General features: G+C 40.9%; 3 protein-coding genes across 3 annotated transcripts in view; 1 reads left to right on the forward strand and 2 right to left on the reverse strand.

Moving 5' to 3' along the window:
- Positions 1-9078: 9078 nt before the first annotated feature.
- Positions 9079-10050, forward strand: LOC106553069 (olfactory receptor 5V1-like). The gene has a single exon (XM_014071496.2). The coding sequence runs from the start codon at positions 9079-9081 to the stop codon at positions 10048-10050; it is 972 nt and encodes a 323-aa protein (XP_013926971.2).
- An 11496-nt stretch (positions 10051-21546) lies between these two features.
- On the reverse strand, positions 21547-45689 carry LOC106556644 (long-chain fatty acid transport protein 2-like). Its single transcript, XM_087713696.1, has 11 exons — positions 45626-45689; positions 44905-45454; positions 35602-35811; positions 34935-35090; positions 32665-32789; positions 31152-31346; positions 29810-29900; positions 29030-29228; positions 27612-27709; positions 23936-24066; positions 21547-22304 (listed from the first exon to the last, which is right to left on the reverse strand). The coding sequence occupies exons 2-11, from the start codon at positions 45380-45382 to the stop codon at positions 22128-22130; spliced, it is 1860 nt and encodes a 619-aa protein (XP_087569822.1). The 5' UTR covers positions 45383-45454; positions 45626-45689; the 3' UTR covers positions 21547-22127.
- A 5409-nt stretch (positions 45690-51098) lies between these two features.
- The window catches only part of LOC106539747 (long-chain fatty acid transport protein 2), a 31995-nt gene continuing 11004 nt past the window's right edge, over positions 51099-72089 (reverse strand). Inside the window, exons 6-10 of the mRNA XM_087713698.1 lie at positions 65809-65899; positions 63641-63839; positions 62543-62640; positions 54308-54438; positions 51099-52109 (exon numbers count right to left, since the gene is read on the reverse strand). Of these exons, the coding sequence (XP_087569824.1) occupies positions 51933-52109; positions 54308-54438; positions 62543-62640; positions 63641-63839; positions 65809-65899 (696 nt within the window). The 3' untranslated portion in view covers positions 51099-51932. The remainder of the gene's footprint in view (positions 52110-54307; positions 54439-62542; positions 62641-63640; positions 63840-65808; positions 65900-72089) is intronic.

Raw genomic sequence — 72089 nt, forward strand, 5'->3', positions numbered from 1 at the left:
GAGCTACTCGACGGCCCATTGGCTCCTCGTTCAAACCCGGAGGGATAAATGTTTGGCGCGAACCACGCCACGTTGAATCGTAGTTACTCTGTTTTTAATAAAGGTTGCTGTTGCATACCCGTTTGTCGCGCCCTTTCCCATCGCTCCAAGATGCAAAACTGGCGACGAGGGTGGGATTCCGATTTCCGCGACCACGGAGAAGAACAAGCCAGCTGCCACCGCGTCTGAACTAGCACGAACGCTATCCTCAGGCTGAGAACTCCGGCAGCGAACGCAAAATTTTCTCCGCCCTTTTCTCCCCCTCTCTGGCTCCACACCACGATGGCATCAGCGCTTCCTCCTTTCGCGCCATTCGGATCCGCCGGAGAATCATGGGACGGCTTCATGGAGCGCTTCGAGTGCTACTTAATCGCATCGAAGAACCAGGCACAGACCGACGAGGAGAAATGCAGCTTCTTCTTGTCCTGCTGTGAGCCTTCCATGTTCGCCTCTGCGAGAGCCCTGGCCGCCCCGAGGCCAGCCTACAAACTTGGGTGGGACGAGTTGATGTCCAGGCTGAGGGACCACTACGCTCCCTCACCCTCTTTGATCGCACGCCGCTTCACCTTCCGCCGCCGAGTGCAGAAGCCCAACGAATCCATCAGCCAGTTTTTAGAGGTTTTGCGCACAGTGGCCGCCCAGTGCGATTTTGCAGACCTGGAGGAGAACCTCGTGGAGCAGTTTGTATGCGGGGTCCGCGACGTGCATTTGCGCAGCCGCATGCTCCGGAACCACAAAATCACCTTGATGCAAGCCATGGAGACCGCGCGAGCAGCGGAGCTCTCCGAACAATCCACGGCCGACATCGAACGCCTCCAGCTGAAAACCCCCGCGCAAACCGCCGCGGGGCCTTCCACCCAGACGAACCTCGTCGACGACCTCTCTCCTGCTGAAGACGAGGAGGAGGAAACAGTCGAACAAATGAGGACGCAGCCGAAGCGGAGGCTACACCAGCAACCACCGACGCCCGCTCAGCCAGTCTCAAACGCACCTTGCCGCGGATGCGGCGGCCGCCACAGCCGCGCATCCTGCCCGTTCCGTTCCGCCGTTTGCCGCCGCTGCCGAGGAGAAGGACACCTCGCCAGGGTTTGCCGGGCTCTCGTGCCAGCCCCATCGTTCATGCAGCCCAGCGACCAGCGCCAGGCACCGCAACGCCGCCAACAGCCACGTCCTGCGAGGCGAACTGAGGACTGCCACTCAATCTACCAGCCCTCCAGCGCCGACTGCGTGGTCTACCAGGCTTCCCACGTTCCCGCCGACGATCGCAAAATCAGCACCGCCGTCCGACTCGAAGGTCAGCTTTGTCGAATGGAGGTGGATTCCGGGTCTTCCCGTTCTCTCCTATCTTGGGCCCTGTTTTCCCGCCTTTGTCCCGGGGTTCCCCAGAGCCATTTGCGCCCCGTCGGGGTCTCCCTCCTAGACTATCAGGGAAATGGGATTCCCACGGCAGGAATATTCCACATCCAGGTGGAATACGGAGACTTTAAGGGGAAACTCCCAGTTCTAATCGTCAGGAACGATCTGCCCGCTCTCCTTGGGTTGGATTGGTTTCCCGCCTTGGGCCTCACCATAGAGGGGGTGCACAGGGTAGTCCCCCTCACCGTAGATAGCGTTCTAGATGAGTTCGCAGATGTGTTCGATGGGAAATTGGGCTGTTATAAGGGCACCCCCATTTCCCTTTGCCTCGATCCCCAGGTCGCCCCCATTAGGCTGAAGGCACGCAGGGTCCCCTTCGCATTGAGAGCAAAGGTAGACGCTGAACTTGATAAGCTTATAGAGCAGGGGGTAATCGAGCCCGTAGATCACGCCCGTTGGGAAACCCCCATAGTCCTCCCGGTCAAACCCGACGGATCGGTGAGAATATGTGCCGACTATAAGTCGACCATCAATTTGGCCCTGCAGGCAAACCCATATCCGGTTCCCGTAGTTCAACACCTACTCCACTCCTTAGGGCAAGGCCGCATTTTCGCCAAGCTAGATATGGCACAGGCCTACCAGCAGCTTCCCGTAGACGACGATGCGGCTACAGCCCAGACCATCGTCACCCACCGCGGGGCCTTCCGTTGCCGCCGCCTCCAATTCGGCGTTTCGGTTGCCCCGGGGATTTTTCAGAGCCTTATGGAGCGGTTGCTCCACGGACTCCCAGGCGTCGTTCCCTATTTCGACGACGTCCTGGTCGCAGCCCCCAGCCATTCGGAACTCCTGAAAATACTGCGGGAGGTTCTCACACGTTTTAGGGAGGCAGGACTGAAACTAAAGCGCAGCAAATGCGAAATTGCTGTTCCCAAAGTAGAATTCTTGGGGTTCCTCATCGATGCCCAAGGCATCCACCCCACTCCTTCCAAAGTTGCCGCCATCAAAAACGCACCTGCACCCACCTCTAGGACGGAATTGCAGGCGTTCCTGGGGCTTTTAAATTTCTACGCCCCTTTTATTCCCCACAAGGCGTCGCTAGCTGAGCCGCTACACCGACTGCTTGACCGGTCAGCGGCCTGGCAATGGGGTAGCCGTGAAGCGCATGCGTTCGCGGCTATAAAAGACATTTTGACCTCGTCGGCAGTCCTAATTCAATATAGCGATAGGATGCCCCTAGTTCTGACTTGCGACGCCTCTCCTTACGGCATAGGGGCGGTCCTGAGCCATGCCCTTCCGAACGGCTCAGAGGCCCCCATAGCTTTCTATTCCCAGACACTCTCCTCCACGGAGCGGAACTATAGCCAAATCGATAAAGAAGCCCTGGCTGCAGTGTCCGGCATTAAGCGGTTCCATGACTACCTCTATGGTAGGAATTTCACCCTTGTCACGGATCACAAGCCGCTCCTGGGGCTACTGGCAGGCGACAAGCCAACCCCCCCCATTTTGTCTCCCCGCATGACACGCTGGACGGAGTTCCTAACAGCGTATTCGTATACGCTGTTATACCGTCCGGGTAAGCAGCTAGGGCACGCAGACGCCCTGAGCCGTTGCCCTTTGCCAGAGACGGACACAGCCCACGTGCCCGCTCTCTCCATTTTGTCCATCGCCGAATCCGACCTCCCCGTCTCTGCCGCGGACGTCGCAGCGTGCACAAAGGCTGACCCCGTCCTATCCCAAGTAGCTTCATGGGTTTTGAGGGGTTGGCCCACGGAAAAGGTAGCGGAAGGATTCCGACCATTTAAAGCACGACAAGCCGAACTCGCCCTTCACGGGGGTTGTCTTGTCTGGGGGGATAGGGTAGTGATCCCCACAGCCCTGCGGGCACAAATCCTGCCCGCACTCCACAAAAACCACCCAGGCATAGCGCGAATGAAAGCCTTAGCCCGTAGCTATGTGTGGTGGCCCTTGCTAGATTCGGAAATTGCAGACTACGTAGGCCGATGCAGGATCTGCCAAAACTCTAGACCGAATCCCCCCACAGCCGCCCCCCGTGAGTGGGAAATCCCTAGAGGCCCATGGTCCCGTTTACACATTGACTTTGCCGGCCCCTTCCACGGCCGAAACTTCATGATAGTGGTCGATGCTTACTCCAAGTGGGTGGAGCTGGTAATCATGACCTCCACCACAGCAGAGAGTACAGTGAGGGCCCTTCGTAAGATGTTCGCCACCCATGGGTTACCGGATGTGATAGTCTCAGATAATGGGCCCCAGTTTACCTCCACCACGTTCCAAGGATTCCTGGCCGAACAAGGAATCAGACACGCAGCTACAGCCCCTTATCACCCAGCTAGTAACGGCCGGGCGGAGCGCGCAGTTCGCTCAGCCAAAGAAGCTTTGGGCCGCATGGACCAGGGCGACTGGCAAGAAAGAGTGGCGGCTTACCTCTTGAGCCAGCACTCCATACCCTGCCCAACGACTAATAAAAGCCCCGCGGAGCTTTTGATGGGTAGGAGATTGCGAACCCCCCTAGACAGGCTCCATCCACTATACGCAGGGGATCTGCCGAGCAACCTGGGGGCACTTCCTTCCCACACGTTTAAGTTAGGGGATCCTGTATGGGCCCGCTCCTTTTCTGGGGATCCACGGTGGGTTCCCGCAACCATCATAGCTCTGACGGGCCCCTGTTCCTTCAGGGTCGGCCTGGCCGACGGAACACAATGGAGGCGCCACGTGGACCAGTTAAGGCGGCGCCTCCCCGCGGAAACAGACGGCCCGAGCCTCTCAGACACCCGCTCTCAGCATGAGCTACCCTCGATGGCCTTCCCCCCAATGGACCGCCTCCACCCGGGGAACGGGGGACAAGCCGATGCGGACTTTTCGGACAAATGCGCCTCACCCGGCTACTCCCTTCCTCGAAGCCCTTATCGAGACTCTGAACCTACACCCCAACCGGACTGCACGGGGCCACTGTCGGACACTCCTGTTGCCACGGAGACGCCACCCCGGACAAATGGACATCGGGCACGGGGCCCGGGGCCAGCGCCATCTCCCGGGGCCGCGTCGCAGATTCACCGCCCCGCCACGGACACACCTCCGCCGGCGGTTCCCCCCCCGACGACAACCGCCGGGGAGCCACGAAGGTCGGGACGAGAACGTCACCGTCCCACCTACTTACAAGACTATGTTTGCCCTTCCTAAGGGAATTCTTTGACTAGGGGGGGAGGGGTGTTGAATACTAGCGCGGGAAATATAAGCGCAGGAATAAAGGACTCCCTTCTGATTGGTTCCCGGGCGGAGCCGGTTTAATCCTCGCCCTGATTGGTCGAGCTACTCGATGGCCCATTGGCTCCTTGTTCAAACCCGGAGGTATAAATGTTTGGCGCGAACCACGCCACGTTGAATCGTAGTTACTCTGTTTTTAATAAAGGTTGCTGTTGCATACCCGTTTGTCGCGCCCTTTCCCATCGCTCCAAGATGCAAAAGATTTATTGTACTTAAATCAAATATCACTTCTATCTGGACTGTGTTGGGAAGGTAGACCCAAGAGGTTGAATATTATATGTAACCCAATAATTGATAAGAGATGGTGGATAAATGATCTGCGACAGATAAAGTGTCAGTAAATTTTCTACAAGTTGATTACAATCACACTTGGTAAACAGAGGATTTTAAAACATTAATCTTATATTTTTTAATTATTATTATTGGTTCTTCCTATTAACTATTTTGTCATTAATATTGCATATGATGAGAACCAATATTATAGTAATATATTAACTTACATTAATGCAGTACTATAATATGTGTAGTAATACATATTATAATGGGTGATAATACCCAAATAAGTCAGCCATATTTTTCATGATATTTTGGTTAGTTTACTTTATTGATTAGCCCATGGGCCATATCGAAGTGCAGAGTTCCAAACATAAATAATTACTAAAGTCCAATAAAAATAATTTGAAATTCAATTGGAATAAAATACAATTAAAAATAAATTGGAATAAAATACAATTTAAAATGAGATTGGACTAAATATACAATAATTTAACAGATTAACAGAGTTGGAAGGGTCCTTGTAGGTCATCTAGTCACCCCCCCCCTCAAGCAGGAGATCCTACACATAACATCCCCACATACTAGAATGAATCATGGCCAGAGCTCTTATAGATATTCCTCAACTTACATCTATAACTGAGTCCAGATTTATGATCATACATTGTTAGGCAAATTACTATCTGACCACACCGTATTTTACAGCTGGTTTTGTGGCAGTCATTAAGTAAAAGCCCAGACATTAAGTATTTTTTATCATTATCTGCAATGGAAGTTCTTTTGCCAGAACCTGGAAATCAACATTCATTTCCCGGAAAGCAAACAAACAAACATTGGGAATGACAGTCATGTGACTATAGGATGCTGCAAATGGCCATAAATTCTGGCTGGGTGCCGAACATCCAAAATGTGCTAAAGTGACTGCAGGTCATTTGGCAAGGTCCATTGTAACTTTAAACCGTCACTAATCAACCAATCGTAAGTCAATTATCGATATTCACCACAGAGTACTGTACTATTCATGTATGCCATTCTGTTACATACCAAGCTGAATATGCAGCCATGAAAGAAGCTGAGTCTCAAGAGAATGTATTTTACTTTTTTTGTAAAAGCAACAAATTCCAACTTTAAGATTCTATTTGAGATGAGAAAACAGCCATTATACTATGTAGCTTTCCAATCAGTTAGAAAGACCCATAAAATTCTCATCTGAGGTGTGTGCCACCATTGTACCATTTGATCCAAAATGACATAAATTACTGGTCAGATAGATGATTCTAAGAATTGTGTTATCTAACCATTCATTAAACTTATCAGCATATTTGTAATAATACCTAAACTGAGCTGATGTGAATTTGAAGTCTTCAGAGTCTAATCAAGAGTTATAACTTGGGCAAAAAACAGTAAAACTGGATTGGGAATTGTCTAAGATTAATACATTCCTTTGAGTGAAACAATCCCAAAGGCCCTTAGGATATCTTTATATTCTATGTCTGAAATTTAAAAATCATTTGTTGCAGTTTGGATATATTGATTTTAGAGGCTTGAATGTGCATGGATTTATTTGGTGTTATGGAAATAAATAATCCAGAAGGAAGCTCACTATTACAAAAGTGACTGGTAATATTTTCATATTCTAGCTTTCCTGCCTTCCTTTCTATATGCTGGTCTCATTTTTCCACTTTATGCATGCATTTTCACATGCTGTGTTCTTATTGCAATTTGTTGTAGAATCATTATTCATATTATTACAAAGCAAAATTCAATACCACATTAACATCAGTTGTATTGATTCCCAGAATTGCCAGTTAGTCCAGCCACTGGGGGTTGCATTCCCAATAGAACAGGATGGAAAGTTTTCTATATCTCATCACCAGTATAGATGATAGCAGATATATTTGAAGCTAACCGTGTGCTTGCTATAGAATTGCAAAGCTGATGAGAATCAATGGATATAATTCAGTTTACTATTCTTTCCAGTGTAGCAACGATCTTCAAACTTTTCAGATCATCAAGCTCTTCATGAAGTTGAAGACTGTTCATTGACTCCCATTATTATATGAAAATAATGTAATAGATATTACCTTACCTAATAGTACTATGAATACTAATATGCAACCCCTTGAATAGTCCCATCCACTCTTGGGATTTGATAATGATCACTTTGGGGGACCCTGCAGAATTGGATCTGAAATTCTGGCATCCTTCTGACCTTCCAAACTTTCTGAAAAATAGATCCCAAAAGCAAGAAGTCTGTCATTCTACATTCATGAGGTTTTTCCAATTACATAATTGAAATCTCTTCTCCAACATTTCCACCCACTTGTTCTGTCTGGATTCTGTAGAACAACACAAAATAAGTATGCTCCATCTTCTAAAACCGTCTGTAGACTTTTACCTTCTTTTAATAATCTTATAACCAGGAATCATGGGGCTATAAGAGTGGTCACACAACTTTGTGACCTTGGAGTTAACCAGATACTGGTAATATATTTCTCTGTTTGCTTGCTTGCTTGTTTGTTTGTTTGTTTAATGAAGAATGAATTAGATAACAGATATAAGTATAGACATGATTATGAATACATGAAATGAATATAAATACAAGAGAATATTATGACAGGGACGGTAGGCACACTGGTGCGCTTATACATGCCCCTTACAGACTTCTTAGGAATGGGGTGAGATTGACAGTAGACAGTCTAAGGTTAAAGTTTTGGTGGTTTGGGGAAGAAACCACAGTGTCAGGTAGTGCATTCCAGACACTGACAATTCTGTTACTGAAGTTGTATTTTCTGCATCAAGTTTGCAGTTTACCATAAGTTGGTATCTATTGTGAGCTCGTGTGTTGTTGTGGTTGAAGCTGAAGTATTCATTGACAGGTAGAACATTGTAGCAGATAATTTTATGTACTATGCTTAAGTCGAATCGAAGATGGCAAAGTTCTAAATTGTCTATGCCCAAAATTTCAAGTCTGGTGGCGTAAGGTATTCCATTGCGAGCAGAGGAGCTGAAGATTCTTCTTGTGAATATCTCTGGACTCCTTCAATTGTATTTATGTCTGATATGCAGTACAGGTTCCAGACAGATGATCTGTATTCAAGAATTGGTCTAGCAAAAGTTTAGTATGTCCTGTTTGCAGTTCAATATTATGCAAGATTAGGTTAACAACTCTCAATGCCTTTTTGACAATGCTGTTACAGTGAGCTCTGGCACCTAGATCATTTGAGATGATTACTCCATCTTGTCCCTATAATATTGCCATAGGCCATTGTCCTCTTTGTGGCTGTTTACAACATCTTTTACTATCACTTGGCTGTTTTAGAGATTTTATAAAGTCTGTCCACATTACTATTATATCAATCTAAAAATGAGTGATTGGCTGTAAATTGCAAGTGGAGATTCCCCCTCGCCCCCTTTCACTTCCTGCCCATGAATAAGATGGATTTAAGTTGTCCTCAGCTGTGCTGGGGTTAATATACTATTTTTCCCATATTCCAACCTGCCCAAGAAAAATTTCAAGGTGTTTAACATCTAGGATTTGTCAACCATTATTTTGGAGGCAAATCAAGTGCCTACAATGGCTTGAAAAATGGAAATAACAGTAGCAGGCTAGGAATTGGAAAAGGGACAGTATATTTACACAAGTTTACTTTCCTGCATTTCAAAGATAGGTACAGAGCATTTCAATCCATTTCATTATGTTCGTTTTTCAGAAGGGCTTTAGAAGATAATAGGAGCATTCTTGTTGAAACAGATTGATGTATTGCAGCATATTTTCAACACCCAAATGGAAACTTGCAAGCTTCAGTACTCAGGAATAGGTCTCTTTAAATGTAAAGAGGTTTAATGTCAGAGTCACAAAGAGAAAATTGTTTGTATACAGTTGTAATGCTATATTATTGTAGCTGTGATAGGTTCCAGTGTTACAACTTTTTCTGTACTTGTTTGTTTCTGGAAGATATAAGACTATATTACATGACACAGAAATGACAAATCAGTTAAGGACATATGAATGGTGCTGGAAAAGATCTTAACCTTTGTATGGACAGAAGTAAGGAAAATGTCCAGATAAATGTTTCATATCTTGGTTTTATTACCATGCTGTCTTTCTCATTTCAGATATAAAACATGGAGCAAATTGGAAATCAAAGTGATAACAGAAGAACATTTTCTTTCCTAGGCTACTCCATCTTCACTGAGCCTCATGCTTTGTTTTTTATCCTATTTTTTGCTATATACATCACTACTTTGTTTGGCAATGGACTTATCCTGACCACCACATGGCTGGATGTTGGCCTTCAAACACCTATGTACTTTTTCATCAGGCATCTGTCATTCCTTGATATTTGTTACATATCTGTTACATTACCCCACTTGCTTAAGAATCTATTAAACGACACAAAAACTATTTCCATTCAGGGTTGCCTGACCCAACTTTACTTTCTTGTGGCTTTTGTAGGAGTTGAGTGTCTTCTCTTGACTACTATGGCCTATGATCGATACATCGCCATATGTTATCCCCTCAACTATGAGGTTGTCATGAATAGTAGAGTGTGTAATAGGATAGCAGTGGCTTCCTGGGCTTGTGGTTTTCTCAATTCAATCTTACACACTGTCATGACAGCCCAGCTCCCCTTCTGTGTTTCTCACAGTCTTGAACATATTTTTTGCGATGTCCCACAGCTCCTCAAATTGTCTTGCGTGGACACCTTCCCTAATCAAATGACACTGCTGGCAGTGACCATGATCCTTGGCATCATTCCCTTTCTTTTCATCCTAATTTCTTATGCCCACATTGTAATGGCAGTCTTAAAGATCCGCTCCACCCAAGGACGTCACAAGGTCTTCTCCACCTGTACTTCACACATCATTGTAGTCACCCTGTTTTATGCCACTTGTGCTTTCAATTATAACAGGCCCAGCAGCAGCCACTCTTTCTTTATGGATATTTTGGCCTCACTGCTCTTCAATGTGATAACCCCAATGTTGAACCCTATTATATATTGTCTGAGAAACAAAGAAATGAAAAAAGCCATGAGAAGGGTATTCAGATTCAAAGGAACCTCTTTCATCAAGGTTCAGTTATTTGCTGGAATCTAAATTATGTGTATTTATTCTCTTTGTAGCTTGTCTTCCATTCAGAAGTACAAAGCAACATAAATGGTTGCTTGTCTTTCATTCAGAAATACAAGGCAGCATAAATAGAAGTACAAGGCAACACAAATCAGTTAAAGACATATCAATGGTTCTGGAAAAGATCTTAACATTTGTGTGGACAGAAGTAAGGAAAATATCCAGATGAATGTTTCATTTCTTGGGTTTATTTTTACCATGCTCATTTTATTACCATGCTCACTTCTTCATTTTATTTTTCCTGGCAGCATACATTCTGTGAAGAATTAATAGCTCAAAAGCACCCAAGGCCTTCCATGGCGAAGGGTGTACAAATCTGGATCCCCGTACTCCAGAAAACACTTTAACCACCTAGAAATATGTCAGGTTCATACTGCTGGTGAATTGATAACAAATAATGCTTCAGAAATGAACGGTAGGAGCTTGACAGCTGATGTCCCAAGTAGGTAATGTTCTCCAATACTTAAAAAAGCTGGATGAAGCTCCTACAGAAATGCAGCATGTGTCCCAAAATGTTTTCTGATAATCTTTATTACTGGAAGTTTCTTTGGGCTTTTGTAGATTGAAAAGATAGATGAGAAGGGATGTAAATTACTGTCCCAAAACACTTTATATTGCCCTTTTCTATTTATTATTTTTTTTTATTATATATCCATTTTCATTTGACTGTAATTATTATTTAAAAATATTAATACAAGTAATAATCTTGAACAATACCTGCCCACACCAGTGGGAGAAAAAAAACAAAAAGAAAAGAAAAGGCAAAAGAAAAATAAAACAAAAAAGGACAAAAACTACAAAGGACAAGGCAGGAAAGGAAAACAAAACACAGGTATCTATTATAAAAAAAAAGAAGTATATCAGCTGGTTACAACATGCTTTGGTGCTTCTCTTCCATTAACTCATATTAATTCAAGTATCTTGACTCAAATGTTTACCACATTAACATCATTATACCTTCAGTTTTAATTACCTATAGTTATTTAAACATCCTTCATCCTTAGCTATGCCAAAAAATTAATCCATAACACATGCTGACCTTTCATTTACTTGCTTGTAAAATCCTCTATTAGTATCAAATCCTCATATCCTATTTTAGCTGAACATCCATAATATTTAATTATATCATATATCATAACATTTTCCCAGTATTGATTAACATTGGCTTGTATGTATTTTATTTAGTTTTTATAATAGTAATAATCGTTGTAGTTAATACTCTTTATGTATAATTCAAAAATGTTTTCTCATATCCAATTGTTATATATCATATCAACTCCACATTATATACATTACTATCAATATCAGTTATTATTCAGCTATATCTGTTACAAAGAGAGCAATTAGGTTTAGCTAGATTTCAATTGTATTCTTCAGTCTATTAGCCAATTCCATATTATATACATTACCATCAATGTCAATTATTATTCAGCTATATCTATTACAAATTAATCAGATTTAGCTAATTTTAAGTTGTATTCTCCCATCTGTCAGCCTGTGTCCCTCCAACAGCGAGATTTTCTCAGTCCAATAGCCATTCGTTGGATACATTTACCAAATGTTTTTATAAGCAAATCCAGACAAAGATATCTTCGCACCTTTTGACTCTGAATGTCAGTGATGTAATAATAATGTTGTCCCGGGCTTGTAAAATTTTTCAAATTGACTTTAATTCTCAAGGGTGGATTTTCCATTCTTCCTGCACTCTGTCTCTTTAAATGAGTCTTCTTTATAGCTCCCCCCCTCCTTTCTTCCTCTGAGATAGACCAGACGCCATTTCTCACATTTTCCATTTGTATTTCAGGAACATTTAAACATTCAACGATCTCAGTTTTTCCTTCATATTTTAAAATCAGATCCAATTTTCTTTCCAATCTCTGGTAAGAGTCAAAAAGCTCTCGACATGCGGAAAAAAGAATCTGGAGTGAAATCTTAGAGGTATTTTGAGACGCCATGATGTGTCGCAGTTAAAAATTGCAAGATGTGCAATCTTATCTGATCGTAAACAGAGCCAAGTAATAAAAATGTCAGATCGTGAAGGGCTAATTAGTAGAAGATAAACTTTACGATCCACTTAGGGAGAGTCAGAGGGGGGGGGAGTCAAAGAGTTTCTTGAAGCGTTTAAGAAGTAAAGTAGCCACCAGCCATATATCCATTTAAAAAAAACCAATTCGCCGCTAGATTCTTCTATTCTTTGGTTTCAATTAGCTTAAGCTTTTAATGCGGACAGCCTCTCTTGAGTAATAAAATCAGCTTACCAGATGACATCACTTCTGCCATTCTTAGGGGCAACCTGCAGTTTCAGTTAGCACGCAGCTAATCCAGAAAGGAATTGGCACGAGGGGTTAATACCCCCCCCAGAGACTTTGCGAACGTCTCTGAGGTCACTGGGTCTCCCCTCACCTTTCACTGTCGTCTCCGGGATAGCTAGGGTTCAAAAACCCGTCCAAAAATCCTTCGGTATAGAGGAATTTCAGGAATAGCCTGAAACTCCATCTTCTCACTGCTAAGCCCCGCCTTCTTCCATATTGCCCTTTTCTTTGATGAGTTGAATCCCATCATCTTCTTGGGTTGATGTTCCTCACTCAAATGAATAAATGGTGTCTTGAATAATATCTATTCAAGAACTTGTGTCTATATGCATGTTCAAAATCAACTCAATGAGAAAAAGATTTATTGCAAAAGATTATGAGTCCATGTCTGATACATATCATATTAAATGAATTTTTTTTCCAATTAAAAAAAATCTGGTTATATTTGTATATTAAATAATCTATTTTTATAGTGTGGAATAGAACATTTCCATAGAATGAGAATTTTTACTTGAAAACCAATAATCTCATAAATAATAAATTAATGGTTACTCAAAAGCTTTGTGTAGGAACCATATTTTCATCACCTGAATTATATCACCAAGATCTTTGAAAGTATTTGAAATTAATTTGATAGCTATCAATCTCACATGCATGTCTCTGGGCAGCTTATAAAGTTTCAAACAAGCACACAAAAGATGTAAAAATAATCAAAGGGTTAACAACAAAAAAGATTAAAAGCATTAAATATATATAATCTGCAAAAAAAAGTATAATCTCACTAATGGTGCTCCATATTGCAGGCTCTATACCAGGACTACCAGATCCCCAAGTGTGGCAAAATTGACACCCTTAAAGAAAAGATTTTGCCAATTTTATTTCTACTTGGAAATCACTTTTAGTTTTTTTAGTTTTTTTGGGGGGGGGTTGCAAAAAAACCCCTGAGATAAATGAAATTTTGATTCAGGAGTTGTTGATTAGAATTCTATGCTATTATACAAGTAATATAGACTACTGTTAATTTTAAAATGAAAGTTGGATGTATTTTTAATCTACATCTGTACCAAAGGAAGTTGGAAGTCATTCATTTTCTATTTGCTTTAGTTTTTCCTTTTTTATTCACACTTCTATCTTGTTTTTTGTTCAATTTTTTTTCTTTTTTCTTTTTTGTTTTTCTTTGCTTATTTGCATTTTATTCCTGCTTTTGGAATTTAATAAAATCATATGAAAAAATTGTCTGTATGTGCAGATGTGTGTAGACTATGGTAATTCATATTAATACATTATGTTGAGTGCCCTCTAGTGGCAGAGCAGGGACTATGGCATTTATGAATACTATGTAGCCAATCCTTTGAACCTATTACAATCATTGTCATTAACATGGTTTCCTGGCTGCATATTGGAGGATATTTTGATGCATTCTATGTGGGGAAATCTCAGGATAGATGATGTTTTTGGACATTCATGGAGGAAGAAAAGGAGCTATAACAGCATCTCAGAGGAACCAACTACTTATTCCAAGATAAGCGTTAGAGATCAGAATGGAAAATAAATTTAGTGCTTCAGCCTAAAACAGCAGTTCCAGTTCTACATGCAGACTAGCAGAGGGGGTGCATTTCCATAAAAATTTTCCAGCAATTACAAAATCTCTGCTCAGTATTTAATTAATGCCATGAAATAGAACATTTGGATTCACATAACATGCAAAGGTAAAATGAGGTTCAGTGTTTCTAGCAGATTGCATGAACTCAGACATCACACCAAATTATGATATGGCTTACTAGTAATAGCGTGTTATGTAAATATAGTAATTGTGCTTATTAATCTAGTTTTAGGAATCAGGCAGTGTTTCTTAAATGCCATGAAATAGAACATTTGGATTCACATAACATGCAAAACTAAAATGAGGTTCAGTGTTTCTAGCAGATTGCATGAACTCAGACATCACACCAAATTATGATATGGCTTACTAGTAATAGCGTGTTATGTAAATATAGTAATTGTGCTTATTAATCTAGTTTTAGGAATCAGGCAGAGTTTCTTAAACTCCTCTAAAACATAGAACACCCTCCACATGCCCTTTATCTGCAGCATCTATAGATATATCTTTTTGAAAAAGAGGGAGATAAAAGGAATAAAGACATAAAACAAGCTTTAATTATATTTGCTCCTCTTTATATTACATGCATTATATACTGTAAATATTAACAGAATAAATGAGTTTTTCTGAACAATTCCATGTCTGGTTTGAAAGTTTTTTAAAAAATAACTTCTTAGAATCAGTATAATATCTATCCTATTTCAATCTTAACTGTAAATAAATGTTTATCCAAAAGTTTTCTAGTGATGATTTTCTTTCTCCAGTTATTTTAACGTAACATTAAAGAATCTTTTTTATTATGGATAAGCTACTTGCTTGTCTGGTGAAACTAAATAGCCTTAAGCTTCATTCCTTTGCAAAGTAGTGGTATCCCACAATATATGAAATATTTAGTGTGTTTTGTGAAACCAGCCAAGTAGTATTAGCATTTGCTAATCCTCTGTACAGCTTTCTCAAAAGTCCTTAACGTAATTATCTCTATATATTTGATCTGGGAGTCATCAAAGATCCTTTTTTTTATTACTAACTTATTTATGTATTTTAGCTTATATAGTTTATCTTTTATGATTGTTAAACCCCCTAGAGTCACCCTGAGCTATGGTGGGTGACCAGTAAAAATTATAAAGAGAGAAAGAAATCTAGGTAACAAATTAATGCCGAAGACAAACCCAAAGTAGAATATATGGTGCCCTTCTCCATTTTAACTTTTGCAATAATTCTGAAAGATAAATTTGGCAACAAAAGAGTGAGTATCCAAGGTTGTTCAACATCATAACTGAGTAAATTTGTACCTAGGTCTCCATGCTCCAAGTCCATCTTATTAACCATTATGCCACAATAGCTCTTAAAGATTAGCTTGCAATGTCAAGCCAAAATATGAGGACTATTTTATCAGTGTTTCAGTTGGAGTAATAAAATAATATAAAGTGTTTATATTTTACTGAAATAGTCCCCTAGGGGGAGCTATACCACGTGGTAATGGCGGAGAGAAGGAATATGTAAATACTTGAGAGGAGAACAATGAACTGTAAGAGGAGTGGCTATGAATTGAGCGGGAAAAATGTGATTGCTTGATTGGCCAGAAGGATGCCAAGGGCTAATTGGTTAAAAATTGTATTCCCAAATAAGGTAAAAGATAGGGTAATTATTGTCTCTGATTGGTCTGTAACCACCCTCGTCAGGCTAGCTGACCAGGAGTAGGAGGAGTTAGGTAGGGTATAACTGCTGTTTCACTTTCGAATTTGGTATGGCTCTCCTTTGTGACTCAGGTGAAGTCCGGGTGAGACCCACCAACGCTTTGCAAACCGTTTTCAAATTAGCTCTGATTTTTGGATAATAAAAAATAACTTTATTCTTCTACTCCGAACCTCGTCTCTAGAATTCTTTTAAAATTCTACAAACACAGTCATAAATCCTGGGAAAGAAGGAACTGGATACATTTCCTTCATTTTGCAAGGAAGTAGATAAATAGCCACATGATTACACATAGTCTTTGGCAAGCTGCCTCTCGGTTAATATTTATCTGTTACCAAACCTTAAGTAAGACAATCAATAAAAGTACAGAATTCAGATGTGCTCAGAACATGTCCTTTTATCTCTCTGCATTTGGCAGACTCTTTATGGTTAATTTGTAACAAACGTTTTAAGAAATATTCGCATACTCAGGAACAACACTATCATTTCACAAATTCCAGAACTGAGTTTTGGCATTGAAAATAGGATTTATGCACAGTTAGAATCCCAAAAGGGGATGAGGATTAAATTGCAGAAATGATTTTGAAAGGGAAATTGGTTAAGAAAACCCTTTACTAACACACTTTTATAAATAATACATAATTTGGCATATTGATTTTGTAAATGACAAGATACCTAGTTGGATTTTCCCTTATTTAACACCAAAAGTGGAAAATTATATAGATACTTACAATCTAAGAAAATTGACAGCTGTGCAGCAGATCATAACTGATTTTGCCAATATAAGCTTTCTGCTAATTAAGTGAGATTATTCTTTGACAGTATTTTTTCTGTAAAAAAAAATCTTAGTAATCAAATAATTGCTCATTTGTTTTTAAATCTTCTCTTCCAATGCCTCAGTTGTTACTGATATTTTTTAGCAGTAATATGCTGCAAAAATCTGAATTTCAATATATTGAAGAAAAGGTTTTCTGGGCCTCTCTTCTGCCATCTACTGATCATTCAGATATTTTGGTGATCAGATCTGGTAGCCATTTTATTTGCTTCAGACCCATTATAACAGAGAAAATGGATAATCCTAGTGACTAAATCTAAATTAGTTGGGTTTTTTGATCAACAGGATTTTTGCATATTGTCCTTTGCACATTGATACTTGTCTATTTATTTATTTTTATTTAACCTTTTATTTAACCTACACTATTCTGAAGTTTTGATTCAAAGTAGTTTCTATTTCTATATCCATATTTAACACTTTTACTCCTTCAATGGCCAATCTCCAGATATCCTACAGGAAATTACAGATTATACGGTCATCTACACAGTTAATCAAACTCATGTGAATACTAGCAAAGCAACTGTCAAGAAATAACTACATTTTGTAGATTAATTTATTTCATACCTTGGGGCCATCAGAAGCTTGCTTTTTAATAGCAGTAGTTTACAGCAACATTTAGTAATCTGGGCTCCATTAAACACTGTAACTACCATGAAAAATAATTTTAATCCAACCAATCATGGAATCCTATATTTAAGGGTCTGGCAGCCTTCATAAAAAAATCATTCTGAGATTCATATTACCATTCTAGGAGACCACTCTTACTGATCATATAATCTGTAATTTCTTTTCATTATAGTTCATCTTCATTATAACAAATAATGATAAGATAAAATAAATCACTTGTTCTTTTACTTTCCTAATCTCTCCTCTCTCTTCTATAAAAATACTGATGACAGAATAACAAATCTGCAAATTCAACTAGAATTATTTAGGAAGATTTTGAAATACTCACACTAATAAAATCAATATTGTTAGCATTTATACAACCTAAATGCTAGGCATTAAGGTTTCTTGTAATCAGCATAAATTAGACTGATTAGTTTATCCTTTCTCTTAGTTATTCAAAGTGACATATTTACTGTATTTACTTATTCTTTCCAAAATCCTATCAATCAATCAACTGGGAAACAATACGATCCAAGACCATGGGTAAAGAACACTGTATTTTTCTGTACAATATACAGTGTGTATGTTCCAATGTGTATGTTCTACAAATGAGCTCTAAGTGAGATTATAATATAATTAAATAGGCTTAAAAGGTTTGCAACTAGGTATTGAGACTAACATACTATAATCATGATTTAATTAATTATGTAATATAGAGAAGGTTCAAGCTGATATTTTGGATTGACAAAGGATCAATTTAGTTACAGAAGTTTACAGAATAACAGAGTTGGAAGGTACTTGGTAGGTCATCTAGTCCAACCCCCTGTCCAAGCATTTAGTCCAACGCCCCACCCACCCAAGCACACCATTTCTGACAGGTGGCAGTCTAGTCTCTTCTTGAAAGTTTCCAGTGATGAAGCTCCCACAACTTCGGAAGACAAGCTGTTCTATTGGTTGATTGTTCCCACTGTCAGAAAATTTCTCCTTATTTCTAGGGTGAATCTCTTCTTGAGCAGTTTCATTCCATTATTCCTTGTCTGGCCTTTGATTGGTAGACTGGAAGATCCTAGCATACATCTGTAATCAACGGGATTACAGTGGGATGTGGATGGGAGGCAACAGACTCCATCTGAACCCTGATAAAATTGAGTGGCTTTGGGAGCATGGGATTTCAGGTTTTAGGAGCTCTACACAATCTGCAGAATATATAGCAGACATGGAAACTAGAGATGGAAAATCAACCTTTCCCTGTTTGTTGCAGTGTATTGGATTATTACTTCTAAAATTCCCAACCTGACTAAACAATATGCAACCATAAAGTTTATGGAATACCTTTGATATAGTCACTGTCTCATAGAGCCTTCCTTACTGTTGAGGTGAAGTGTTTTTCACCCATTCATGAATCAGAGTACTGTATGGTCAGCATGATGTTTACTCTCCACATTGCTTCCATTGCCTGTTTGTCAGTGCAATCAGTCTCCTCTCCATGCCAATAGGTGACAAAGCCTTACAGATTTAATACATCTTGATGTGCACCTTGGACATCAGCAAATAGGTTGGGAAAAGTGATAATACAATTTGAAAATAATACAACTAAGGCTATCCTAAGGCTACCTCAACATAAGCTGGGGCTGAAATGGAGTCAGAAATCAAAGCAAAAAAAGTGGATCTCTGGCCTGGGACATGTTGGGTTGGAGTTAGGTCAGTGGAGCAAATATGCATTAGAATTCTTGTAAAAAGCAATGAACATGGGAGCAGGCTGAGTAAGAATAAATAACCAATGAATGTTCAACAATTGTGTTAAAGGTAAAGGTTCTCTGTCCAGTTGAGTCTGAATCTAGGGAGTGGTTTCCCTCTGTTTCCTAGCAGAGGGAGCCTAGATTGTCCAAAGACACTTCCATGGCCATATGACCCCCCTGACTATATGCCAAGGCACACAGAATGGTGTTACCTTCCCACTGAAATGGTATCCATGTATCTATTTGCATTTGCATGTTTTTAACCTGCTAGGGTAGCAGGAGATGGGGCAAAAATAGGAGCTCATCCTATCATGTGATGCTTGGATCTTGAACTGTCAACTTTCTGGTTGATAAGTCCAGCATTTTAAGCATTAGACCACTGTGTCCCCAACAATTGTGTTATCTGCATGAAATGCCATTCCTATAGGATAAAGCCAATTTAGCACAATTGATCTTTCCCCCAATTTGATTTAATGCAATCAAATTTTTATTCTCTACATGTTTTTATTTTATACATGTTTTAAGTTTTAGTTCTAAGCAGCTGCTCTAACTTATTATATCTTACTTGCACGCATAACAGGAGGATAGAAAGAGAGGAAGGGAAAGAGATTTGACTCAGATAGTCGAACAGTTGAACAACTAATTGCTATAAGTTTCGGTACTTTGAACCTTCTAGAGAAAATAATATAAAATTAAAGGGTTTTTCTTGAAACGCATTAAAAAATTAAGCTTAGTTCAAACCAGAATATAAGTGGGCCTGCTCCCACTGACTCCCAGCTGCCCAGCTAATCTTTTGTTGCCCTGAACAGGAGAACAGAGCTGGAAAGCAGGTTAGTGGGGTAGGGAGGGAATGGGGATTTTGCAGTAACCTTCCCCCAGGAGTGGGGAAGGAATTTTGTAGTATCCTTCCCCTGCCTTGGCCACAAAGCCATGGCCACAAAGCCACACCACACCAACAAAACCATACCCACAGAACCAGTAGTAAAAAAAATTTGAATCCCACCACTGAGTATAAGGTATTTTGGATTTAAGTTGTATTCCGTAAAGGAATGCCAAAGTAAATGTCTTTTGTTGGAAATCTCATGTTTACCTCAATAAAAGGTCCTTTGAGTTGAGTTCAATTCCTTGTGCCTTTGCGGCTGTATCTACGGTATATAATTCTTTTGACAATAATACAGAAGTGATTTTCCATTGTTGCCTCTCATGTTTCTTTGACATCTAGATTATGTCAATCTCAACCCTGAGATTTCCTGGTGACCCCCTTTCCAAATGTTAGCCAGTTTCAACCCTGCTTAGTTGCTGACCTCAATCAAGGCCATCAAACTGCTGTTCCCTAACCAGGTTTGCCTCAAGACCACATTCCAAATGGCTTCCCTCCTGGGAGTGTTTTCTGGCCACTGAAAGTGATGAAGAAAGGTTGTTGACCGCAAAAGCATAATTCATTGTGCCCAATAAAGAAAGTCAGAACTTGTTGGAATAATGCAATTCAGGTGACTTGATTATTTTATTAGAGCAATGTTGCCAAGAGTTTATTGAGTTTGCAAAGCGGTTCCAAAGTTTAGTGCTATTGGCAAAGAAAAGTGTTTAAGCAAGGGATAGTAAATCATATAAATGTTAAAGTAGGCCTACCCTAGAGTTCAAATCGCTGCTTACCCTCAAGTTTGCTTATCCTCAAGTTTATTGTCTGATACTGGGTAAATTATCTTTATCCCAAGTTATTCCTTATAACATGATCAATACTTTGGCAAAGTATTAATTCGGTTTTCAAGATGAAGAATTTGAAAGGTTCTCAGAAGATCTGCCCCCCCCCCCCCGTTTCCCTTTTCAAGAACTGTTAGTTTTTGATAAATACCTATGTAAATGGTTATGGCTGTTCAATTGCAATTATGATCACAGCTACAATCTACTGTTTGCTCAGCTCTGTCTATATGATGACCATCCCCTGTACAATAGTTTCAAAAATAGAAGAAGCAGGAAATAAATTATTTTATGTTAATAAATGATTAACATATTGATTTACCAAATTGATTTCATGATCAAATATTGTCTTCACATAATTGCTGTTGGAATTATGAATATTATTCTCTCAGGATGATAAAATTATATTTATATGTCTATTGTTTCCATTGAAGTCTGAACAGAAAGAATAGATGTGCATTGTCAAAATCTTAGATTAGATTACAAAAAATAGATCTACATCTCTTAATTTATAGCACAAACTCCAATGGTATCTCCTTTTAGGAGTTCTGGGAGAATTTCTCCCATCACTTCTAGAAAGCATCAGAGTATCTCTTATAGGCTTAGGCTGCCCATAAGAGGTACTTCTAACTAGGAATGCTCCTGAGTTTTATTCAATTTGAACTTCAGATTGAATTTGAAACAGATTTATACTTCTCAGATGGATGAGCAGAAAAGCATGAAAGCACAGTACAGTTGTGCTTTGAGTATCATGTTTCTCTGGTTGTTGCAATATAGTTCTCACTTTTTAAAAAAAATCTAAAATATTTGTGGAAGTGGCTGTTTTGATCTTGTTTGTCAAGGTGAAGATTACAATATCCCCTTTTTCCCTCCTTGAGATGGGATACAAAAGTGTGATGAGGGTCCTCCCATATTTTTACCCATTTAATTGCAGGCTTATGAGATCGATTAAGGTGAGAAAAATTGGCCCAATTCATCCAGTGAGCATACAGCTCAAATGGTAATTTGAATCCAGGCCTCTCTTGTCCAGGATTGGTTGCTAGATTACATTGATATTAAAATATATTTTAAAATAATAATATACAAAGGGGTATTTTGACAGGACCTGAGTTTAGAAATGAGTGCTTTTGAGGAGGAGGGAATGTTAGACATGTGCATGAACATGTATTGATGTGAACTTTAATAATATATTGATGTTTTGAGCCTCCTTTGATATAACTTCTCCCACATTGGATACAAAGCAGGATGTGGAATGGTGCTGAAGGAAAAGAGTTAACCTTCCCAAATACTTTCTTGAGAATAAGCTTCACTCCAAAGTAAATGTTTCTTGTGGCAAGAGAAAATGGCAACATTTTATTATTATTTCCAAAAAATTTCCCAGCTACTGGATTAAACAGATGTCTCAAGAATATACAAATACATTAAGAAGAATTAATATTCTGGCCATATATCTTTCCTTCTTGAGCAAAATCAAAACATGAATGGCTGCAATCAGAGATCTTGCCACTTCTAAAGCTGTTCAAGTAACACTGCTAAGCTCCTCTTTGAATTTTCCTTCAGAGTTTTCTTTTATTTTCTAAAATGGAGCAGTAGATCTCCTCAGTCATGGGTATGTAGTTCTTCTCTGAGTCATCCAGGAAGAAAAGGGGATCACTGATGGTGGCAGGATTGAATCCATCACTCACCAGCTGAGTTTTGCACTGCTTGAAAGTTCCTGTGATCTCCAACTTTTCCTGCAGGAAGTATAAGGCAGCAGTGAAAACAGAGACAGGAATTTGTTCTTCAGTATTGCCCTGCCTCATTAACAAAGCTAGTGAATTTTGCTTCCCTTACTCTCCTAGTGTAAGGGAAGAAACTGTTCGATGGATCCCCACGAATGTTATTTCCCCACGAGAAAATCCATCACACTGCCTTCTTACTGTGTAGTGAGGCACGAATGAGCAAATGTTGGGGATATTAAGAACAGCTGTTTACACCACCTATCCGATTGCGCAACTAACAGGTCACAGATATGGAGGACAGATTATCTTTAAAAATTAAAAATTAGTATATGTCATATACTAAAGAGTAACGAGGACATTTTCATGCTGAATTGCAGAAAGGGGATGAATGCTTTCTTGCCTTCTTCAAGCTAGAGGCAGGTAACCTGAGCACAGAGATATGCTTATCTTTGACTGTACCAGGAATGCAAAATATGCAACTTTGTTTCTCCCAGTCTTCCTACTCTTCATTCAGTGTTTTCTGCTTGCTGTTTGCTTTTACTGTGTTTACCCAGGTTTCCTCCTGCCTTCTTCAGTTCTTATTATGGGCTACTGCCTTCCTTAATCTTCTCTATCCCATCTCCTGTATCTCCTCTGGCATCCCTTTGTGATATCTTCACCTGTCCCGCCCCCCATCTCCTCCACTCCCCACAAGCACCATCACATTGTCTTTTTCAACCTTTGCCCAAGGCTTTCCCCATTTTCAGCATTGCCTTGCCTTGCTAAAATTCATCTCAAGTGAATTTATATACACTTTTTATTTTCATTACTCCAGGGGTGGGTTGCTGCCGGCATTACTGTGGCATTTGTGCATGTGCTGCTCACTTTGCTCATGTGCACGCCTGCCGCACATTGTTTGCACATGTGCAGTTGCCTCTAAATTGTGGTGCACATACCCAGAACGTTATGAAATGACAAAAAAACATGCCGGCAAACAGCATGGGCGACCATGGTTCAGGGGCATGACCAGCCTGCCATCCCTACCAGTTCAGGAACCCAGTCATGATTGCCACTACCAGTTCACCCGAACCGATGCGAACCGGTACCAACCCACTTCCATTTTTATTCCTAGCTATGATTTTTTTAATAACAGTAGCACTTAGGCTTATATATCGCTTCAAAGTGCTTTACAGCCCTCTCTTAATGGTTTACAAAGTCAGCGTATTGCCCCCAACAATTTGGATCCTCGTTTTACCCACCTCAGAAGGATTGAAGGCTGAGTCAACCTTGAGCCTGATGAAATTTGAACTGCCAAATTGCAGGCAGGTGGCAATCAGCAGAAGTAGCCTGCAGTACTGTACTCTAACCACTACAACTCATAAATAATCAATATACTTCTACTTTTTAAAAAAGTGAAAGTATTTTTAAAGCAAAGAAACTCCATGCAGATTCAGTTGATAACTTTCATTGCTAGCAATTCTTACTATAATTTATTCCAGTTATTGTTGTTCTTTTTTTAAATAAAATCAAACCTACATTTACTTCCTTTCCACTAATGTTATGACTGGCATCAGCACTTCTATTATACTTTAAGATGCTGAGGTATGTGGTTTTAAGTTATTTTTTCTAATGGTAAGCAAGAGCATAAATCAACGATTTCTCACCTGGATACGAATGAAGCGGGGTATGGCATAGCTAGGCAGATAATCCTTGGTATGTATGAACAGTTTCTTTCCATCAAATGGGCACCCATCCTTCAGCCGTATAGCTGCCATCCCAATCTTTCCTTCATGCCCTGGAACAAACCAGAATGGGATAATTGACAATAAGGCTACATGCAAAGCAACTTTCATTCATTATGGAAACCACACCAAAATGGCCTGGTGACCCTCATTCTATCTTCTGTCCCCATGAAGCTGACAATATCTCATGCTCAGATCATGACTGATGCTATGATTTAGCCTTATCATACTACTTCCCATATCAGAAAATATCCATTTTTATTATGTAACTAAAGAGTAGTTGCATAAGGGGAAAATGCTGCAGGTCTACTTGCAGTGCATAGTAAATCTTCAAGATGGCACCAACTGAAAGAAAATATTCTCAATTCTATCTAACTTAGATTTTTCTACCCTTGGATTTGTATCAATCAAAGCTATTGTGAAATAGCTGACTACAGGTAATGAATAATCTAATCAGTTTGTCAGTGCTAATCTTTCAGTATATTGACTGAATGTATCACATGCTTAAACTGTGAAATACTTCTTGGCTTCATTTGCATTGTGACAAAGCTTGGTTATTTTTTTATGGCTCACTCTAGTTTGCAAAGAAACCCATTTGAGTAAAACTGTGGAGGCCCTATCTTGGATGATGATTGGGGAGAAAGAGGTACAGGCCAACTCTGTGTGATTTTCATTTTAAACATCTGCAAGTTGGACTGATTTATTATCTTTAATTCTTGATGGGGTGGCATCACTAATTTAAAGAATACTCCATACATTTGACTTCTGTTCAATGAAGAGGTGACAGCTATCACCAGAAGGGCTTTGTACACATCTCTCTTTAGTGCCAATTACATCTTTCTTGGATTGGAAGATACTTCTCACAGTATGAATAGCTTAGTCAGCTTGTGTATAGACTATTGTAATACTGCTCTGCATGTGGCTACTCTTGGAAGACCACATGGAAGCTATAATTGGTCCAAATGACACTCCTTGGCTCATGGGACCTGGAGGATGCCCCTCTTGCCAGATCTGGTGCAGTGAGTTTGTTTTTGTTTTGCCTTTATTTGTATGCCGCCCTTTTCCCTGAGGGGACTCAGGGCGGCTCATAATTCAAAAAAGGGAGGGGGAAAAGACAAACAATAGACAATACAGCATGTTAAAAAGAAAACACAACAATCGCACAATTCAAGTGGGGCTACAATCTTAACTCCAGGCCAGCCGGGACAGCCAGATCTTTACAGCGGCGCGGAAGGACTGGAGGGTGGTAAGGGTCCAAATCTCCACGGGGAGTTCATTCCAAAGGGACAGAGCAGCCACCGAGAAGGCTCTCCTCCGGGTAGTTGCCAGTTTGCACTGGCTAGAAGATGGGATTGGGAGGAGGCCTAATCGATGCGATCGAATCGGTCTAGTGGAGGTAATTGGCAGTAGGCGGTCTCTCAAGTACCCAGGCCCACTACCATGAAGGGCTTTATAGGTGATAAGTAGCACCTTGAAGCGCACCCGGAGATCAACAGTAAATACAGTGTGAGAGAAGGGGCTTCTCAAATAACCTCATCTCATTTCATGTAGTGCTTTATAAGTTATTAGCACACCTTGAGTTGAACCCAGAAGCAAATGGGCAACTAATGTAGTTTGCAGATCAGAGGTATAACATGCACTGATCATGGAGTGCATATAACTTCCCATGCAGATAAATTTTTCACCAACTTAACTTTTGAGATGCTTTTCAAAGACAGCCCCATGTAAATCATGTTACAATAATTCATAACAAAGATGATCTTCTAAAGTTTCTGCATGACCAGAGGTGGTATTCAGCAGGTACTGACCAGTTCTGGAGAACCGATAGCGGAAATTGTGAGTAGTTCAGAGAACTGGTAAATACCACCTCTGACTGGCCCCATCAATTCTCTGCCTCCCGAGTCCCCGTTGATTGGGAGGGATTGGGGATTTTGCAGTATCCTTCCCCCGGAGTGAAGTGGGAATGGAATTTTTACAGTATCCTTCTCCTGTCATGCCCATAAGCTATGCCCACCAAGCCACACCAAGCTATGACCACAGTACCGGTAGTAAAAAAAATTCAATCCCACCACTGTGAATGACCACCTTCTCAACAACCTTCCCTAAAAAGGAAGATTGGAGATTGGACAAACATTGTCCAGTACAATTCAATCTAATGCCTTTTTGAGGAATGGTTGAACCATCACCGCTTTAAAGCAAGAAGAGACAACCTTTTATCTCAAGGAGGAAAGAATTACATAACACTCCACTATACATTCCATTGTGATGGAAATGGATAGACATGGACTTAATATATGATCACAGTCATGAGGAAACTGCCGATTCCTGAGGTGCAACAGGATCAAATTGCCCAGACTTTTCCCTAAAAACCTATGCAGTATTTGATTTAAGACTGGAAAGCAGCTTTCAGCTATTTTGTCTGACAAATTCCAGCATATTCCTCTTAATGATCTTAAAGGGAAACATTTGACACACACCCCAATCTACCTAAAAGGGCTCAATTCACCCTAAAAAAGGGTGCCAAATAGTTGTCAGACAATGCAATAAAAGCAGATTATTACAAATATTAATATGTTCCAGATTCTAATGCCTTGACCACTTTGTTGTTTGGATTACAATACTGCAGTGTGTTCTATATTGAGTTCTGAAGACCATTGGGTTGGGCTTCAAGGTTGCTTATGTTACACGCCCTGCAATGCTAACTCCACTGGTTCCACCACAAATGCGCGTATGACAAAAGCGCGTGTGACTAAAGCGCGGTGACAAAACCGTGCCGTCAAAACCGTGGAGACGAATGAGCGCTAAACGCGCCGACAACAGCGCGCCAACAGAAATGCACTGTAACATAACCCTAAGCCTAACCCTAAACCTAACCCTAAACCTAACCCTAAACCTAACCCTAAACCTAACCCTAAACCTAACCCTAACCCTAACCCTAACCCTAACCCTAACCCTAACCCTAACCCTAACCCTAAACCTAACCCTAACCCTAACCCTAACCCTAACCCTAACCCTAAACCTTACCTTAACTTAAATCGTGCTTCTGTCGGCGCGCTGTTGTCGGCGCGCTGTTGTCGGCGCGCTGTTGTCGGCGCGCTGTTGGCATCGTGATTTTAGCACCGCGGTTTTGTCGGCGCACTTTTGACATTCGCGGTTATGTCGTGCCACGAACTCCACTAGCTTCCAGTTTCCTTCAGGGCATAATTGTACTGGTACCACCTTTAAAGCTCTACTTGTCACAGGGCCTGGTTACTAAAGGATTGCCTCTCCCTGAGACTTCCTTGGAGGCACATTCCAGGTTCCTTCTTTTAAACATTGTCACCTTATGGGTCCTTAGAAGTGTCCCTTTTCTATTGCAGTTCCAGCCCTATGGAACACCTGGAAGTTCAATAAGCTCCCTCCCTATGGCTGAGGAGGCATATCAGTTGACAAATAAATCAATAGGGTTAGGGTTAAGGTGAATGTATGAGGAAGGATATTACACAAGCCCACTAAATGGGTAAATCCAGTAACCAGATTAAGAATCTTCTGCAAATCAGATTTCTAAATGTCCATTGGAAAGGGTGTGTAGAAGAGTGTATAGGTGTTTCAAACTCACCTGGCACTGGTACTCCATATACATTGACTTCCTCAATGATATCCAAAACTGCCAATGTCATCTCAACCTCAGTGGTGGCCACGTTCTCTCCTTTCCAGCTGCCAAAACAGGAGGGATTTATTTCTTTCACAGGTTGGTAGACTGTATTAATAATGTATTATTTAGCATTTGGATATTCCTATAGATGGCTTCACTCACAAGATTTCTTTCTGGATTTATGATCAGGGAAAATATTACTTAATGGCTGAGAGAAGGTTAAAAGAAAATGAGTGATAATTACTTTGTTAACCACGTTCATGGAGCAAACCATTGAATGATTATAATATAAGCATGGATTAGATCATCATCACATAAATCTAACAAAATATATTATACATTAGAAAAGAATATATGCAGCTCATCAGTGGTGGGATTCAAAAAGTTTTTACTACTGGTTCTGTAGGCGTGGCTTTATGGGTGTGGTGTACTTGTGTGGCCATAGCTTTGTGGGCGTGGCAGGGGAAGGGATACTGCAAAATACCCATTCCCTCCCCACCCCACTAACCTGCTTTCCAGCTCCATTCTCCTGTTCAGGGCAACAAAAGAAATCAGCTGGGAGGCAGCTGGGGTGGGTCCAGCCTATTTGCCGGTTCTCCAAACTACTCAAACTTTCTGCTACCTGTTCTCCAGAACCTGTCAGAACTGGCTGAATATCACCCGTGCAGCTCCTTGTTGAAATGTTAGGTTTTAGTGGTCTCTGAGCTTGCTTGTTTCCTTGCAGGCAATTATTACCAGACTTGGGCCATCATTAGTACCCTGTATGTGTTGGTGCCATAGATAGGGGGTTGTAGGTTTATAGTTCTGTTGTTATTTGGCATTCATTGTGATTTATAGAGTATCTTTCAGCCCTAGCAACTTTATGATGTATGCTCGTTGGGGAAATCTGGGAGTTGGTTCACATATTCCCACAATGTAAATACAGTGATATAGTGTATTGTAGGATAGCAAAAAAAAAACCCACAATAATTTGGTTCTTAAAGCTCTTTGTTTCTGTTTTGAGATTATTTTGCTTTGAGATTTGATTCATATTGGATATTTCATTAATCAAATTCACTGAATCAAAATCCTAGATTAGTTATCTAAGGATTAGCCAGCATCTTTGAACTCCTCCTCCTTCACCATCATCATTGCAGGATCCACAGTTTTGAGGGGATTAACCAAGTATTCATCACTAACTTGGTGCCTTAACCATTAGACCAAACTGGTTCTCTATCTTTGGACAGTACTTTCCTCAATCAAATAAATTACAAATTTTTAACTGCAATAAAAAGACATAAAGTAACAGTGAACACAAATGAATCATGGCCCATTCGGTATCTTACTCCACATAAGCAAAACTACAGATCCAATTTACTAACTGAATGAATAGTGAGACTCACCGGAAAGTATCTCCCAGTCGATCATGGAAATAGATAAAACCTTCATGGTCTTCCCTCAAAAGATCTCCAGTATTAAAATAACTGTCTCCTTTCTTCAGGACATTATGGAGAATTTTTTTCTCTGTGTTTCCATAATCTCCTGCATAGCCTTCAAATGGGACACTCTTACTTATTTTTACCACCATTAAACCTGTCTGTCCTATAACAACAAAAAGGGAATCAAGTAGAATCAATAAATGATTGTCTCACAACAAACAACCAATAGCACCATATTACTAAATACCATAGACCAGGAGTCCCCAATTCCTAGCCTGCAACCTGCTAATGGGCCATGAGCTGCTTGCAACTGGGCCATGGAAGCATTGGGTGAACATTCACAGGCATCTGCACTTGCTTGAGCAATGGGAAAGCATGTGCATATGTGCTCCATTTGCGTGAATAGTGGGTACATGTGCATGGGGCTGCACATGTGTGTTATGGCTGTCACACAGAACTATCCCCTCTTCCTCACCTGCCGGTCTGCAAAGCAGGAAAGGGTGGGAAACTCTGCCATATACCTGACGTTGCCTGGGATTTATTGCAGTTTTGAAGCCATTGATTGAAGCCGTTCAATTGGTTCAAGTTTTGAATCAATTGAAGCCCAATTGATTGGGAGGCGCAGGTTTGAAAAGATTACACTAAAGGCCATATCTCTTTCTATGGGGTGAATTCTTGACAATGAAAAGTCTGGTTTATCTTAAATAAGTCTAAAAAATTTTATCCATCTATCTCAAAACATACCTGTAGGCACTGGGATACAGAGCCCCTTCTCATCTCTCACAGGCTGATCTGCATCCACATCATATTGCACAAATTCATAGTTGAACATTTTCTGAAATTGAACAGACAAGTAGAAATATGAGCCCCAAACAGGCACTAATGACAGGTTTGTATGGATTTAATGAGTAAAAGGAACTTCATGCTGGATAAAGAGGCCTAGCTAAACCCTACAAAGCTAAAGCCTTTCCCTTTATCCTCTGAACAAATCTTGTGATGTAGTGGGGCAGAGAATCAGGTATTTTTGGATTGATGTTTTCTCAGATGTTTTGTAATAGGTAAGAGGAGATGCACTTCCATCAGGCATCCCACCCTTGCCTTTTGATATAGTAGTGAAGGTGCTGGCTAGAAATTGGGAGACTGTGAATTCTAGTGGGGTTGACTCAGCCTTCCATCCTTCCGAGGTGGGTAAAATGAGGACCCAGATTGTTGGGGGCAATATGCTGACTCTCTGTAAACCGCTTAGAGAGGCCTGAAAGGCCTATGAAGCGGTATATAAGTCTACTGCTATTGCTACTGCTATTGCTAGTTCCACCTTATGCATGAAAACTGACTGGGTAACCTTGGGCCAGTATCTCTCTCAGCCCAGCCCACCACACAGATTTGTTGTGGTGGTGAAATTAGGATGAGGACGAAATATTAGATATGTTTACCACCTTGAATTACCTATAAAGTAATAAAGGTGGAAGATAATAGATGATAGACAGACAGATGGACAGACACCCACTGCTTACATCCAACCAATTAAGGCATCCTCGGGGGTTTTTGCCTAGGAGGATTTTTGAGCTAGCAGTTTCTTCAGAAGCTACCCTAACATTTTTCTACTGTTGCTGCAGCAAAAAAGCAGTCATATATAGACCTCCCTGGAGAGCCTCTGTCTGAGATATACTTGGAGTAAAACATTAGAACTAGCATCATTCTCCCAATAGCTGACCAATCCATGTGCTCTGAAAAATTCCACTCCTGGGGAGCCTAATGTACTATTTAAAAAAAAATCTCCAAAACAAGAAAACCTAATTCATTCCAATGATAGTCATGTGGCCTTTGGAGACTAATGATACCAAAAGTTGAGGGGAGAAGAGAATTTGGCCTCAGACAGTTCCACAAACTCAGAGAGAAGATTGAAAGTGCTGGGTTTGGGGCCTTTATTTCTTTTTCTTAAAATACTCCAATTACATTTCAAGTACTTCTAAATATGTAATTTATGACCCTATATTCTATGTATACACAGGCTAGAGGTCTAGGTAGCTAGAAGTGGCCCAGATATTTTCTTTATCTATTTACAGACCTAAGAACTTCTCATTACCTTATAAAAGAAATTGGACTTTCCCACTGCTCCAACTTTTCCTACATAATTAAGGAATCCAGCATTTCCTTCAGTAGCTCCATAAACTTCAAGGATTTTGATGGGTCCAAATCTATTCAGGAACTCCTTCCAAACCTCTATCCGCATTCCATTGCCAATGGCTAGTCTTACCCTATGGTCACGGTCATTATCTCTCTGCAAGGTGAGACATCAAGGAAATTAGAGTTCTCCAAAAGAAATACTGTACTAGCAGTGGCCATGCCAATTGATCAGGCAGTGAGCCAGTTTTTTAAGAGATTGCTTGAAGAACATCCTACAAGATGGTGGGAAGGAGTGACAGTCCATAAGGAATGTTTACAATTAGTCTATAAAATCTATGCGGAGATTTTATCTATTTCAGACTACAGTTGCATAACAATGATGCCTTTAATTTAAACAGATAGAAATCCATGGCACCGGTAGATAAATAAAACAGGTTTGGTTTTCAAATTCTGGTTAATACCTTAATATTAACTTGAATATCATCTCTGAGCAAGTAACAGGGACTACAGACTAGCAGAAATATTAGGAACTACCATATTCTAGCATTTATAACCAAATAATTATTCTTAGGAAACATGTTATTTTCTGTTGCTGAAACAATGACTATTCCATCCATGCTCCACAACAGATAAATTGTTGTCATCTACTAAGCTCCCTACACATATTTCTGCTTTCGAAAACTCCCTGTAATCCTTCAGCCTTCGAACTGGCCAGTTTCAAATCAAACTTGTCATACAAAAACAAAGCTAAGCAACCCTAAACCTGCTGGTATCAGACAGCAATTTTTAAACTCCTAGGCATCTTTCTTAGAATACTTTTCTTTGTTTTACCTCCATATATCCCAAAGCTCCTTTTCAGTGTTTTGCAAGCTACTGAGACCCTTCTTATGAGGAATATACAAAGGAACAGTGGTGAGTTCTGGTACGGTTGGAACAGGACCGGCAGCGTCCACATAGATGCAAGCAGCACGCTCATGGGCCCGGCAGCGTCCACATGGATGCAAGCACCATAGCATCAGTCTACCTGTATTAAACTATATATTCCCATATAAAGATACAATACTATTCTTCTGTGAAAGATTAGTAATGCTAAAATTCTTTTTTTCCCTTTTACCTCTATAATAGATAAGATTTATATATACATATGTATTTGTGTGTGTGTATATATATATATCTGTTCTACAACCTGCTGCTTGGCAAGTATAATTATCAATTTTTCATGAAATAGGAAATGGGGGAGGGAATTGAGTTACATGAAGGGAGAAGGAATGGATACAGAAGAAAGGAATACAGAAACAGGCTCAGCATTCATGACAAACTGGGCCTAGGTCTCTAAAATATGATACAAGCATAGTTCTCTTCTAGAATTATATCTATATTTCCTGGACACTGCTACGTACAATTTGGCAAGCAATCCCTTATTCTTCTTTGTAACATAGTTTTTTGAAGTATTAGTCCATTTTATCAATTACCTTTGGTGCATTACACAAGTAGCGCATCATTTCTCCTACATACTGAATTACAGTGACATGATAACGTCTGCAGTCATCCCAGTAATGAGAAACAGAGAACCTGGGCCTCAAAACACATGTAGCTCCTTACAGAAAGAGAGAGAGAAAGTTCTGGAAGTTTATGTGATCACTAGATTACAACCCTGAGCTGAAACGCTCCACCCTGCAACTTTTCAATGACATCTTCCCCAAGTTGCTTAAAAAGGCCTAAAATGATTTGGCTCCAGGACATTTAAAGAGGACAAAGTCAAGATATAAATCAGATAAATAAATATATAAATTAAGGCATCTTTTTCTCTGCAAGTTTCCTGCTTCTGTGAATGTCATTCTTCTGCAATCAGATATCCAAATAGGTTGGGATGTTAGCAAGAAATAGGCCATTTAGGTCTATATATAGCAATAGCAATAGCAGTTAGACTTATATACCGCTTCATAGGGCTTTCAGCCCTCTCTAAGCGGTTTACAGAGTCAGCATATCGCCCCCACAGTCTGGATCCTCATTTCACCCACCTCGGAAGGATGGAAGGCTGAGTCAACCTTGAGCCGGTGAGATTTGAACCGCCGAACTGCAGATAACAGTCAGCTGAAGTGGCCTGCAGTACTGCACCCTAACCACTGCGCCACCTCGGCTCTTTTATATATTTTTTACAATTTATATGGTTGTGATCAGCAAATATTTGATACACACTTATTTGATCCACCGATCTATCCACCCACTATTCAAGTGATTTACAAGTTGTTTTCTGCTTCTTCGTTTAGCTGTGTAGCGTTCACCACTTTAAGTGTTCCATAAGACTGATACTATGACCCATCCTAGAATTACCTATTAGGAATAACTTGCAACAAATATTTCAGTATATAAATTAGCAAACTAAAAGGATGCAATTCTCATGTCCTTCCATTAGGGAGATTGTGAGTTCACCTTATCCTTGAAAACCAGCTGGGTGACTTTGTGTCAGTTACTCTCTCTTAGTCCAACCTATCTCACAGAGTTGTTGTTGTAGGAAAATATTGGCATGTTAGATATGTTCATCTTAGCTGATTTATAAAAATTATAAAGATAGGATATAAATAATTATAAATAATTAAATGGCATAACCGTAGAAAAGGAATACTGCTAAAATATTTATCAGTCCATGAAATTCATGTATACTTTGATGTGGCCTATGGTTCAAACAAGAAAAACTCCTCCTCCTACTCCTCCTCCTACTCCTACTCCTACTCCTCCTCCAACTCCCAGCATTAACATTCATAGATTGACATGCCATTTTCTGCCTTACAAATATATAAGTTTGCATTACAAAACTGCTCCAAGAGTGAGAAGTTTTCTTCTGAATCTGCCAAAGATCTAGTTAAAGTGTTCTTGGCACATGTATTTTTTATTGTAGTATTGTGTTAAATTTATATTTATCAACAAAGAAATAAAGAGAAATTAGTACAGATCTATTTCAAGCTATTTAGCTCTCATCACTTTGCCATAGCCTTCTGGGATTTGAATCTGGATGCTTGTGAGATTATATTTATGTGAGATTATATATTTATTGTGAGATTATATTTATGTTATTTTTGTGTCAGAATACTGGAAATGTTTAGATAGTCCTCAACTTGCAATTGAGCTAAAAATATCTGCTAAGCAAAATGTTGCCCCATTTTATGACCTTTCTTGCCAGAGTTATTAAGTGAAACTGCAGTTGTTAAATTAGCAAAATGGTTGTTAGGTGAATCTGGCTCCCCTATTGACTTTGCTTGTAAGGAGTTTGCACTCCTTACAAGTGCATCACATGCCCCCAGGACATTGTAACTGCCATAAATATGAGTCAGTTGCCACAGATTTGAATTTTGATCGTGTGGCCATGCGGGTGCTGCAATGGTCATATGAAAAATGATCATGTCACTTTTTTCAGGGGTGTTGTAACTTTGAATGGTCACTAAATGAACTGTTGTAAGTTAGGACTATCTATACATCATTACTGTATCAAGGTTGGTTAATAATTGACACAATAGTATAAACCTTCACGTTTTCCTGCTTGCCTCATCCTATTTTTCTTAACTCCTTCATGCAGAGTTATTATTAGCTTGCTGGGAAAGCATCTGAGGCAGGCTGTGATGTTCTCTGTGGATGCTATTATATATAAGATATAAGCTGATATAAGAGCTCTGTGTCTCTTGATAATACTCTGTGGGTGAAGGTCTCTATGTGTATTCCAGGCTCCCTGGTCTTTTGTGCCTACCCCTGTTTATGGTTGCCACAAGCCCAAGGAATCCAGCTGAGTGGTACAGAGGAAGTGGACAATAAACAACATCTTTGTTATGGACACCGGACAGGTAAAACAGATGGGACCCCATTATTGCTTTCTTCTGGGAAATGGTAGCAGCTTTGGGGAGTCCTGGAGGAAAGTGAAAAGGGAGGGAAAAAAATAAAGGATGCAATGAATTTGGAGAAAAAGCAAGAAATGATAATTTACAATCAATTTCATGATTGTATGCTTGATTCCATACCAGACATAGGGATCATATGACTTTGATATTTCAAAAGCACTCACTAGCAAAAAAAAAAAGTACAGATCAATGAACTAAAGCTTTGCAACATGCCAATTTCCATTCATCAGCATCAGATGATGATGATGATGATGATGATGATGATGATGATGATGATGATATAAGGTGGTCAGGTGGGCATGATGATGATGTCAGGTGAGCAGAAAGCTTTGCAGACACAAAAGAAAAATGACTTCTTACCTAACTTTGTTACTTATTACCTAACCCTAATCTAGGCTATGCATATCATAAAAACTATGCAATCATACAAGCAGAAGTCAACAGAGATTATTTCAAGCCATCCGCCTATGTTATCCTTCTAGGTCTCCCAGCAACCATTCCACCTTTCATGCTCCTCACCTGTGGTCCCAGAGGTGAAAATATATAGACATACAGATTTAGCTGTTACATTGGCTCTGAAGGAAAATGGCACTGATTCAGCAGAACTTAATTTGATCCGTTTGAGTAGTGGCTCTACACCTTCAGTTGGGGAATCATCACTCAGATAGAAAACACATATCCCTTCATCATTTAAAGTAGGCAGGACATCTTCAATGGCATCTTTTAAATCTTGAAAAAGGAAAGAAAAAAATATTTGATTGAATTTACTGCCTTATTTTTGGAAATCTCTTTTTGAGCCTCTTCCATAAACACTAGAACAAAGGGAAAACATGGCAAAGTTTCTGCAAAGACAATGTAAAGAATAGCACTTTAATCTTGCATTCTTAGAAACACTAAATACTCCTAAGCAAAAATGTATAATATAGTCCTTTTGTCCTGATTATTTTATTATATGAAACTGGATGAAGACATATACATAAAATCTGTGTGCTAGGACTAGCAAGCAAGCGAGAAAGCAAGAAAGAGGAATGGAAAAAGAAGCCAGTCTGGAATATTATTTTATTTTTAAAATATAAAAAGAATGATTGAATAGCTTTCATGTCTTTTGCATGCTTCTTTGTTGAAAAATATTTAATTCAGGTGTTAACAAATAATATAGAGCATATCTAAGGTGACCAGATTTTCAGATTGGTAAAGAGGGACACCATTGACTGGGGGGGGGAACTAGGCCGCGGAGGTTACTGCCAGCCCGCGGCCTCGCTAGGAACATCTGGTCACCTTAATTATGCATATCCTCTCTCTCTCTATCCGTCCATCCGTCTGTCTGTCTATCTGCCTGCCTATCTGTCTATCTAGTTATGGTATCCCTCTCCCTCTTTCCCCCTCTCTCCATCCGTCTATCTGACTGCCTACCTATCTCTCTCTCTTTCTCTCTATCCATCCGTCTATCTGCCTGCCTATCTGTCTATCTAGATATGCTCTCTCTCTCTCTCTCTCCCCCTCTCCCTCCCTCATCTCATTATCATCTACCTCAGTGTTTCTCCACCTTGAAGACTTGAAAGTATATGGACTTCAACTCCCAGAATTCTTTCAAGTCTCCAAGGTGGAGAAACACTGATCTATCTAATAAATATAATTATTTCTCCCTCTCTTTTTCACTCTTTCTCCAGCGCAAACACGCAAATGCATAGGGCAGCCCACCTCACACACAGGTAACTCCGGGCAGCTTACAACATTATGATGCACACCCAAAGCGAATAGAGTCAGGTGCCTGTGATCCCAACCCTCCTTTCCCGAGGGGGGAAGGTCATGGAACACTGCAAAACTCTTCTTGGTTGCATCACTCTCTGGGGCTTTCACTTTCGCTTGTCCCCCCCCCCCAACCTTTCCAAAGCCAAGCTTCATCCGATTCTAACCAATCCCAGCGCCTCTCGCATCTCTCCTTTGCAAGCGTCCCCCTGGCCTCTGAGCATGTGCATCTTTTCCCTGGCTCACTAGCCGCGAGCGGATGGTGGTAGGATCGCCATCCGGGAGCCGCCAGCCTTCCTGCCCAACACCTACTCTCCCCGGACTTGTTTTGATGAGCGCGGGGTGACTGACGGTAGTTTGCGCCAGCCACGCCCGCTCAAACTATCGTCAGTCACCCCGTGTTATAAGATTAAGATCTCTTGAATTAGATTCCGGCTGATGCGGCGGGTGGCACGGATTGCAGCAGGGACGGCCACCGATTGCAGCCAGGCTGATGCGGCGGGTGGCGCGGATTGCAGCAGGGACGGCCGCCACCTCTAGAGATAGGCAGCGGCGAGGCTACCTTTTGTGGGGAGAGCAGGAGCTTGGCCTGCTCTGATGACAGCTCGGCACGCTTCTTCTTCTCCACACGCCCCCTCTCTATTCTTTTCCTCAATTCCCATGCCCCGGCGGATCTGCACAAGTTCCTCACCTAGTTAAGCACACCTTGGATCCCAGCCCCAGGGCACCTTTCCACGGTTGGCCAAGCTCCTGCTCTCCCCGCAAAAGGTAGCCTCACCGCCGCCTCTCTCTATTCCCTTTGCCTGCTGTTGGTTAAGAACAAAGCCCATGGTGGGGAAGTTGCTTGTTTGTATGCCTGGGATTCTTTGGGGGGGGGTGTATGTAATTGTCTCCAGCTGAAGGAGAAAAAGTGGGAGGAACGAAGCTCGGAGAAGCCAGGGAAAAGATGCATCCCCCCCCAAACTTCGCACATGGGTTAAAGTAGAGCCTCAGGATGCCTTCATATGGAATCTCCCCCCTTCCTCTTGGCTTTGACCTAGGGAGATCCCAGGTGCTCCCGCCACCCAGCTGAAAAGGAGGAAAATCGCGGGGTTGGGGAGAATCAGTGAGCTGGAGAAGGCTGTGGGTGTCTCCGCCATACACTCAGGCGCCAGCCCTGCTGCTGCTGCTATTGGGCGGGAGCACAGGGGCGGTGTCCAGCCAACCTGCTGGAAGCCTGGCAACTGACAATGGCAATCCGTCTTGCTTTCCCACTCCGCTCCTCTTTCCCAACGCAAAGGTAGACGGACGGAGAGATAAGGCAGAAGAATGGAGGGCAGCCGATGCCTCGACCGACAAGAGGCACGTCCTCCGCACCCTTAGCAGGACCAGTCCCATCCCCCCCGCCCGTCCCCGCCAGCATAGCCCCTGGTGCAATCGGGCTGCAATCGGCGGCCGTCCCTGCTGCAATCCGCGCCGCCTGCTGCATCAGCCGGAATCTAATTCAAGAGATCTTAATCTTATAACACGGGGCGACTGACGATAGTTTGAGTGGCACAAACTACTGTCAGTCACCCCGCGCTCATCAAAACAAGTCCGGGGAGAGTAGGTGTTGGGCAGGAAGGCTGGCGGCTCCCAGGCGGCGATCCCACACCATCTGCTCATGGCTCTTCCTGCCCGGACGCCCAAAAGCCTTCCAGCTCGCCCGGGGTGAGTCAGCTGCAGTGCAGCCGGTGGTGGGCAGGAAGGCTTCTGGCAGCTATCCCACCGCCATCCACCCGCTCACTCGCTATGCTACCCCGCCCATGCTCATCACTTACTCTCTTTGGGTGAGTTCGGAGAAGCGGCGGCCCCGGGAGTCAGGAGAGCCGGGACAGGCTGGGAAGCAGACGGAGCCGGAAGGAGTCCCGCGGAGGAGTCTCCGGCCGCTGTGCTCGCCTCATCCACTGGCCCCCAAAGTGCGTGAGGGATGCTTTGGCGGAAAGGCGCCGCTTCCAGAACCCGCCGAGGGCCACACACTCAGGTGGCTCTTTTCGGAGAGGCAGAGACTTTCCCATGGCTTGTCCGGGTGGAAGTGGGGCTGAAAAGGCGAGCTCGCTCCCCCGCCCATCCACCCGCTCACTCGCTATGCTACCCCACCCATGCGAGCGGCAGTGGATGGGCGGGGGATCGAGCGATCGAAGAATTAATTAATTCTTAACTCCTAATTAACTCCTAATTAATAAATGGAGAAGATCTGACAGTGCCAAAATTAAAAAGCAGGATCTTTTGAGAACGGCCCGGGACGCGGGAAAAATTATGAAAAAGAGTGCCTGTCCTGCCAAATGCGGGACGTCTGGTCACCCTAAGTATATCAATATTCCATTTGCTGCAAGTTTGAATACATTTATTTTTTCTATTGTTGTGTTATAGTTCTTTGGGCATTTTAATGGTTACATTCAATATATAATTATAGTCAAGCTGAACATATACATCATTGACCCATGGCAAACTAATGTTCTATCAATTCAAAATCTGATAATAAAGTAAGATGGTTATCTTATAGTACTTATAATATACAACTGTTTCCTTTAAATTAATTAGGAAAAATGTATGAAAAGAATATTGCTTTTGGAGCTATGTTTCACTGAGAGCAGTGTATTTTCATATGTCATGGATAGATAGAAATATCAATTTTGGGGGAAGTATAAAACTTGCTACGTAACTTTAACACCATGAAGATCATGTTGAAGTTATAATACAAAGGAAAAAAAGGCAAGAATTGGAATAATAACGTACTAGTCCAGCTAGCACAAAAATGGTTCTAAATCATTGAGAATAAAATACCATCATCAATAACAATGAGATTAAACAGGTTTTGCAAAATATTGTGTTGATCCAAATAGCAGTGGGATTATACATGATAAAATAAAATCCATATACTTTAGAATCAGAGTAAAGTGCCAAACAACAGAACAGTGGTGATACCTTCTAATGATGTAGCCTCGAAAAATTTGGCTGTAAAACATTATCCCCAAATCCCATTTCAGGTGGTTGTTCAGAAAAATGGTGCTAAATATTATTACTAGGAAGCCAAGATCATCACTAAAATTATACTTCATTTGAAATCATAAAAGAAAAATGAGAACAAAGATAGGGTGAAGCCACTGTAGGAATGGCACCATTTCATGCAGAAATATCCCATGTCATGTCTAATGTGAAAATCCATGTATCCTGCAAAATTATCATAGAAAGCCATTCAGAAAATGATTAATTTTCTTCTAGGACCAGAATGTGATAAATCTTTTATTTCTCAACCCAGCTGCACTGGAAGACATTGCACAAATGCAGTAGAAGTAGAAATTGACTCCTCCGCTAAATAGGGCTCAGTTGCTAATAAACTTTCGCTTATCAAATTGCTTCCAACCACAACCACAATCTTCCTTGATTCATTGTTCACAGCTTCCAGGGAAAAATTTCTTATGTATAAACTCATTATGTATATAATTTTATGAATTAATACCCTATACATAAGATTAATAAATGCTTTCAAACAATGTAAAATGACAAATTAGTGGATGATTTCTCTCTCTCACACACACACACATATACACACATACAAAAATATCTCCCTTCCTCCTTCTTTCTCCCCACCCCTCAGCAGCAATGCTCATTTAAACATCTATAGGGAGCCTGCAAGTAATATAAATCTGAATATTGTTGTATAGCTACACACCTCTGGATTATCCAGATTTATCAAAGAGGCCCAGAATTAGGATATTCATTAAATAGCAATCCATATTACCTCCTTACTTCAAAGTGTGGTAAAGACCCTAGACATCTGTCTCAAAGTACTGCCCCAAAGACACTTCTGTCCTACTACAACTGAATACTAGTGTCCAAAAGAGCACTACAATAGACTGATCCACTCATTTATTTAAATTTATATAGTTGCCCATTTCACTTACAAGACTCACAAAAACTACGGAAGTAAGATGCTACTTTGCATAGGTCTTTGCAGTTCTTATGGACTTACCATCCTGATCTCAGAAGACAATTTATGTCATAGTACTAGGCAAGAGAAAAAGAAGAAAGAGGTTCATTCATTCAATCACATTTAAAGTTAGTGGAACTATTGAGAGATTATTAATAGAGAAATGTAAATGTGACTTTTAATAAACCAAGTGGTGTACTCTGAGAGAATGCTTCCCTACTACATAAATTCACAGTATCAATCCAGCCAATGCTGACAGAATACTGATATAAGTTTCTCAAGAGTCTACACATGACCTAGACGGGTCCTCCCTATTTTTAAAGAAGACCAATTCGGTGTGCGGTGACACCTCAATCCATGGTAACAACCAAACAACTTCCCTTTGTATAAATCAAGCTTCCTGATGAGCTCCAAAAGTTGACCCACTCTCTCTTATAACCTGGAATATAGCAGGTTGGTCCATCCCATCAAAAGACCAACTCTTTTTTGACTATATATCACAATTTGACATCCTCTTCCTGCAGGAAACCTGGGCCTCAGCAGAGATTCAGTTAAATGGCTATTGGGTTAACTCAATTCTGGCTGTCCCAAGCAAGGTGGGGGGGAGAGATAAAGGGGGTATTGTACATTAGTTAATATATCCTTGCATTTTAAATGTGTACCACTGCCACCTTTCCAGTCATGGGTTGTAACTACATTACTCTTATTAAACAGGTGGAGATATTGCTTTTCAATATCTATATTCCTCCACTTAATAAGAATAATGTGATTAACAAGATTTGGGACAGCATAGAAGATTTTATTCTTGGCTGTTCAGCCAAACTCCCCAAAGCTAATAATTATAGGGGGGACTTAAATGCTAGGATGGGTCCAAATGATCAAGCATTATATAAGCAGTTTAAGATTCACTATGATGAAAATGTAACAGATGAATCTTTGCATGCCAGACAATTTAAAGACCCTAAAGCTAATCGGGCAGGCTTATGTGTAAGACAAATGACTGAACGTTTGGATCTTTGTATCCTTAACAGGATTTCCCAGCAGAATATACTTACCGGGAAGCAGGAAGAAAATCCACAGTTGACTACTGGATAATATCATATGACCTCCTGAAGTTCTTACAGAAGATGGAGGTAGACTCGCAATTGGAAAGTGATCATAATACAATACTCCTTACTCTCACATTGCACCAGAATTCTCTTAAGGGCAGGCACAGCCTAACTACCCAGGTTAGAGACTCAAAATACCCAGGTAAAAATTAAATGGAACAAGAAAAACGCTAAGGAAGTTACCAAATGGATGTTAGCTCCTGAAACCATAGAGTTACGTACATCTCTACTAAGAAATAACTGTGGGGAATCTTACCTAGAGGGGTTTGAATCCTTAATTTTAAATTTGAATTCGGTTCTCAGTAACAGATCACTAGCTCACCCCAAAATGCTAGTTTCAAAAAACAAAAAATGGTTTGATAGAGATTGTGTTCAACTAAAAAAGATATATAATGAGGAATACAAGAAAAGTAAAAATGCCCCCTCCGAGGAGCACACTTACTACTTAAAGCAGCTGAAAGCACAATATAAGAACCTTCTAAAAGAAAAGAAAAGTGCGGCCCAGAAGGAGTCTTGGCATAGACTAATTACGGCAGTCAGGACAAAAAATACATCCCTTTTTTGGTACATCACCAGGGGACTGGGAAAATCTCTCCTACCCCCAACAAATCAGGTTCCAATTCATGCCTGGGAAGAGTACTTTAGGGAGCTTTATACAGATCCTGACTATGTAACCAAGGAGAGCCAAGCTAGTTTGGACCACACTTCTTACTGGCCCCCTATTACACCAGAAGAGATATCCCAGTTGATTGGAGCCCTAAAGGCTAATAAGGCACCCGGAGCCGATAATGTCCTGCCAGAAATAATTAAAAAGAACGCCAGTTGGTGGGCTCCACTTTTAGCATCACTGTTTACATTTATAGACAAAACAGGCCATATGTCTAGAGATTGGGGAGTAGCAATTATCATACCAATTTATAAAAAAGGGAATAGAAATGACCCAGGCAACTACAGACGCATTAGTCTTCTAAGTGTTATTAGTAAACTGCATGACAAACACCTAAATTATAAACTTCAAGATTGGCTAATTTCAGGGGGGATAATCAAAGACGAACAAGCCGGCTTTAGAGAAGGAAGATTGACAGTGGATCATATCTTGGTACTCCACCATTTAGTACAAAAATACACACATTAAAAAAATCCTCTCTTTTGTGGCCTTCCTGGATTTTAAACAGGCCTTCGATTCAATATCCGGGATCACCCTCTGGGAGAAGTTAAAATGCACCACTATCGATAAATAGTCGATAGTGGTAGGAAGAGAGAACTCCTCTTCCTCATACAAAAATTATATGCCAACTCCACCCTGAAAGTGAGGTGCAATCCCCAAGGGAGTTTAACCGGCTCAGTAAGGGTACAAAAAGGAGTACGGCAGGGTTGCATCCTGTCCCCCTCCCTCTTCAACTTCTATATTAATCTCCTGATTGATCTTTTACAGAAGCCTGATTTCCATCCTCCTAACCTAGCACAACGCAAAGTGCCAATTCTCTTATATGCTGATGACGCCGCTATCATTTCACAAACCCCCATAGGACTGAAGAGAACAATTAGGGCAACACTCAGCTATTGCAGGCAAAACAAGCTGGTCCTTAACTTCGATAAATCAAAAATTTTAGTTTTTGCTGAAAGACCAAGCCAATACTCATGGAAATTGGAAGAATATAGTCTGGAACAGGTTAGAACATTTAGATACCTTGGTGTGGTTTTCCACTCGCTAGGGACATGGAAGGCACACCTGGATCACACATTGCAAGTAGCCATTAGGTCCTCAAATGCAATCAAGCATTTCTTTTATACAGGTCAGTTAGTACCTGCTGCCTTAAAACTTTTTGAGGCCAAAACATTGGCACAAATTCTTTACAGGGCACAAATAGGAATCCTTGCAAAGAGAGACTTGTTAGAAACCATTCAAACAAAATTCCTGTGAGCCATCTTAATTGCTCCCAATGGAACTCCAAATGCCCAGTTAAGAATTGAGACAGGCATGCCTCAAATTCAAGTAAGAGCCTGGAAGATGATGATCATTTATTGGCTTAAAATGCATTTCTTTCCAGAGGGACTGCCCCATTAGTGTTGACTCCCTTCCCCCTAGAAACAAGCAGTTGATCACAATCTGGGCTCTTATGGGCTCTCATCATTATTCTTAATGTCCCTAGGCTTTGAGCAAACAAAGCAAGTAGTAATCAATAGAATGAGGGACATGGAATTTCAAGAAGAACGAAACAGGTTGCCTCTCACATTAGGAACAGAATCAAACAGGGTGTATGGGAATCGGCAAGATATCTAAATGACCTGATCTTCCCAAAACAAAGAATAGCTTTCTTCAGAGCCAGATTTAACATTCTTCCTTCAGCACTCCACCAGGGCAGGTATAAGAGAACACCTATAGCTGAACGCATTTGTATATATGGTAAAGGAGAAGTGGAAGATAATTCACATGTACTATTACACTGCGAGCTATACAGAGTTTGTAGGTCTGCATATATTCTCCCCTTATTAGAGAGATGGCCAGGGAGGGCAGACAATTTTTATCTAGGCTTCCTCCTCCAAGACACTAACCCGGTTACCACATATGCAGTGGCAAAGTTCTGTGCTGCTGCAATGTCCATAAGAAAAAAATTGGCTACAGAAGTATGGTACCATCTTATACCAATTATCTGCACATACCTTTAACAATCTTTGGACCATTATGTTATTATCCACTTTTAATGTCAATACTTTTTAATTATATTTTAATGTTAGTATTTTTTAATATAGTGTAAAAACAAATATATATTGCTGGTCTTTGACCGTAATAAAGATCTTACTTACTTATTTACTACTAATATAAAAGAAATCATTTTGCATATGCCAAACTTACTTTACCAATGCAAAATCCAAAATTGTGGTAACACTTTACCCATCCCCCTGGGTTGAAAAAAAATATTTGGATGCAATTCAAAAAGAAGAGAAAGTTCCAGTAGTTACGACATAGTATTATTTTCTATGGAAGTATTTCCTACATGATTCTCTCACCTGGAGTTGATAGAAGAACTTTAGCCTTGCAAGTTTTCAGAGCATGTATTAGAGATTTGAGTCGTATGTTATAATTGATACATGCCATGGTACAGCCAATCTTTGATAAGCCGATAAAAACTGAGAGATAGGAAGGGCTGGTCTTGAAGAAAACAGCCATGGTGTCCTCTTCTTTCAGCCCGACATAGTCCTTCAATACTCTGGCTATCTGATTGCTGTATCTATCAATGTCTTGGTAGGAATAAACCTCATCTTCAAAGAGAATCAAGGGTTTGTTTGAATACTTCTTAACTTTGGCCAAAAATATTTCTAGGAGAGTGATAGGGGGAGTGCTCTGCATGTATCTGTGGCATCGATATCCCACTACTAGGTAGGCAATAATGTTTTTCAGATCCAACCAAAAATAAGGAAAGAAAAATCTGCCCACCATGGGCAGAAGAATCAAAAGCCCAAGCACGGCTGTATATAGATCCAGCATGATAGGTATTTAGCCTTGGTATCTTGGAAGAAGTAGATCAGAATCCAATTTATTGCAGGCTCTATCCAAGCTCTGTTTTGCGGGAGGCAAAGAAAAGAGAAATCATGAATAATCAAAAAGATGTAATTCTCACACTCCACCCAGTTTCTCAAGGCTTAAACAAAGACACCTTAGTTTCCCAACCAATAAAATTTGAATGACGTGCTATAGCTCTGTAATCTCAGCATGCTGTTTGTTCCTTACCTTCCTATTCTGTTGCTAAACTTCCTCAAGGTGCTTGATTTTCAGCAAGAGGCTGTATTTATACACATTGCTGCCTACCTTTTGTCCTTGCCCACAATTTATATCTCAAAGTCCGGAGGAAAAAAATGTTGTTGACACAGTTGATGCTGAATGAATATTAACAATCTGAAAGGTCACTGGTCCTTGCAGAGCAAACATTTAAGACACAATTTAATTAAGAAAGTAGAGACAGTTACATTCTACAATACAAATAAAGGAAAGGTGTGTGCATGAATGAGGCTTCCTCAACTAATTTGGCAAAGGATCTTGCAAGCATCAGCTTCTCTTTTAAGCTGCTATTTATAGTGTGCCACTTTATACTACAGCAGTTCTCTGCAATTTAGTGGTCACTAGCTATATGGGCTGCAACATTCATAATTCCCAATATCATTGATAGGAATTCTGAGAATTGACCTAACACATTTGGAGGCTATTGTGGAAGACTGTTTAATGGTAAAGTAAGGCTCCTGAGAAATAGAAGTGGGGAACCTATACTTCTCCAAATATTGTTGGATTCTACCACCTATTAGTCGCTGCCAGCATGCTCAGTGGTTAGGTATCATTTCAGTCCTAAATCATATATTAACCAAGAGCCAGTTTCGTATAGTGGTTAAAGCATCCAGGCAGAACCTGGGAAATTGTTATATTCTAGTCCTGCCTTAGGCACAAAGCCAACTGAATGACTTTGGAACAGTTATTCTCCACCCTAAGAAGCAGGTAACAGCAAACCACCTCAACTTTGCCATGAAAACTGCACAGACTTGTCCGAGCATTCTCTGACAATTGGACATGATTGAACAGGATAAAATATATATTCACAACTAAAATATTTATCTGTATTATACTTAAAACCAAAGGATTCAAATTTCTGTTTACACTATTGAATTTTAACAAATATTTTATGTTGTTTTGTTGAAAAAAACAATAGTTTCAAAAAAATCACAAATCAACTGTGTAAAAAGGCTGTTTACTTTTAAGAGGAGGAGGGAGCAAGATTCCAAAGTTTTGTCCTGGAGGACAAAATTTTCAGGTGGAGTTGATCATATAACTTAGATGAGGTGCACGTTTTCAGATTCTAATCTGTTATGTATTGTATGTATATAGTTGGGTAAGCCCTGCTACAGTGAAACTAACCTTTAAGATGACCCTCACTGCCGGCTCCAACTGTTTTGAAGGGTGGGGTGTAGGACTGTTCTCGTACGCTTCGCCACCCCTTTTTTGCCCCCAGGGTTCTGCCCCCAGCCATTCACCTCTCCCATTTCTCCTCCACTGAAAGGACCCTAGCAGTTTGTACCGGCCATTGGGACCCAGCCTCTTTAGTCCCAGACCCTTTGTCAGCTAGGTCCTTTCAACGGAGGAGAAATGGTAGAGGTGAATGGCTGTGGGGGGGATCCTGGGGGCAAAAAAGGGGGTGGTGCAGGGTATGAGGAGAACAGTCCCATTCCATTTGGAGAGAAACTTTGAACATTCATATTTGGGTGGGGTTTTCAAGCATTATGATTGGTTAAGACCCTGTGGACCCAGAGTATTACAGGCATTTAATTTACAGGCATTTGCCTGCTCTTCCTCAGTTCAGGTTTTGAATCAATAAATGCTGTTATAGCTATGCTGGTCTGGTTCTCGCTTACTGAAGCCCACCACAATACAATCTGCACAGATTCCAACCAATACTAAGGAAGAATAATGGAAATTGTGACTCAAAAACACCTGAAATACTTGTAAAAACTACCAAAGTTTATTGATTTCTATAAAGCACCAATTAGTTGCTGAGACTTCAGAGGAAACTGCATGTTAGCAATGTCCATTTAAAATATTTTACTATAAGTTTTGTTTCCTGTTTGCTTAGTTTTCTCAGCTCTATTTGTAAGTGCCAGAGAATGAATATTGCATTTTTACATGCAAAGCAGTGGTTGGATTCAGCCAGTTCGCACCTGTTTGGGAGAACCGGTTGGTAAGTAGTTCAGAGAACCCGGTTGTTGAAAGAAATCTCCTTTTGTTTTTTCCACTTTACAGGGCTAATCCTGTAAGGGAGGCAGGAAGGAAACATTCTGGTGTTGTTTTTAGCCTAATCTAGCCTAAACCCAATGTAATAAGGGTTAACTGGAGAGGCAGAAACTGCCTCTCCGGTTAACCCTTATTACATTGTAACAGCTAAGGCAAAGCGCCCATCGACCTGAATGACCTTGAGTTGGCTACGCCCACCTAGTCACATGACCACCAAGCCCTACCTACCAAGATGGTCATTAAGGCAGAGAACCGGTTGTTAAATTATTTGAATCCCACCACTGATGCAAAGGACGTGATATCAATCCCACAATTTTGATATGCTGTCTAATTTGAGGGACTATCTGTACTCCTAGCTGACTAGCTGATAAGAATGATCAGTCAGTGTCCTTTATATACTTTCAATTAAAGAATGTTGTCTTTTGAGATCCACAGACTGAGTCTTCCAGAACCTACCATATAAAATAAAATGCCCTGTGAGATTCAGGTGGCTCCAACCCTAATAGCATGAGAATGTAGGAGCTCTGTGTACATAATTAGTAGGACTTCAGCCCAACAAATCATGAGACTTTCAAAATAGCTCAATTACAGCAATTGGAAATGCTACAGCAAGCAGGTACCAGTAAGCAGGTACATCTCAAAATGCTATGAAGCAACATAAACCTTTCCCTTATCTATTATTGGTGTGGGCCTCGAGGTGTGGCGTAATGGAGCCTGTCCATTAGGGTCATAATTCAAAACTTTGTAAAAAAAAAAAAAAAAGTACTGTAACTGTTTTGCAAAGGGGGAACATATTTATCAGTATTTAACTAGGGGAAACAATCTATGCATATATATTTTAATGCATTCTTATATATGTTTTCTTTTTTCTCCATTTTAACTTGGAGAATAAAATGGGGAAAAAACTCACAATTTTAACCTCTATTATAAGTATTTATTTATTTATTTATTTATTTATTTATTTATTTATTTATTTATTTATTTATTTATTTATTTATTTAACTTGTATGCCACCCACTCTCGGAAGACTCAGGGAGGCTTACAAATAAAAAGGGAAGCGGGGGATATAAAAATAAAAAACAACAATTAAAAATTCAACAACATTCATAACTTAGGATGGGGCTGGATGATTCAACAGCCCCAGGCCTGCCGGAACAGCCAGGTCTTGGTCACTTTGCGGAAGGCCGGAAGGGTAGTAAAGGTCCGGATCTCAACAGGGAGATTGTTCCATAGGGCCGGAGCATCTACAGAGAAGGCCTCCCCCGGGGGGGCCACCAGCTGACATTGACCGGCAGATGGAATCCGGAGGAGGCCTAGTCTGTGCGATCTAATAGTTCTCTGGGAGGTAACTGGCAGGAGGCGGTCTCTCAGGTAGCCAGGTCCAATACCATGTAGGGCTTTAAAAGTAACGACTAGCACCTTGAAGCGTGTCCGGAGACCAATGGGAAGCCAGTGCAGCTCGCGGAGGATAGGTGTAACGTGGGTTACCTAGGCACACCCACAATCGCTCACGCGGCCGCATTCTGGATTAGCTGAAGTCTTCGAACACTCTTCAGGGGTAGCCCCATGTAGAGCGCGTTACAGTAATCCAGTCTTGAGGTGATGAGGGCATGAGTGACTATCCGAAGGGCCTCCCGGTCCAGATAGGGTCACAATTGGTGCACCAGGCAAACCTGGGCAAAGGTCCCCCTGGTCACAGCCGACAGGTGATGTTCTAGTGTCAGCTGCATATCCAGGAGGACTCACAAATTGCGAGCCCTCTCTGAGGGGCATACAATTTCACCCCCCAGGCCAAGAGATGGAATAGCTGGACCATCCTTGGGAGGGAGCATCAATAGCCACTCAGTCCACTCCGCCCGATCTCCTTCGGCGCCATCCGGGCCAACCACCCCCTCACTAGGCCAATGATGTCAGTAGAGTCCAGGGGTTCTCTCACGTTCTCCCAAACCACAGGCTCTCTCAGGCCTCCCAAGTCCCCAAGGTCCCAAAGTAAAGGCAGAAAAAAGGGGGCGCCACCTGAGGGCCATTTGCCCCCCACCTGACACCGTCCAGCTGTCCAAAACCATCAGGCCATGCCGAGCCCCTCCCGGCGAAACGCCACCCTTTCAGGCAGAACAAACGCCGCTCCGTAGACTCTGCCAGCTAAGGCCGCCGTCTGTGGAGGGAGGGGGGTGCCACCCAAAAAGCCATCTGACACCGTCGGAGTTCAGAGCCCGTCCAAGCCGCCTGGGAGTGCCGCCCTTCAGACAGAACGTCGCTCCGCAATAGAAAGCCGACCCAACTTCAATCGAAAAGCCAAGGCTGCCAGCTGAGGCCACCATCCATGGAGGGAGGGGGGCGCCATCCAAAGAGCCGTCTGACACCGCCGTAGTCCGTAGTCCGTCCAAAGCCGCTTGGGAAGCATTTCTCCCAGCAACCAACCCATGTCATGGGTTTTTCTCACCCAACTCCACTCTCTTCGCAGGTCAGGGACTTGGCAGAAGCACAATCCAAGCAATTTTTTCTCTCTTCCAGCCTGAGCGGCAAGCTCCGGCAGCCATCTTCCCCCACACAGACGCAATCAAGCGATAGATAGATAAGTACATATTTAGGGTGCATTCATGCCTTTGAACAATCATTAAATGGCCATTTATATCCTAAGGGATACCTATACATTTAATGATTTAGCCTGAAATACATAGCTTTCTCAAGATAGTATCAGCCAAGTAGTAGTAGTTTGTATTGCCAGCTGTCAAATAAGGCTAAACCATGGTCTTCAGCAACCACAGTTTATAAAGAGGGACAGATTCCATTGCTAGTCCACAATTACTAATATAATGGAGAAGGGAGATAAATTGAGTTTTCTAGCTTTAAAAGTTCATCAAAACAAATGGTATTATAAGATACCTCCTCCCTTATATTAAACAGAGTATACTGTAAGTGCAGATATTGGAGAGCTGAATCTGTCAAGATTTTGTCTTATGAGTGTAAAGCAATAAAGAATTTGGTTTAGAACAGGGGTGAAATTCAGCAGATTCTGACAGGTTCTGGAGAACCGGTAGCAGAAATTTTGAGTAGTTCAGAGAACCGGCAAATACTACCTCTGGATGGCCCCAGAGTGGGGAGAGAATGAGGATTTTGCAGCATCCTTCCCCTGCCACACCCACCAAGCCACGCCCACAAAACCAGTAGTAAAAAAATTCTGAATTTCATCACTGGTTTAGAAGTATTATTATCTATTATTCTTGGTTTTAGGCCTCACAGGTCCACACATCTCAGAACTACAGGATTGAGAATCTGTAAATGTTAATCCCCCCCCCCCCCCCGAAAAACTGAATGGCCACAGGTAGTATTGTAGAATCAAGTATGGTTTCCAGCTCTTGTCCTCTGTTTGGTCACATTGAACTTGGTCTTTTGAATTGGATTCTATGAATGAATGCACAAACCTTACTAAATGCAGGAATTTTATTTATTCTATTATCCTCTAGTTAAGGCTTTCTCTGTCATGGATAAGCTAAAAGAATATACTACATTTCCTCCCTATATAATGAACTACAGATTCAAGAGATAAAATTTAAAAAAAAAATTCTGAGACTGGAAGCTGTTTACTGACTTTAAATGATAACAGATTTTTTTAACTGACATGAAATGATTCCTTGCAATAATTTTAGAAATAGACCATGAGAAATAATCACATCAATTCTGATTTTTAAAAACAAACCTCAGCCTCCCCACTTTCCCTTTAGCTCTATTAGACTTTTAATTTTTGCACAGATAAAACAATAACTCGATGGTGTGTGTCACGAGAAGAAAATGGAGCAGAAGATCTGGGTATTTGTACTGAAGTGTATGAAACTTCTTGTAAGATGAATTCCAGTTACCCTTCACAGGAAAAGTATACAGGCTTTGCTATGCAAAGTCAAGCACTTAAGTGGAACACAATGCCTGCCACACTGCTGCAACACAGGATGCCCATTTCATACATATTGTAATGCATACACATATTTATCTCCCTCTGCTGCAGAGCAAACATCTCATGGGGACACAGAAAGGCTCTTTATTAGGAAAAAGAAAAAGAATAAGAATAAAATTAACTTTTCTAAATGTTCTCAAGTTTGGTATGCAAGATACCTGTTCCAGGTATCTTTAATTTGCCAGATGCCTGGAAAATTAAAACAAATCATCCAAGATAATTACTCTACTCTTAGGCTACAGTCAAGAAACACCAAGCTATATTCCTGGGTTGCTATCCCACAAAAGAATGATGATGTGTTTGAAGTCCTTTTCAGAGTTTCCGCTTCTTCTCTGTGATAGAATGGTAGATCTCCAGAGTCAGTGGCACAAAGTTCTTTTCTGAATTGTCCAAGAAAAATAGGGGCTCTGTGATGACGGTAGGGTCAAATTCTTCCTTTACCATCCGGGTTTTGCACTGCTTGAAAGTCCCTGTGATATCTAAGGCTTCCTGTGGTGAAAAGGAGCAAATCAATCAATAATTCCATTGCTCTCCTAAAGCACACTAAAGATGGCAGAATTAAAAGCATAGGAAGAAGACACCATTACTGTAAAAGACATGCTGCACTTTTTCCAGGGTGCTCATCAGTTATATGGGGGTGAATGATGGAATGGATGAAGAGAATTTCATTTGCACCAGATTGGTGAATAAGATGGAATACGTTCATTTTACTAGTGCAGGCAGCAAGCATATCATCGTCATTAAAAAATAACAACCTTTTAAGTACAACATAAACTTTGATATTATTGTTCAGTTGGGGTCTAAAAGCTGATTTAGATTAGAAAATGATAGAATTTAATTATCTTTCCAACAAAACTGCTAATTTGATAGTAGCTATGCCACCTTACCGGTATATATACTTTGCCTCATTCAGGCACAATTTGCTGCAATAGAGTGAATTCCATCCAGTGGTGGGTTCCAGATCCCGTTGCAACCAGTATGCTGCAATGGGGCCCGGTATCCAACATGTGCACATGTGTAGTGCGCGTATGCATACTTACCGCCTGTGATGGTAAGTGGAGCATTGCACAGGCACCATACGCTCTGTGCACATGCGCGAAAGCTCTCATCGGCTAAAATAAAGGTAAGGAGGTTGGGCCCTCCAGAGCCGCATATAGGAATGGTGCCTGCTGCTCCCAGCAGGCACCAGTATGCCCGTACCCCACCACTGATTCCATCACTCAACTTGATAATTAATTAAACAAATATCAGCTTTATAAGGAGGCAGAGGAAGAGGCTGCCTTAGGCAGAAGAAGCTGGAAAATGCCAAGAGGCTGCTGGAGGAAACAGTAATGTGCCACATTGTTCTTGACAAATATAAGATGTGTGGACTTCAATTCCCAGAATTCCCCATTCAGCAATTCACAATTTTGGAAGTTGAAGTTCCCACATCTAGATGTCAAGTTTGAGAAACATGTATTAAACATGTATTGGAAAAGGATTAAAAAATTGAATAGAGGCAATAACAGGAGTCAAAATAGATTGGAAACCAGAAGTTTTTCTACTAGGAATAATGACTGCAAAATATAAAAAAGAAATCCAGTATTTCATTTTACATATAATTACGGCGATGAGAATTGCCTTCGCTCAGAAATGGAAAAATAAATTAATACCAAGCGAAGACGAAATAATAAGAAAGGTTATGGACTGTGCCGAAATTGACAAATTAACAAAAGAAATCCAGGGAAAAGAAGAAACAGAACATTACCAGATATGGGATAAATCGTATAGGTGGATGGAGCATTGAAAAAAGAAACAGAAGGCTTTATTTTGGCAGCTCAAGAACAAGCATTAGCCACAAACTACATGAAGGCAAAAATTCAACATGTTACCACCAATAGCTTCTGTAATGAGAAAGACGAGACAGTTAACCACTTGATCAGTGGGTGCAGCAAAATTTCACAAACTGACTACCTACAACACTATGACCATATTGCTAAGATCATTCACTGGAAATTGCGCCAAAAGTTTGGATTTGAGTACAGCAAAAACCCCATCAAGTTGAGAAGGTTTTAGAGAATGAGAAAGTCAAGATCTTGTGGGACTTCAGAATCCAGACTGACAGGCACTTGGCCACAACACACCTGACATAACAATAGTTGAAAAGAAAAAAGTATGGTTCATTGACATTGCAATACCTGGAGATGCACGAATTGAAGATAAACAGCAAGAAAAAATCACAAAGTACTGGGACTTGCAAATTGAAGTTGAGTGACTGTGGAAAAAGAAATCGTGTGTTGTCCCAATTGTAACTGGAGCCCTTGGAGCAATATCTAAAGGGCTACCTTGCTACTTGGAAATTTTAAATTTATCACACTTGAACATTCTGATTCCACAAAAAAACACCCTACTTGGAACAGCTTATATCGTCCGGCATTACCTTAACAGTTCCTAGGTCCTTGGTTAGGGCTCAAGCTGTTGAGCTACCAACCAGCCCCAAAGGCTGTGAATCTCACCAAAGATTAACCAAATAATAACAATAATAATAAACAAAAGATAACGCAGATCCAACCAAGGCGGTAGCAGGATCAAAACCTCACTCACGAATTCTAGCTTTCTGTTTTTTGATTGTTATAAATCCCATCAAAGTTTATTTACATTATATCAACTTATCAGTAAAACAACAAGGGAACAGGGAAGAGTCTCACCTGGATGCGAATAAAGTGAGGTATAGCATAGTTCGGCAGGTAATTATTGGTGTGTTCATATAACTGCTTTCCATCAAAGGATTCTCCTTCCTTTAATCGTATTGCTGCCATCCCAATCTTTCCTTCATGCCCTAGAAAATATCAGAATGGTCAAATACCTTTTCAGAAAGTCTGTTGGCTTACCTGAATGGCTATTCTCTGTGTGCTGTGGGAGAATCCAAGCATGGGTTAAATTTAGCCTATTAGCCTTGAGACTGAGTTGAAAAAAGTCTTGGCCATGCCTCTCTTGTCCTCTGGAAGTCAGTTTTTTAATGGGATGCAGCTGTAAGAAAATGTTCAATATGAGGGTAAGTATGTGTTGAAGATAGATCTGCCAAACACTCTGGAGCATCCGGACACAGGGCGGAATTGGATTCTCCCACAGCGCACAGAGAACAGCCATTCAGGTAAGTCAATGGACTTTCTCCTATGCGCTGCTTGGAGAATCCAAAATGGGATATACCCCAGCTAAGAATCACATGGGCGGGAAGAGTCCTGGTCCAGAATTCCGGAGACTGAGTGAACCCTTTTCAATACACATCACCCAAAGGATGCCTTTGGAGGAAGACTTTGTCCAGCAGGCTGCCCATAACCATAGAAAACACCCCTAGAGCAGCCGCTGCTGGAAGAATTGGAAGTGAGTTGGAAGCCGGACAAGAAGTTTTGCTCAGAGTTTGGTGGCGGCTGCAAGGACACCTGGCCCAGGGCATGGTGAGGCTGGGAGGCATGAGAGCTGGGGGTGGAGGAGGCGCTTGTGCAACCTCCCTGTCCAGCCTGGCAGATCTCCATGCATTGACCTAGGGGTTATCCCAAATGTGCCAAGCTGCGGGAGCTGGGGGGTGGGCAGAGTATCACATGGCTTGGCGCCTTAGGGATACTCCCTAGGTCAGTGAATGATGCTCTGCCCAGCTGGAGAGGAGGTTTGCTGGTTGGCTACTCGTGACCATGGTCATCTCACGGCTGCTTTGCCCCTGAGGCTGTGCCTGGCTCTTCAGGAGGCCGCTTGCAAGGGAGCAGCCACCTGGCAACTCCCCCCTCCAGCCAGGCAGAACACCACTCCCCAACCTAGCGGTATTCTGAAGGTGCCAAGCAAAATGAGTGCCTTTCTTCTGCCCCCTGGCTCTCACGTCTTGGTGCCTTTGGGATACCGCTAGGTCAGTGAGCGGCACTCTGCCTCACCAGAGGGGGGTTGTCCAGGGGGCTTATTTTCAGGATGGGGGCTTATATTTTTGCCCACCCCAAAAAATGTGGCAAGGCTTTAGTTTCAGGACATGTTGTATTTTCGGGAAAACACAGTAGGCAATGGCTGAGATTGCTGCTCATAGGCCAAAGAGATGCAAGCTTTGATCCAACATCTGATGGTGGAAGAAGGGACCCTATGACCCATCGTGGCCAGCTGAAAGGAGAAGAAGAGGGACTCTGACTTCCGGAAAGATGCTATGCATTTAATGTAGCAGCAGAGAGCCCTCCAGACGTCCAGCAGGTGCCATTTCCATTCCAGTGGATGGGACAGTGTAGGACAAAAAATTTAAAGTATGACTTCTTGGCCACAATGGAAGCAGGAGTTGACTTTCAGGATGAACGAAGGGTCCAACCATAAAACAACTCTGTCTAAATGAAAAATGCAGAGCTCCTGTCTGACTAATATGGCAGCTAGCTCTGACACTCTCCTTGCTGAGGTAATAGTGACAAAGAAGACTACCTTCAAGGTCAACAGCCGAAGACTGATGGCTCAATGGCTCAAATGGCAAAGAAGTGAGACCTTGCAGAATGAGGGACAGGTCCCAAGTTGGATAATGATGGACTACAGGGTACTAAGGTTCGAAGCACCCTTAAGGAAACTACAGGTCATGGGATGTTGAATGGAGGTATGTTCCTCCACTGACTCAAGAACCATGGACAACGCTGCAACCTGCCTCCACGGGGGGAAGGCACTAATCCTCCGCCCATGCCAACCTGGAGAAATTCAAGAACCGGTGGGACTGAAACAACTATGGTTCTTTTTCTGTCTGTGGCATCACCTGTTGAAGGCCACCCATGTAGCATTGTATATTCTGCTGGTAGAAGGATGTCTGGCCATCTGAATAGTCCAAATAACCTTCCAGAGAAATTAGCTCATTTCAGGATGTCCCCTTCAAGTGCCAAATGGCTAATTGCAACCACTGGGACTTTGGATGTAAAAGGGCCCCCTGGCTAAGGATTATCCTGTTGTTGGGAATCTGCCATGGGCAAGAGATGGACAGATTGACAAGGTCGGCATACCATGTTCATCTGGGCCAGTCTGGGGCCACAAGAAGTACCTCTGCCTTTTCCGCTAGGATCTTCTGCACGACCCTCAGAATGAGCCGTAGAGGAGGAAAGACATATAGGAGTTCCCTAGGCCATGGGCAAAGAAGAGCGTTCATTCCGTGGGTTGGAAATCTGGAAAAAAATCTCAGGAGCTGAGTGTTCATTGAGTGGCCAAACAAGTCCATCGTTGGCCGGCCAAAGCGCCTGGAGAGCTCCTGGAACAAATCCGGGTGCAGTCACCATTCCAAATGGTCCATGGTCGATCTGTTCAGCTAGTCTGCTTGAACATTGGCCACCCTCTGATGGATAGGGTGTGAGTCTCTGCCCACTGACCCAGCCTGTCCTCCTTGATCCTGACTGATCTGGATTGAGTGCCCCCCCCTGGCAGTTGATGTGGGCCTTCGTGCCCATATTGTCAGTGAGGATGAGCATGTGGTGGCCTGTTACTAACAGTTGGAACTGTTGAACTGCTAGTCATACCGCTCAGAGCTCTAGCCAATTGATGTTTTAGGCGAGCTCCTGTTGGCTCCACCGCCCTTGGGCCACCCGATTCTGGGAGTGAGGTCCCCACTCAAAGAGTCTGGCGTCAGATGTGACTGTGACCTAGCTCCCTGAAGAGACAGCCCTTGTGAATGGCAGGGGATGTCCACCACTGCTGCAAGCGTAGGACCCATGTTGGAACTCATACCTGCAGGTTGGAACTGCCATCACCGGCTCATTGATACAGCAGCAGGAACCACGGAAGGGATGTCAAACATCGCCTCTGTAACTGGCCTATCATCAATTTGATGCTGAGGCATCGTTCCTGGGACAGGGAGACATCACACATGATTGTATTTATTACAGCTCCCAAATGTAGAAGACTGGTATAAGGGAGCAAATGACTCTTGTTGAAATTGACCATGAACCCGTGTTGTTGAAGAACCTGAATCGTGGTCTGGAGGTCCTGGTGCGCCTTCATTTTGACAAAATTAAAATGACATCAAGGTAGCATTGTAACCTCACTGGAACTGACCTGAGGTGCGCCACTACTGCCGCAAGCAACTTGGTGAAAGTCTTGGGTGCTGATGACAGGCCGAACAGCAGGACTCAGTACTGGTAGTGCAGCCAACAAAACAAAATCTCAGGAACCTCTGGTGAGATGATCTTATTGAAACATGGAAATAAGCTTCATTGATGTCTATAGATGTTAGTAGGTCCCCTTGATGGATGCATCCCAAGATGGCTTGAAGGGACTGCATGTTGAATCATTTGTACGCCAGATGGATGTTGAGCCTCTTTAAGTCTAGGATTGTTCATCACTACCACCACTGAGCTTTTGGGAACTAAGGCGAGGATTGAGTAAAAACCTAATCCCTCCTGGTCCAATGGAACTGGCTCGATGGCTCTGATATTCAACAGATGTTGGATCTTGGTTTTCATGAGACCCCTATGATAAATTGTCTGGGAACTCTCCAGACCCACAGTCTGAAAAACCCAGGCATCTGACGTGGTCAACTCCCATTGGCTGGTGAAGTGTAGAAGCTGACTGTCAAAGGGAAGTATAAACTGAAGAGTTACTTATATTGACAGAAGGGCCTACTGCCCAATCCTCAAAAGGAATGCTGCTGATGGAACTGCTGCTGTCTACCTCTGTCTTGCAACCCTAATCTATCCTGGAATTGATCCGATCCCTGAGAACAGGGCTGGTGGTATGGCTGGTAATTGAAGGAATGTTCAAGAGGCTGAAAGGACTGCCTACGAAAATAAGGTTGAGATCTGTGATCCGCCCATCGGTGTAAAGTGGGCAGGAATTTGCACTTATCCTTATTCTTGGTCAATATGGGGTCTAGGGCATCCCCAAACAGCTTCCCCCCTTTGAAAGGAGTGGAAGCGAAGCACCACTTAGAGCACAAGTCTGACTGCCAGTGGCATAGCCACAACAGATGATGGGAAGAAACAATGGAAGCCAAGGCTCTGGAAGTGAACTTGGTCACATTGAGCATTGTATCCGAGGAATATTCCATGGCTGCCACCAGTTTGTTAATATCCTGGTGGAGACAAATGTCCTCTGATGAAATCCTGGCCTGCAATTGATGGAGCCATACTAAAGAAGTCCGATTAAAGAAAGACGCAGCCATAGTCGTGTAGATCACCCAGGTGGTAACCTGATGAGTCGTGTGGAAAGTCATCTCTGTTTTGTAATCATCCACCCGAAGCCCCTCTCACACCTCTGAAGGGATGATGGTGGGCAAAGCTAAGGCGGCGACAGGAGCGTTCACTGAGGGAACCTGGAGCAGACCTTCTAATTCTTGCCCTGATCCATAAAGCTTCCTATCTGTGTTGTTGTGGGGGAAGGACCCTGGTTGGGTGCATTGCCTCTGCATTACATTCAAAAAGAGTTTTGGACAGGCAGTTCTTGCTCAGGAGCTAATTTGGAAAACAGACACTCAGTGGTGTCCAACCCTAGGGTGGCCCCAGTTGGAGCCTCCAATGTTTCCATGTTCACAGTGGCCTTGGCCTTGTACAAGAGGAACTTAAATAAGGCTGTGCGGAATAGGCCTGAGAATGAAGGCCTGTCGGGGGCCAAACCCTCATCTTCTGACAGCTCCTGCTCCCCTATCTCCTCATCTCCCAACAGCGAAACCTTGTTCTGTAAGGAACGTTGCAGAGAAGCTGAATCCCCAGCTAGACCTGATTGGGCCATAAGAGCGGTCCTTGGATGTAACACTTGTCCTCTACATTTGATCTGATAAATGGCAATGGAAATTAGGTCCCTAAGCTCCTTTTGGAGAACCAGACTGTGACCATCCTCTGAATGGAGCCCTGCTGCAGTGGGGATGAAAGTAGCCTCAGGGGCAGAACGTGTTACCCTGAGAGGAGGGTCTAGACCTGCTGCTGATATGCAGGCTGGGAGATCAGGTCCTAGACCAACATCAGCCACAGAAAGCCCCTGGTGTCAGTCATTGTATGGTGATAAAGACATATAGGGGGAGAAAAAGCCCTTAAACACGGGGATCCCCTTTCATCTACCAGTGAAGGGGGGAGGTTAGACTCTCTAACGGTGGCCCTGGAGGCCCGCGTTGGCAAGGCCCTGTGCCTCCCTTCCATTCCCCTATCAGCCACTGATCTCTCGAAGCAAGACTTAGACTTGCTGGCTTTGCTGGCTTTGGCCCTGGTGGAAGGGCCCCTTGTGGTGACCTACCAGTTCTTCAGCTGGAAGCCTCAGTGGAGGGTGATTGGCTGGGGGATGGCAGTGCTGTACCGCTACTACCTGAGATCAAGCAATCTGCCATCTTGGAGTGCTCAACAAACACTAGGCTGAAGGCAAACTCCATGAAGACTGCTGCCAAAGGATAAGCCTCTGCAAGGGCTGTAAACGTCCTTGGAAGTGCCACAGTACTCAGCATGGAAAGACTGAAGAAGACTGCGATGAAACAGGTGGGAAAGCAACGCAGAAATTGCTGGGGAACTGTGGGCGAGCGGAAAAGGCACCTCGGACTCCAAACAGCTCTGCCAGGAATTGATCAGGTCTCTCGCTGCCAAGTTAACAGTAACGTCAGAAGCAAAGGGTGTGAATTGCCAGGCACACAATTTAAATCGTGGAAGCAATGAGCAAGGGAGAAATGTCATGCAGCAGCAGTGAACCGGCTCTCATCATGTTAGCAACCGCCTCCCTACCACCAATGGAGATTAGCCCAAAGGTCGGGCAAAGTTTCCAGCCACTTAAGCTTCACAACTCAAAAATCCTTAGGAGCTATAAAATCAGTCCAAATAAAAATGGTGGTGGCGGTTCTTTCCGGTGAGCCAGGAAAAAACCCGTGCACTCACTTGTGGCTAACCTGCGAATTCCCAACTCCATATATACAATGCCATAAATTCAATTGAAGAATCCAAGATGACTGCAAATCTAATTTTAATCTAATTTTAAACAGACTGAGTTGAAGAAAGTCTTGAATACATCTCGTTTTGACTAGACTGAGTTAAAAATCTGGCTTCTGGAGGACAAGAGAGATGTGGCCAAGACTTTTTTCAACTCAGTGTCGAGGCTAATAGGCTGAATTTAATCCATGCTTGGATTCTCCAAGCAGCGCACAGGAAATAGACACAGGTTTGCACTGGAGGAATAGCAAGAGAAAAAGTGTTGGCTTAACCTTTTGCCTTCCAAATGTTTTTCTCATGTGAATTCCAGAACCCCTCATTAGGGAATTAGTAGTAGCCAATTCATTATAAAATGAAAAAATAAATACACAAAAACTTCACTCTGGTGTCATATAAAATAGTACAAACTATAAAATAAGCATGTAAAATTGCATGGATATAATGGATAGCTATAAAAGTAAGCCAATTTGTTTATTCTACTGTACTACAGGAAGTCCTCAAGTTATGGCAATTTGTTTAGCAACTGTTTGAAGTTAAAAGAGCATTGAATAAAGTGACTGGCTTTTTTAGAAAAAGAAAAAGAAAAGAGTGAATGTGAGCAAAACCTTTGGGAGATATGCCTGTCCTTAAAAAAAATCCAGACATCAGAAAAAAAAAATATATATCTCTGCAAGAATCATTTGCCGGAATAATTTCTTTTGGCAGTGTGATTTTGGACCTTTAGTGGTATCTAGGCAGTGAAGTGAAAAGAAGACTGTTGTCACTCAGAAGGCCTTCCTTTCTGTCCACACTGAGCTGTATTTGGGTGAGGGGGGGGAAGAGGTTGATCTGTAAAATCTCACTGAAGAGATTTTGTAATTGTAATTGCCAAAAATTGTAATTATATAATGTTGGCAACCCCATTCCAAGTTTTCCGAAAGGTTGTTGTTGAGAAGCTAAAACTAAAATACGGCCCATGGACTGCAAATTCAATATATCTGTTCTAAGAATTTAATACCTGCTCTAATATAATATACCTGTTCTAATACGAATTGTGTAGGATAACAACTACCATCCAGTAAGTATAACCCCATTTGATTGGGAAAAAATCTTACATAAAATTCAAGTTAGTATCAATGTTTCAATAACTAAATTACCCCAAATTAATATTTAACTGATTTGTCCATGTAAAAAGCTGGTTCAAATGTTTTCTTTATAAATCTTGACGCAATTGTAAAGGACAATATCTAAACTGATCATTTTGCAACTAATTGCAAAAATAACACACACACACACACACACACACACACACACACACAGACGCACGCACGCACGCCCACACCATCTCAAATGTTCTCTAAAATCTGGCTACCAAATACAACCCTGCATTTTTATTTTCTTGCAACTACTATGAATTATAATAAAATGTAAAACAACAGAAAAAGATTGGTAACAATGCTTAAAGTAGCAATCTCTATTTCTGTCTCCCTTTGAAAATAAAAACAAGAACCAAGACATCAAACTTTGAAATCTTATCAGGTGTTGGTATATTTAAATACACCACCCCAGAAACATAGATATTCAATAACCATGTAAATCATTCATAATTATTCTGCCAAAATGTAACATCCATACAGCCTCCTTTCTGAATATTTTTATCTTTACACCTTTAAACTTGTATCCTCCATGCCCAGGAAACCTATTCTATAGCCCACTACTGCCACCACCATCCCAAAAATCTGCCTTATTCAGGCAGTTGGTTAATTTTTTTTGTTAGACATAAAGTTAATGTTATTAAATTATGCTCTAATTTTTAGCTTCAGTTTTTAAGTAGTCAGCATTTTACAACAAATTACTTTTTTTACTAGCATATGTTATAAACCATTTCAAAAATACTTGAATTCACTATTATTATTAAAGAAAACAACACCTTATCCAATATTTGCAATGGGGGCAATGTCCCTAAGAATTGTGACTGATAGGTCATGCAATGCCTGTTAAGATTCTGGGCATTATTCTTTTACAGACACTAAACATAGACTTCTTAAATAATACATTTCAATCTACCTGGCACAGACACTCCATATACATTTGCTTCTTGAATAAATTCCAGCATAACAAGAATTGTCTCAACTTCTGTAGTAGCCACATTCTCTCCTTTCCATCTATAACAAGTGAAAAAGAAGTTATTAACCACCATTTGTTCATTTTATAACTGAATTTCCCCCCAAAAAAAGTTCATTGCTAAAGCATGATTGTAAACCTTAGATGAAGCCCTTTCTGTGTTCCCTCATAATACCTAATCCCAATATATAGCAGATTGAAACTGGAGACTTCCTGCTTCACAAGTTATTTCTTCATGTATTTTCCCTGTTTGAAATGCTCAAGCTATTATATTTCTTTGTCTTTCTAAATCTGGATACCACATTGACCTGAAGTTTGGTTTTTGGAAGCTTTTTGCTTATTTCTCACTAAAATTCTGCATGGGTATAGCATACATACATGTGCACACAAAATAAAATGAAAGGGAGGAAGGAAGGAAGGAAGGAAGGAAGGAAGGAAGGAAGGAAGGAAGGAAGGAAGGAAGGAAGGAAGGAAGGAAGGAAGGAAGGAAGGAAGGAAGGAAGGAAGGAATATATAATGTGACTCTGTACAGTTAGTGTTCTCACATCATATTCAGATATATGGAATGCAGATTCTGCAGTCAAAAGATTGCCCATTGCTGAATTTGGCATGCACGTTCTGCAGTCAAAAGATTGCCCCTAGCTGTCTTTAGCTGCTCCTAGGCAAAACACACACTGGCCAGTTGGAATAGAAGCTTTAATATATTGCAGAATAAAAAAGTAGCAGACAGTCAGCACTTCTTATTTGCCCAAAAGAGGTGAAACGGTCAGTTTTAGAGTCTAGAAGTTAAGGCACCAGGCCAAAAATCAGGAGTCCATACATTGTAAACCTGCCTTAACTATGAAAGTCATCTGGGTCACTTTAAGCCAGTCATTCTCTTTCAGTCCAATCCTCCTCGTGGGTTTTTTTTTTTTTTTGGGGGGGGGGGGGGGAAGGAAGATGTTTTAGGTATGTCCGCCATCTTGATTTATTTATAAAAATGCTAAAAAGGTGGGAGCAAGCAGGGAATGGATATCAGCTTTTAGTGTCTGTGGGACTCACCGGAAAGTATCTCCCACTCGGTCCTGGAAGTATATAAATCCATCGTGGTCTTGCATCATGAGGTCACCGCTATTAAAATACCTGTCTCCTTTCTCTAGGACATCCTGGAGAATCTTCTTCCTTGTTTTCTGATAATCTCCTGCATAGCCATAGAATGGAGTCCTCTTAGTGATTTTGCCTACTAGCAAACCTGTTTCACCTGCAATTAGGAATCAATTAATCAATTAATATTCATTCTCGAGCAAGCACTTTATTTCCACTTATTTCCCCTTGGATTTTCCAGAAAACATTCTTTTTTTTTTAATTAAAAAAAAACAATTAAAGATTTATTTTTTTATTTAATTTGGTAAGTTAATAAAAATAACTTTGCCATATTAATTCGACCTATAATATATGTATGTGAAAAATGTTTCTAATTCTCAAAAGTAATAAATTACATTCAAGCAATTGCTTTTACGTGGAGAAAAGCATAGTTCTAGAAAAGTGAACTTAATGTAGTCTTCTTGTCTATAGCTCAAAACGTACGTAACTTTTTTCTAATTGATTGATGCAACCCTTTCTATTGAAAGGATAGCTCTTACTTGATTCCCTTTGTTAAACTCGTGAACTCTAAACCTCTTCCATTTTACAACCAAGGTTGAGCCCAAATATTTCTGCGAGAGATTTGATAAAATATTTTGCCTCATTTTACAACCTTTCTTGCCACACTTGTTAAATGAATCATTGCAGTGGTAAAAGCAATAATACTCAGCCCTCACAAAGGAGACAAAGGGGCTGCCCTGTATTTTTTTGCTCTCTGCCCCAACCGTAGTGGAGGAAAAAATCCACAAGGATCATTTATTTTTCAGTGAAGAGAGGCATGAAAAATAAAAGAGCAATAGAGACATTATAAACATATTCAATTCTTTTAAATCCATCCAGGTTAGTAGTCACCACATGAGTCATATTAACGAATGAATAGTGTACAATTGGAGTGGGGGGACTAAACTACACTTGATCTTTTCTGAGGATCAAGAAAACAAAATAAGACAATTTATTATACATTTTAATAGCATCTTTATTTCCTATACATTTAATAGTTCTATATTTTCACACGGAAAGACTTGAGATTACGGCCAAGTGAACTTATATGCTGCATAGGTGGGAAAATTAGGATACATTCTAATGTGCATAACTGGCCTGGGGCTTTTGTATTAAAAACCCAAGCTCAAGAGTAATGCTAGTTCCAAACACATTGCTAAAAAGCAGCCAAGGCTTTGCTGGATGATCAGTCTTTCTGTCACTTAAGTCACTTTCTGTCATTTAAGATTTGGTAGCACCTTTTCTAATTGTGAGTTTAACTCACTTCATTGGATGCACAGAGCATCCTGGGAAATTAAAACGCTCTGACATCACTTGTCCTTGTTTTGGCTTATGTCTATTAATTGTTTTGCACAAAGTTTACCTGTTTATTTTATGTAGAACCCACAAGGTAAACTCAGACATCAGTTTCCTTCTGACTTTCGCCATCTCAGTCTAACATAACCAATTTCTACAATATCAGTCTTCACATGGAAAAAAAAGATATGGTAATGATCTGGGATGTTTTGGTTGTTGCAGCTATTGAAAATCAACTCGATGTGCACAGAGTTGTTTATATATTTGCAATGCTTGTAGAGAACTTATGACAAATCAAAACACTCCCTGTCTAAGTCAATAATTGAGCACAGATTCAGTTGATCATTGCCTGATTAGCAACAATGGCTTCTCTCTCCACCGCTTAAATCCACAATATGTAAATTCCATTTTTCCTCCATAAAAGAAGAAACTGAGTTTTGTAAATTTATCATCTGTAATCTCCAGAATACCATATTTTAATCTCTTTTCCCAGGCATGAAATGCAGCCTTCGTGTTGATATCCCAAGAGCTGGGAGGTAGAATGAGTCAGATTTCTCCAGATGTTTCACATAACCACTCCCATGAAACTGAACTTGCAACTCATTCACTGCTGTGATCAAGTGACTGTTCTGGGGAAAACTCATATGTGGCATGGAGACAATAAAAGATTTAACCCTCAAAGATCTGACCACTGGCACAGAGAGGAGAACCTGTTTCATCATTGGAAGTAGCCCATAACTTTGCTTTTGTAAAGTCAAATTCATTGCCAAATATAAATTTTAGTAACATACCTGGGGCCACCGGGACACAGTATCCTTTTTCATTCCTCACAACCTCATTCTGGTCAATATCATATTGAATTAGTTCAAATTTTGTCATCTTCTGCAGCAGAATAGACAGAAATTGGTAAGAGCCACAAGACAGAAATTCTAAGCAACTTCAGCAGTAGGTCACAAAGAACCCCACAACTCTTAGGGTGCCCCTTGAACAAATGTTTCCAATTTGATGCCTGCTAAATGATAGGATAATTATATTCTGTACTTTTATCCAAAAATTAAAATTAATATAGGTGGGTAACAGGGATCAAATAGAGACCTGAGATATAGTCCTTATCACATCATCCTTCCTGACACTCAGACAAAATTGGACCTTCAAACACTCTCAAAAGCTTTGAAGAGAGAGCATTTGGAGCTAGAGTTTGTCTATAGCACTGTGCAACTTCATCTGAACTCAATACAAGGGTGGTCTGGAATGAGAGCTGGTTTGTCCACTGATAGTCTTTTGAAATTTTGTAGTAGTGAAAAAACATTGTTTAATTTTCTGGTGTACAAGGATCAGAGAACAAGAGATTTGTACCACCTGCTGCTGATCAATAAATTTGAAGCCTTTTTTTCTTTTTTCATATTTATGGATGACATAGATCAAGGATCCGCAAGACAACCATTTTACTACACCAACAGAACAATTCATTTGCCCCCCTCCCCACATGTATGTATTGGCCAGATGATGTCACTATCATCTAGTACATTGTCCTCTTCCACCATAATCTTTCCCTGCCACCTAAGATTGCAGGGGGGGGGGTGTTCCTCAGAAATTTGCCCATCTCTCTGATTACCTGAAAATGCAAATATACCTCATCTCACTCATCCCTGCAATATTGGTGATAATCTTTTATGAATCTTTTATTGCCCTCTGAGCTTTTGCAGGATTTTGTATGTTCTCATATATTTTTTTGTGATAAGTTGAAAGGTCTGAACAATTTTTTTTTTTTACCGTAGTCCCACAGATTACTTTAGTTGTTCTTCACACAGCGATGGAGAACAGAGCTAGAAATCAAGTTAGCGGAGGGTTGTGGCTGCCCTGGGTATGGGGGGTGGGGATGGGGTCTCAAAGTAGACAAATAAAAAGAAGGGAAGAAAGCAAGGAAGGAAAAAGAGGGGAAGAAAGAAGAAAGAAAGGCGAATGAAGAGGAAAGGAAAAAAAGAAGAAAAGGGGAAAAGGAAGGAAAGAAGAAGCTAATAATGAGAGGGAGTGAGGGTTTGAGGTAAGTTCTGCCTTAGCACAGCCACTAACAGCCCTGCCTTTTGCCATCCCTTGTCCCCTCCTCCTGACCTCTCCTGGTGGTTTCCCATCCTGTCACTGAGGATGCTGTGGTTACAAAGCTGGGTTTCCTCACAAGGAGAGGGAGTAGGCCTCCCTCTGACCCACATACTTTGCCCTCCCGTACACACCAAGAGCAACCTGGCCAAGGAGAGCGAACACAGCAGCAGTGGGAACTGCCAATGCCCACCATGGCCATAGCCACCACAGCCAGGGCCGCTGCAGCCACACCCACCCGGGCCCCTGAAGTCGATCACAATCTTGATGCGGTCTAGAGTGTCTAATACATTAACCACTTGCTGGGATATTTTTACGGCATTAAGAGTTTGCTTTCCATTAAGCAACTGCTATGTAAACATTTTAGACAAAGTCATAACTGACAAAAATCAGATTACTTTTATCTTTATCCCACCAGATCTTTCAAGAAAGTGTATTTGGAGAATAAGCAATTTTTGGCTGAATCTAAGGCATCCAAGATGGAGTATTTTCCTTGACTAGGCAAAGCATGTTTTCCCCCAAAAGATGGGTTTACATTGTTTCCTATATCTTGTGAAACTGCAATACTATCAGGGGAAAAAAAGAAGAAGAAGATCCTCATTCAGAAGATTGAATTAATTTCCATCTTCTACTTTCCTTCTAAAGCAGGGCTGTCAAACTCCCATGGGCTGGATGCATCATGTCACGATCACCACCGCTTCCGCCTATTGCAGCCACCGTTTGCCACCAGCGATAGATGGCAGCAGCAATTGGTGACAGTGGTGATAGGTGGTGGTGATAGGCAGCAGTAGCAGCCCCCACCAGCTGGAATGGACCTAAAATGGGACATGCAGAGTATGTCTGGGTGTGCAGAGGCCAACAATAGAGCATGCAGAGGCCAAACACGGGGCATGTAGAGGTCAAAAATGGGAAGCACGGAAGTGACGAAAGGCAGTGGCAATGGGCAGCAGCGATCCTCATAGCATGGAACAGCTGATCAGCAGTATTCTGGGAGGCCGATCCAACTGCCAATCAACTGCTCATGCTAAATCAGACTGCTATAATGTGCTGAAGCTGACCAGGCTGTTTACTGTTTTGCTGCAAGGATGCTAGCCAGATGAATACCAATGGATGCTGGGAGGCAGATTGTTTTATTGTTGTTGTTTTCCTCACCAAAAGGTAGGTGCATCTTGGGATCCAGTGCATCTTACTGTGCAAAAAATATGATATGTTTTTGGAAAACAACTGGCTAACCCGATCTGAAGGGTTTCAAACTAAACTAAAGGGTGGAGTAATAAGGTCATTGATGAGTAATACAGTGGCAAGTAATAAACTGAACACAATAGGAAAGCAAAACAATTGGAAAGTGATTAGATTAATAAAGGGGCAAAGGAAAAAGGAAATTGAACTTAGGGAGACTATCCAATTGTCTCAAATAACTCTATACAAAAGAACAAAGTACTCTATAGGTAACAAGCAAAACGAGCTGAGTGTCATAAGGCACAAAATCAAATATGATATAACAAGGATCACAGAAATATGATGGATAAATTCCAGTGGTAGAACATTTGATTTTATGGTTACACTTCCTGATGGTAACATATGGGTTAAAATAACCTAATAGAGGGGGTAGCTTACTTGAAATCTGCCATAGATAATCAAATCAATCACAAGTGGTAGATGAAGATTTAAAGCAGATAACTGAAGTTTCAAAAAAGAATGGCATGACTATGATATAAACTTTTAAACCCTTTCAACATCTGTTTTAATTTTGTCAAATACAAATAAATTCTTGTTAGAATTGCTGATATATATATATTGTAAATATATATTGATAAATAAATAAAGAGATAAATAAATAAAGGGAGACTAGTATAGATCTATTTCAAGGTATTTAGCTCTCATCAGCTAGCCATACCCTTACTGGGATCAGATAGCTAATGAGAGCTAAATAGCTTGAAATAGATCTATACTAGTCTCTCTTTATTTATTTATCAGCACAAATACAACAAAATGTAACAAAAAGGCAACAATAAAAATATTGGGTTTTTGCCTGGATGGTCTCTTGTGATGAGCCGAAGGACAGAGAATGGAAGTAGTGATCTTCCTTCCATATTTGGGCATACCGTGGGTTGTGAAAAATAAAAAAAATAAAATCATATATATATATATATATATATATATATATATATATATATATATATATATATATATATATATATATATATATATATATATATATACATACATACATACATACATACATACATACATACATACATACATACATATATATATATATATATATATCCCTTTATTTATTTATCAGCACAAATAAAACACACACACACACACACACATACATACATACATACATACATTCATACATATGTATATGTAAATGTAAATGTAAATGTAAATGTAAATGTAAATGTAAATGTAAATGTAAATGTAAATGTAAATGTACAGTATGCTCCCTCCCATATTTGGGCATACTAGGTGCCTTGACAAAACATCTAATTATTCCCCAGGCTCAGCTGATAAGGGTATGGCTAGCTGATGAGAGCTAAATAGCTTGTAATAGATCTATATTAATCTCCCTTCATTTATTTATCATCAAAAAATGCAAAACATACACGCACACATACATTAAATGTATATTTTATATATGTATATATTAAAATCAGCAAATATATATATACATACACACACATACATATATACATTAAATATATACATTTTATATATGTATATATTAAAATTAGCAATTATATATATATATATATATACACACACACACATATACATATACATTACACACATACATACACACACACATATTCAGTTAAAGGGAAAAAAATGAAATGAAAATAAATACATGCCATGAATTTTAGAAAGGCCAGTTTAAAAAAGAGAGAACTCTTTAATATGTGACCTATTCCTTAACAATGGAAATCAACTGGATAACTTCAGACAGTTATTGTCTTTTAAGTGTAGGATAAAGGCAATGACAAACTACTTGCAAAAAAACCTGGGACTGCAAAGGCGCCAGAGGAACTCTGTCACCCCGTTCAAGAAAAAGGATTCCAATAATCATCAGCCAGTGACCTAACACAATATCTAAATAGTTGTTAGAGCAGATGATAAAACAGGGCTTTTGTAAGCATCTTGAAAAGAATGTCAGGATTGCTAGGAATCAACATGATATTTCCCAGAATATTGTCTCTTCTTTAATAAAGTAATTACATTGGCAGATAAACAACAAAATAGAACAACAGAATTGGAAAGGACCTTGATCCCTCGGCTCAACCAAGAAACCCTACATTATTTCAGACAAATGATTGTCCTATGTCTTCATAAAAGAAAATAAAGAGAATGTTGTGTATATATTTACCTGATTTCTTAACTTCAGAGATTCAGCATTCATATTTGCATGTAAAGAACAGAAAGTGGTAGTCCTACTACTTTCTGTTTTGGGCCAATATTAGTCAATCTTTTAATGAATGATTGGATTAACTATGAGCTGCTTATCAAATCTGCTGATGACAAAAAAAACTGGAAGATGCAACCAACATCCAAAATGATAGAATGAGACCAATTCAGAGTCTTCTTAACCTCAGAGATTCAGCATTCATACTTGCATGTAAAGAGCAGAAAGCGGTAGGGTCCTACTGGGTTCTGTTTTGGGCCAATATTTGTTAATTTTTTTATTAATGATTGGATTAACCAAATTCATGAGCTGTTTATCAAATCTGCTGATGACAAAAAAACCTGGAAGATGTAACCAACATCCAGTATGATAGAATGAAACCAATCCAGAGTCTAATCTGGACCGGTTAAAAGACTGGGGGGAGGGGGAGAGAACAAAGTTGCCCTTCAACCAGAAAACCTTATATTTAAACAGCAAGATGTAAAAATCATAGTTTGGAAGCTTTACACCAGAAAAGATCTTGGTTATGATCATTAACAATAACTTGTACATCAATGTAAGAGCTGCTATAATGGCTAATAATTTGGGAGGAGGAGGAGGAGGAGGAGGAGGAGGAGGAGGAGGAGGAGGAGGAGGAGGAGGAGGAGGAGGAGGAATGTATCAAAGATGTGTGAAATCTTACCATGACTCATGGAAGGCTGGGCTTTATTTCATAACATAATATGATAATAATATTGGTTCAGATCATGGAGTTAAAAACTCTCTCTCTGGGTTCTTCCAAATAGGGATGTCACTCCTTTAATGGAACAAAGTGCCCCTTTCCATAATCATGGTCTTATCACTGGTGTAGGTATAATTGTATCCCAGTTCTCCTGTCACATTTGCCCAAATAATTTAACTAAAGCAAGTAGAAGCAAAGATCAGCCATGAAGCCAGAATAGGAAATCATAATTGATGGATCTATATAATATTATCTCAAAGACCTCAAGCTACTAATCACAAGGTGTTTAATTCAAATCTCATTTTCCTTTTTCATGTTTGTTATCTATTTGTCTGAAATAATAATATTGTATCCTTTACAGAATTGTTATAGTGGTTATGGAGGGTCAGTAACACATTTCAGTGTAAACAAATGTTAAATATTATTATGTGGTATAATATATTATCCCAATGATTTAGTTGTGCTTCAAATATGCTTGACTTCAGTTCTGGAAGCTGACATACTGCTACAGGGTTGTTGGAAATTTGGGGCTATTATAAAATCATTATTATTTATAGAAATTAAACTAACCTATTAAGATCTTATTAACATAAAGAGTCCCTCTTAAAGGGAGATGGGTGGTTTAGTTATATGAAATATAAACAAACAAATATTCAGGGGTGGATTTTCCTATAGGCTAATTAGGCTTCAGCCTAGGACCTCAAGATCAAGTGGGGCCTACATTCAAATTGTTAGCAAAATTAAAATTACACTATTCTAAAAACAGTGAACACTAAAACACTGAACCAAAAATAAGGAGAAATTCTATGCAAATGACTAATAAACTAACATAAAAATGTATTGGT

Source organism: Thamnophis sirtalis, unplaced genomic scaffold (assembly GCF_051295495.1).
Source record: "Thamnophis sirtalis isolate CommonGarterSnake01/CBP01778 unplaced genomic scaffold, rThaSir2_p1.2 scaffold_4, whole genome shotgun sequence".
NCBI lineage: Eukaryota > Metazoa > Chordata > Lepidosauria > Squamata > Natricidae > Thamnophis > Thamnophis sirtalis.

Coding starts and splice junctions, on each gene's coding strand:
- LOC106553069 (XM_014071496.2), top strand. CDS start 9,079: ATGGAGCAAATTGGAAATCAAAGTGATAACAGAAGAACATTTTCTTTC.
- LOC106556644 (XM_087713696.1), bottom strand. CDS start 45,382: ATGCTGGATCTATATACAGCCGTGCTTGGGCTTTTGATTCTTCTGCCC. Junction 35,091..35,601: donor TTTCACCTCTGGGACCACAG/GTGAGGAGCATG, acceptor ACTTTCCTCCAG/GACTCCCCAAAGCTGCTACC. Junction 29,901..31,151: donor AGTCCAATTTCTTTTATAAG/GTAATGAGAAGT, acceptor GTTCAATTTCAG/AAAATGTTCAACTATGAATT.